This window comes from Cetorhinus maximus, chromosome 7, assembly GCF_964194155.1.
Source record: "Cetorhinus maximus chromosome 7, sCetMax3.hap1.1, whole genome shotgun sequence".
NCBI lineage: Eukaryota > Metazoa > Chordata > Chondrichthyes > Lamniformes > Cetorhinidae > Cetorhinus > Cetorhinus maximus.
The window spans coordinates 143320012-143380959 of NC_135885.1; the positions used below are offsets into that span (position 1 = coordinate 143320012).

Sequence of the window (60948 nt, forward strand, 5' to 3'; positions counted from 1 at the left end):
ACTGAGCACATAACCTAAACTGAAACTTCAGGGTGAAATATGTATAGTAGGCCATTTAACCCTTCGAGTCTGTTCCATCTTTCTATTAGATCATGGCTGACCTACACCTCAACTCCATTTACCTTCATTGATTCATATACCTTCATCTCCTTATCTAAAACAATCTGTCAATCTTCGTCTTGAAAATTAAATTAACCCAATAACCACAGTCTTTCAGGGGAAGGCCGGGAAGCAGAGTTCCAGAATTCCACAGTTTTAAAATATGGACTTGAAACGTTGACGCTGTTTCTCTCTCCACAGAGGCTGCAGGCCAGCTGAGTTTTTCCAGGGTTTTCTGTTTTTAACCTTTAGGTCTTTGGTACATTGTGTACAATTTCCCAGGCTTATTGACAAGTGCTTTGTGGTTCTGATTGCAGCATAGACGCTGCCCATAACCGAATGCCACACATTCTTGACATGCTAAAAGAATGGCTTCTGTCTCCCACAGTGTGTTTACATCATTACCAGCATCTCTGGGACATCACTCCTAGATTTGCCTTTTACAATCCATCTCTTTAGACATTTTTGTGAGAAATTCTAGAAAGCACAGATGCATTCTTTGGTCTTTTCAAAACTTATAGCAGTGAAAGAATTTATTGTCAGAAGTGTGCAAAAAAATCATTATTACAAATGCATTGCATTTGGCAACTATGTTTTCCTTACCATTAATGAACCTCAGTTAGGAGTGTCATGGGTTCTGCTATTTTGTCGTTTCATTAAAATGCTTTTCTCCTGTTTCACAGAATCATAGAGGTCTGCAGCGCAGAAAAAGACCCTTTGGCCCATCGAGTCTGCGCCGGTCAAACGAGTACCTAACTATTCTAATCCCATTTTCCATCACTAGGCCCATAGCCTTGTATGCCATGGCATCGCAAGTGCACATCCAAATACTTCTTAAATGTTATGAGGGTTTCTGCCTCTACCACCCTTTCAGGCACTGAGTTCCAGATTCCTTTCAAAACCAGTTCCAATTTGAGGTTCACTGTAGGGGAGATGCCCCAATCATTGCCTTTAACTAGTTTGACAATCCCAGTGCAGGACTGAGGAACTCTGCATGTCTGAGGTGTCCCATTTCGGATGAGACATTAAACTGAGATGCCATCCTCCCCCTCAGGTGAACTTAAAAGATTGTTGCGCTCTTATTTTGAAGAAGTGCAGGGGAGCTCTCCCAGATGTCCGAGCCAAAATTTATCTCTCAACCAATATCGTTAAAACAGACGATCTGGTCATTGTCACATTGCTGTTTGTGGGAGCTTGCTGTGTACAAATTGCCTGTCATGTTTCCTATGTTACAACAGTGACTACACTTCAAAAAAAGTACTTCAGGCTATGATGCTTTGCAATGTCCTGAGGACATGAAAGGCACTTTATAAATGCAAGTCTTTCTTCCTTTCGGTGAGCACTCTCAGGATCTTTGACCTTGATCCTCATGTTCTCTAATGCTGGTAAGGGGGTATCGTGTTGATGATTTTCATGGTTTTAATTAATAATTTCTTTCCAATGGATGCAACTTTCTTTCTAATTGGTGAAGTTACTTTTAATGGTGCAAGTTTTCTTCCAATGGGTGAAATTTAAATTCTAATGGGTGGACATTTCTCTCTCATGGGTGAAATTACTGCTAAAGGGTGCAAGGTTACAAACATACAAACAAAGAACAGGAGTAGGCCAATTAACCCCCCTCGAGCCTGCTCCACCATTTAATAAGATCATGGCTGATCTGATAGTAACCTCAAATCTGCATCCCGCCTCTCTCCAAGAACCTATCACCCCCTTGCTTACCAAGAATCTAACCACCTCTGCCTTAAAAATATTCAAAGACTCTGCTTCCACCACCTTTTCAGGAATAGAGTTCCAAAGACTCACGATCCTCTGAGTGAAAACATTTCGCCTCATCTCTGTTTCAAATGGGCGACTCCTTCTTTTTAAAAAGTGACCCCTAATCAGAAGAGGAAACATCTTTTCCACATCCACCCTGTCAAGACCCTTCAGGGTCTTACATGTTTCAGTCAAGTTGCCTCTTACTCTTCTAAACTCCACTGGATAGAAGCCTAGTCTGTCCAAGCTTTCCTCATAAAAAAACCCACCCATTTCAAATATTAGTCTGGTAAACCTTCTCTGAACTGCTTCCAATGCATTTACATTCTTCCTTAAATAAGGTGACCAATATTGTACACAGTATTCCAAATGTGGTCTCACGAGTGCTCCGTATAACTGAAACATAACCTCCCTCCTTTTGTATTCAGTTCCCCTCGCAATAAATGATAACATTCTATTAGTTTTCCTAATTACTTGCTGTACCTGCATACTAACCTTTTGTGATTCATGCACTAGGACACCCAGATCCCTCTGCGCCTTAGAGTTCTGCAATCTCTCACCATTTAGATAATATGCTTCTCTTTCATTTTTCCTGCCAAAGTGGACAATTTCACATTTTTCCACATTATACTCCATTTACCAGATCTTTGCCCACCCACTTAATCTATCTATGTCTTTTTGTAGCCTCCTTATGTCCTCTGCACAACTTACTTTTCTACCTATCTTTGTATCATCAGCAAAGTGGCATCCATCCCTTCCATCCCTTCATCCAAGTCATTTATATAAATTGCAAACAGTTGAGCTCCCACCGTTGAACCCAGTGGCACATCACTTGTTACATCTTGCCAACCTGAAAAAGACCCAGTTATGCCTCCACTCTGCTTCCTGTTAGCTAGCCAATCTTCTATCCCTGCCAATATGTTACCCCCTACACCGTGAGCTTTAATTTTCCACAATAACCTTTGATGTGGCACTTTATCAAATGCCTTCTGGAAATCTAAGTACAGTACATCCACCAGTTCCCCTTCATCCACAGCACATGTTACTTCCTCAAAGAACTCCAATAATTGGTTAAACACAATTTCCCTTTCACAAAACCAGGTTGACTCTGCCTGATGACCTTGAGCTTATCCAAGTGCCCTGCTATACCTTCTTTAATAACAGCTTCTAACATTTCCCCTACAACAGATGTTAAGCTAACTAGCCTGTAGTTTCCCACTTTCTGTCTCCCTCTCTTTTTGAATTATGGAGTTATATTTGTTCTCTTCCAATCCAATGGCACCTTCTCTGAATCGAGGGAGTTTTGGAAAATTAAAACCAACGCATCAACTATCTCACCAGACACTCCTTTTAACACTCTAGCTACAGGCTTTTCAGGTTGTTGGGCGAGTGGACCCAGGAGTGGCCGGGAAACGGCCGGGAAACGGTCTGGTCCAGGAACGGCCGGGGAACGGTCCAGCCCAGGAGTGGCCGGGGAACGGTCCGGCCCAGGGGTGGCCGGGGAACGGTCCGGCCCAGGGGTGGCCGGGAAACGGTCCAGCCCAGGGGTGGCCGGGGAACGGTCCGGCCCAGGGGTGGCCGGGAAACGGTCCAGCCCAGGAGTGGCCGGGGAACGGTCCAGCCCAGGAGTGGCCGGGAACGGTCCGGCCCAGGGGTGGCCGGGGAACGGTCCGGCCCAGGGGTGGCCGGGAAACTGTCCGCTGCCCGCGAACGGTCCCTGATCGCGATTTCACGCTGGAGGACCAATTGAGGCTGGCTCAGCGTGAAATGTTTCTCGCTGGGTGGGTGGGGGCGGGGGCCTGTCAGCCGCCAGGTCCAATGGAAACTCAGCAGCCGTGTTTAAAAACGGCCCAGGCTGCCCCTGGAAGGCTGCCACAGAAAGACGTGTGTTCAGCATTCCCAATGGAGTCGAGTGCGGCTGGACACGGCAGGCGGGGGGAGAAAGTTGGCTGGACACTCATCACCGACCGCCACCCCACCCCCCCCTCCCCCCGCTTCTCCGACGAGTGCCTCGCCGTCCTCCTGGAGGAGGTGGCTGCCAGGAAAGACACCCTTGTCCCCAGAGATGGGAGGAGGAGGACACTGCACCTCACCAAGAGAGCATGGGAGGAGGTGGCAGCCATGACGTGGTGCTGCACATGTGGGTGCAGTGCCGGGCACACTTCAATAACCTGCTGAGCTCAGGAAGGGTGAGTACCGTGTTGGCATGCGTCAGTGTGCACAAGCATGGCCATCCCCCTGTGGACCTCAGGGGTGCTAGAGTCTGAGCGCCAACTGTCAATGACACCAGAGCTGGCCAAGGGGGTGAGCCCTGGCTGCTGGGACTGATTGCCTTGCAGCTCAAGGGCCATGACTCGAATGTGCCCTGTGAGGTGTTCCTCAGCTGGGGCTGGCCAGGCTGCAATGGCGCTGCAGGTAGAAAGTGGACTCATCAATGCTCCTCTGTCCTTTCAGGAGAAGACAAGCCATAACCAAGTACAGAGGACACGTACAGATGGAGGGCAGCCCAACCTCTTGCTGCTCAGCAGGTTCGAGCAAGACGCCCTGGAGCTTGAGATCGGGCACGCTCCATGTGCAACCGGGCGTGGAGAGGCGGGGGTGCCAGACGAAGGGAAGAGTGTACTGCACAGAGGTGAGAGTTTCAGATTGTGAAACCATTCTAGTGCAGTAAAAACAGAAAATACTGGAAAAACTCAGCAGGTCTGACGGCATCTGTGGAGAGAGAAACAGAGTTAACGTTTTGAGTCTGTATTCAGACTTCTTCAGACTCATACAGACTCGAAACGTTAGCTGTTTCTCTCTCAACAGATGTTGTCAGACCTGCTGAGGTTTTTCAGCATTTTCGGTTTTTATTTCAGACTTCCAGCACCTGCAGTATTTTGCTTTTATCGTTCTAGTGCAGCGTCTTCATTGATGGGAGACTTGGACCTGGAGTCCCCATTGATCAGTGAAAGATGATGGCACCATGATGCAGATCTCCATTGTCTCACCAGGGTGCCCGGCATGCACAGTGACAGTGTGATGACTTTAACTAATGACATGTCCTTCTTCTCCCGTTTAGTTTCGCCAGCACACAGTTGCTCTGCGGACCCCGAAGGGCCACCCCTGATGCCGGAAGACCACCGAGCTTCTGTTGCAGCTGCATCACACCCGCTCTCTGAACCAGACACCAGCGCAGATACCAGCACCTCAGTGGGCATTAGTTTGGGGGCTAGTATCTCAGTGCACATTGGTGAGGGCACTTCACACTCGCTTGAGGTTCAAGCGGAGGCAGAGAGTGCCCAGGGCACCGGCAGTCGGAGGACTGCCAGGGACCAGGACGATACTCAGTGGAAGGCAGTTGATGGGCCTCTGGAATCATCCATTAGGTGGCAGATGCTGGATGTCCAGCGAGATGTGCGGGCGGATCTGGCGGAGATCCATGACATCCGTGATGGAGGATTCCATGCGGAGAATCAGCACTGCGTTGACCCTCATGGCCTCCTCCATTGAGACAGTGGCGGCTCTCATGGAGAGGCAGCTCCAGGGACAGAATGAGGGGTTCCTGGGGTTGCACTTGGACCTGCAAGCCCTCACACAGGCACTGAGCTCAGATGGTCAGTGCCAGTGTAGGAGATGGATGAGGCACCCAGTATCTCAGCTAGGTGCCTGTCCATCAATTGTGAGCAGGGAGGTCCAGACCGACCTCACGTTGGCGCACGAGCTGCTTATCGTCTCTGCAGGCTCCTCTCAGGGCGCTCTGGATGACAGCAGCAGCTCCTCTGCCCCTCTGCCAGTGACCGTGGCATCTGATGAGGCTGCGATGACTGGGGAGATGCCAGCCGTGGCACTGGCTGCTCCCTCCCAGGCGGGGCCAGCACAGGCTCCACTGGCCAGAGGATACCCGAAAAGGTCATCGAGGCCAACAAGACAGCAGAGTCAGCGGGAGGGGGACACCAAGACATAGCGCTCGCAAATGTAAGTTAAAGACACCATGAGCACAAGAGGGACAGGTCTCAGGTGATTTTATGTTCATTTATGTTTACTTTATCTATATTGGTCTGGGAATGAAGACCAGAGAAGTTTATGTAAATGGTTTGGAATTGTCAAAAAGAGATAAATTTTGTTTTTGTCGTCATGGCCTGAGTTTGACCTATTTATTTTATTGGTGCAGGGTACGCCAGTGTGTAATGCTGGACGTAGGGATCTCTATTGCACGGGGACTGAGTGTTCTTTGTGTTCAAATGTAATGGTCCTTTCAGATATCCGGGATGGAGACGGCAGCCCTGGCCTGAGGTTGAAGCTGATCTTTGGCAGCCTAGCTGAAGGAGCGTTGGCTCAAGGCATCCCTGGTGTCCCTGCCTCCCTGGAGGTTACCGAGGTCTGCCTCCACGCCATCAGCATTCTCCTCACCGTGTTCCTCTTCTGACTCACTACTGGGTTCATCCTCTGTGGCCTGTGCAGCTGTGTCAAGACCCTCTTCCTCGAGTGGGTCCCCCCTTGCCAGTGCTAGATTGTGGAGAGTGCAGCATACAACGACGATCAGTGACGCCTGCTCTGGGAGATATTGTAGTGCTCCCTCTGAACGGCCCAGGCATTGGAAGCACATCTTGAGAAGACCTATGGTCCTCTCTACCACCGCCCTTGTGGAGGCATGGCTCCTATTGTACTGCTGCTCTGTCTCTGTTTTTGGATGGCGGAGAGGCGTCATAAGCCACCTTTTCAACGGATAGACCTTGTCACCCAGCAGCCATCCATCCAGCCGGGCTGGAGCACTGAAGAGCCCCGGCATCTGGGAGTGTCTCAGGATGTAGGCGTCGTGGGAGCTGCCCGGATACCTTGCACAGACTTGTAGAATCAGCATCCTGTGATCACACACTATCTGCACGTTCATGGAGTGGAAGCCCTTCCTGTTGACAAAGGCACCCGGCTCACCTGCTGGCGCCTTGATGGCCACATGTGTACAGTCTATAGCACCCTGGACACGGGGGAAGCCAGCAATCGCTGCAAAGCCTCTGGCTTGCTCAGCCTGCCTGGCCTCGTCCATACGGTAAAGAATAAAGGTCAGTACCCATCTGAACAGAGCTTCTGTCACCAGTTTGATGCAACTGTGGACAGCTGATTGGGACACTCCGCACAGATCCCCCACTGACCCCTGGAAAGAACTGGAGGCATAGAAGTTGAGGGCCACAGTGACCTTTAGAGCCACTGGTACGGGGTTTCCACCCACACAGTCGGAGCTGATCTAAGGCCCAATCATGTGACAAATGGAGGTCACAGTCTCCCTGGAGAGGCAGAGCCTCCTTCGGCATTGCACCTCGGACATATTGAGGTAGCTGCATCGCTGCCTGTAAACCCTGATAGCAGGATAGTGGGGCTTCTGCAGCCCCTTCAGCCTTGGAATTCCTGCTGGCCCTGCACCCCTCGTGCCTGCGCCTCTCCCCCCACAGGTCGCCCCCCCCCCGGAAGCTGCATTGAGACACCTGGCCTCCTCTCCCTTCTGTCCCTCTCTTCCTCCTCAGAGGAGATGCCACCAATGGAGATCACAATCCTCATTACCAGTGTAACACAAGGCTCTCTGATACTTGGAAGGGTCCTCACAGTCTGAATCCTCCGGGGGCCTGGAAGACACCAAAGAGTCAATGAAATGGGCTCTGAAGAAGGGTCATATGGACTCAAAACGTTAACTCTGTTTCTCTCTCCACTGCTGCCAGACCTGCTGAGTTTTTCCAGCATTTTCTGTTTTAGACCTGAAATGAAGCTTGGAAATGCTAAGAATGAAGGCCTGAACAGAGATGGAGCTGCCAAGTACCAATAAGTCACCAGCAGCAATCTATCTACCAAACTCCTCGCTGCTCACACTGGCAATGCTGCTAACCCTTTTTATCCCGCCCCTGGATGAGGTTTTTGGAAATGTCGGCCGGTCGCCTGCCCGTGCAACGAGTGCGAAATCACACGGGCAACGAGGAATCGCCATCAATTGGACTGTTAATGGCCGTAAGTGGCCTGTTAATTAATGGCGGGCATGGCTCCGGCACCCGCTCACGCCCCACCGAGCAAAATATCGCACGACTGCGCGATGACACCAGAACGCTCGCCCGATATCATCGTGCGCTATTTTACGCTCGATCAGGTCGGGCACGTGCCCGCCCACAGGATGTCAAATTCTGCCCCAGGATGAAGTCCATCAGGACCCAGGACCTTGCCAGTCCGCAACTCCCAACCATTTACTCAGTACCACTTCTCTGGTGACTGTAATTTTCCTGAATCCCTCCCTCCCTTCCATTTCCTGGTTCATAGCTGCCTCCGGGATGTTACTTGTATCCTCTAGAGTGAAAACTGATGCAAAATACCTGTTCAATTTATCTGCCATTCCCTTGATTTCCATTATCAATTCTTCAGGTTCACTTTCTATCGGACCAACACTCACTTTGTTAACTTATTTCTTTTTAAAAAATATTTATAAAAATTCTATGCGTAGATACACCTGGTCGCGGCCAGACGGGTCCATCCGTTCCAGGATAGACTTCTTGTTTGTGTCCCGTGCATTCACAGTCAGATCCACCGACGTCAAGCCGGTGTTCTTCTCTGACCACTGCCTCCTACTGGCTGACTATCACTTAGAGAAGGACCAGAGGGTGGGCAGGGGGGTATGGAAGCTAAACGTGCAACTGCTGACCCCAGAGAACATTGAGGAGCTCAAGAGGGATTACAAAGGTTGGAGAACCGTGAAACCCCTCTTTGAGTCCCTGACACATTGGTGGGAAGCAATCAAGGGAAACATCAAGAGGTTTTTCATCCTCAAAGGCACCCAGAAAGCTAGAAAGGAACAGAGGGAAATGTCTCGACTCCAGAAAAACATGCAGAATCTGCTCCGGCTGCAGTCGATGGGGGTCGATGTCAAGGAGGAACCCCAAGAGGTGAAGAGCCAGCAAGCCTCGCTCTTTGCCTCGGAGGCCTCCAAGATCATCTTCCGGTCCAGAGTCCGCTCCGTGGAGCAGGATGAGATGTGCTCAGTTCCTTCGCCTCCGTCGCATCTGTTCTGATGATGCTACCTTCAAAAACAGTTCCTCTGACATGTCCTCCTTCTTCCTTAACCGAAGTTTTCCACCCACGGTAGTTGACAGGGCCCTCAACCGTGTCTGGCCCATCACCCGCGCATCCGCCCTCACGCCTTCTCCTCCCTCCCAGAAACATGATAGGGTCCCCCTTGTCCTCACTTATCACCCCACCAGCCTCCGCATTCAAAGGATCATCCTCTGCCATTTCCGCCAACTCCAGCATGATGCCACCACCAAACACATCTTCCCTTCACCCACCCTGGCGGCATTCCGTAGGGATCGTTCCCTCCGTGACACCCTGGTCCACTCCCCCATCACCCCCTACTCCTCAACCCCCACCTACGGCACCTCCCCATGCATACGCAAAATATGCAACACCTGCCCTTTCACTTCCTCTCTCCTCACCGTCCAAGGGCCCAAACACTCCTTTCAAGTGAAGCAGCATTTCACTTGCATTTCCCCCAACTTAGTCTGCTGCATTCGTTGCTCCCAATGCGGTCTCCTCTACATTGGAGAGACCAAACGCAGACTGGGCGACCGCTTTGCAGAACACCTTCGGTCTGTCCGCAAGAATGACCCAGACCTCCCTGTCGCTTGCCATTTTAACACTCCACCCTGTTCTCTTGCCCACATGTCTGTCCTTGGCTTGCTGCATTGTTCCAGTGAAGCTCAACGCAAACTGGAGGAACAGCACCTCATCTTCCGACTAGGCACTTTACAGCCTTTCGGACTGAATATTTAGTTCAACAACTTTAGATCTTGAACTCCCTCCTCCAACCCCACCCCCTTTCCGTTTCTTCCCCCTCCCTTTTGTTTTTTCCAATAATTTATATAGATTTTTCTTTTCCCACCTATTTCCATTATTTTTAAATCTATACCTTTTATGCCCTTTTAATCTTATTTCACCCCACCCCCACTAGAGCTATCTGTACCTTGCGTGTCCTGCTATCCATTCTTAATTTGCACATGTGACATCTTTTGGTTATCTGCTCCTATCACTGCTTGCTTGTCCCTACAACCACGCCCCCCTCACTTCTTCCCCCACCCCACCCACCTTAAACCAGCTTATATTTCACCCCTCTCCTATTTTTACTTAGTTCTGTTGAAGGGTCATGAGGACTCGAAACGTCAACTTTGTTCTTCTCCGCCGATGCTGCCAGACCTGCTGAGGTTTTCCAGGTAATTCTGTTTTTGTTTTGGATTTCCAGCATCCGCAGTTTTTTGTTTTTATATCTGAGACGTGCTCACGTTTCTTCTTCCAAAAGGTACACAGAAAGAGCTCTGTGATCAGCAGCCTGAAGGAAGAAGACGGCTCAGTAAAGTCATCGCAGTCCAACATTTTGAGGATCAGCAAATCCTTTTATGCCGGATTGTATGACGTGAAGCCCACAGACAGCACGGCCTCCCTGTCCATCCTGTCCTCTATCACGGAGGTCTTAGAGGACAGTACACGGGAGAGTCTGGACAAACCGCTAACTCCTGACGAACTGACTAAGGCCCTTGAGTCCTTCGAGAAGAGTAAAACTCCCAGAAGCGACGGCTTGCCGGCTGAGTTGCATTCGGCTCTGTGGGACTGGATGTGCCCAGACCTGCTAGAAGTGTACGAGAGTATGCTTCTGGCCGGCAACATGTCAGAGTCCATGAGGAAAGGCAACATCACCCTCATCTATAAGCACAAGGGGGAAAGGGAGGAGATTAGAAATTGGCGACCCATTTCACTGTTGAATGTGGACTATAAGATTCTGTCCAAGGTCATCGCCAATCGGGTCAAGTCCACTCTGGAATTGGTGGTCCACCCTGACCAGACCTGCGCTGTGCCGGGCAGGAAGATCTCTGACAGCCTCGCGCTGCTCAGGGATACGATTGCCTATGTGCAGGACAGGGGTGTGGACACCTGCCTCATCAGCCTGGATCAGGAGAAGGCCTTTGACAGAATATCCCACCTACATGGTGGATGTGCTCTCCAAAATGGGGTTTGGGGAGGGAATTCGCAATTGGATCCAACTGCTCTACACTAACATCAGTAGCGCAGTCTCAATCAATGGGTGGGAATCAGATAGCTTTCCTATTAAATCTGGAGTCAGGCAGGGCTGCCCTCTCTCCCCTGTCCTTTTTGTGTGTTGCATAGAACCCTTTGCTGAGTCCATCAGGAAGGATCTGGGCATAAGAGGAGTGACGATCCCAGGCAGTGGAGGCACTCAGGTCAAAGCCTCCCTGTACATGGACGATGTCGCCGTCTTCTGCTCGGATCCGCTGTCGGTGCGCAGACTGATCCACATCTGCAACCAGTTCGAACTGGCCTCGGGAGCCAAGGTAAATCGTGGGAAGAGCAAGGCCATTATCTTTGGGAACTGGGCTGACCGATCCTTTGTCCCCTTCACCGTCAGGGCTGACGGCCTTAAGGTGCTCGGGATATGGTTCGGAGGGACCGGGGCATGTGTTAGAAACTGGAAGGAGCGAGTGTCTATGGTGAAAAGAAAACTGGGCATGTGGCTGCAATGCTCCCCCTCCATTGCAGGTAAGAACCTGGTCATCAGGTATGAGGCACTCTCGCTGTTGCTGTACGTGGCGCAGGTCTGGCCCATTCCAGACTCCTGCGCGATGGCGATCACCCCGAGCCATCTTTCACTTTATCTGGAGGTCGAAAATGGATCATGTCCGCAGGGACACGTCTGCAGGGACACGATGTACAAGCCTCTAGATAAAGGGGGAAAAAACGTGCCCAATATCGCCCTCATACTAATGGTCACCTTTGTGTGTGGCTGCATTAAGCGGTGTGTAGACCCTCGGTATGCAAACACCAAGTGTCACTACGTGCTGAGGTTCTACCTGTCCCCAGTGTTGCGAAGGATGGGTCTGGCCACGCTGCTGCAGAACGCTCCAAGTAGTTGGTCCGTGCCGTACCACCTGTCCCTCGTGGAAAAATTTATGCAGAGAAACACCTTTGACGACAAGTCCATCAGGCAGTGGTCGGCACGTAACGTCTTAGAGGCCCTACGGGAAAAGGAGAGGGTGGATCCTGTGGAATGGTTCCCCGAGCAGACTGTCAAAGTCATTTGGCAGAATGCCCCATCGCCAGAACTTTCCAACAAGCACCAAGACGTAGCTTGGCTGGTGGTGAGAAAGGCCCTCCCCGTCAGATCCTTCCAACACGCCAGGAGTCTCACCCCCTCGGCACGTTGCCCTCGAGGTGGCTGTGGTGGGGATGAGATCATTGTTCACCTCCTTGTGGATTGTGCCTTTGCAAAGAAGGTCTGGAGAGAGATGCAGTGGTTTCTGTCGAGGTTCATCCCGAGCAGTTCTGTGACACAGGACTCTGTGCTCTATGGGCTATTCCCAGGGACACACACCGAGACAAACATCAACTGCAGCTGGAGGATCATCAACTCGGTGAAAGACGCTCTTTGGTCTGCCTGAAACTCGTTGGTCTTCCAGCGCAAAGAGTTGTCCCCGACCGAGTGTTGCAGACTGGCACATTCCAAGGTCCAGGACTACGTGCTGAGGGACGCACTAAAGCTTGGGGCAGCCGCCGGAAAGACGCAATGGGGAAGGGTCGCTGTCTAAGACCTTTCTGCCACAGCGCACCGAGGGGCTGGGAACTGTTGAGAGCCCCTCGGGCTGTACAGCTCAAAATGAATGTCTGCATTGAATACTAATTGTATAATAATTGTATTGAAGCACCTCAGAGTGCAACATGATGTATGTTGATAACTCCAATACCATTGTCTGATTGTCTGCATTGACCATATTGAAATGATTGTAATATTCATTGATTGTATTGATGCACCTTGTGATCCATGTGTAAAAGTTGAATCTGATTGTACTTTTGTGATGTTGATTTTGGAATGTTTTGGAAAGTTCTTCCAGATATTTTATGAATAAAGTATATTTTTTTTAAAAAACTGTGTCCCTCTCCACAGATGCTGTCAGACCTGCTGAGTTTTTCCAGGTATTTTTATTTTGGATTTCCAGCATCCGCAGTTTTTTGCTTTAAGCTTAATGAGTCTCCCTATTACTCCCTTCGCTCCCGCCGCCACCCTTACGAACCGCGGAGGATTCGTCCAGTATCCCAGAGTGCAGCACGCGCGCTACAGGTGACGTGTCGGGTTTGTGACGTCGTGGGGGGGGTGTGGCTGGCTGAGGTGCGCGCGCAGCCGGGGCTGGCCGGCGGCCGGCGCCCAGCGGGATCGAGGAGGCGGCGGCGGCGGCGATGGCGATGATGATGGCGGCGGCAGCAGCGGCGTCAGGTGGCTTGTCTCTGTCCCCGGTGCTGGCGCTGTTGGCGGCCGCTCTAGGAGTCTCTTCAGGTTTCTACCTGCCGGGCTTGGCGCCTGTCAGCTTCTGCGAGTCGGAGAGCGGCGATTGCAAGGTAACCGGGGCCGAGACCTCTTCCATTAGGAGGCGGGGGCCGCCGCCGCCGGATGAGAGGGAAGGAAGCGGGCGGCAGGGCAGCCAAAACCCCCCGGGTGGCCGGCCGGCCACTCATAGGCAGCCTAGAGTCACCCTGCATCTCAAACACAGCCCCCTCCATTCAAAAAAACCCCTTCAGGCACTTTAAACACCAGGGAACTAGTCCTAATTGGAGAGCTCTGAGGGCTAGTACAGGCAGGATGGGCCGAATGACCTCCCCCCTGTGTGACTGCCTTCATACAGGACTTTTACCAGCAGCTCGATAGAAACTCGGGCAGCTGGAATGTCAACAGTTCCTCCAGACCCAGACTGTTCCAGTTCATTCCTGGCTGGTCTTCCATCTTCCACCCAGGGTGACCAACTGCCCTGCATTTGAAGGGATTGACCCTTATTCGGACTGTTTCTCCCCGTGCCCCTTCAGGGGACACCTTTTGCCCTGTTTCTCGGGCAGCCTGTGGGAGACTGAGCCTGGGAGTCACATCTGAGTGGTTTGACCGGGACTGAGTGTCGGCCAGTGAAGAGATGATAATGTCCTGACTCCACAAGCTAAATTGTAAGTTGTGGTTGATTTTTAAGTACTCCACCCTGCCCTGCCCCAGCATGCTCAATTGGTCACCAACACCCCCTTCCTCACGGCCGAAGTGTCTTTTATTTTTAATTTCAGAAGAGTTGGCCAGCCTGCTTCCACCCTCTTGAGAGTTTGGGGGTCATCCGAAACTCTGATGCCCTCGCTTGCAGCAAGTCCCCATTTGTCCATCATCCCCTGTACTTGCTGACCTACGTCAGCTTCTGGTCAGCAACATCCTGATTTTATCAGATCCATCCCTTCCCCCCCTCCAGTCTATGTAATCTCCTCAAGACCCAATACCTTCCAAAATACTTGCGCTCCTCCGATTCTGGCCTCTTGCACACCCCCCGATTTTAATCACTATTGGAAGCTGTGCCTTCAGCTGCCTGGTCTTTGAGCTGTGGAATTCACTCCCTAAAATGCCATCTCTTTTTTTCTCTTTTAACACGCCCCTTAAAACCTACTTCTTTGGCCAAGCTTTTGGTAATTTGCCCTAATATCATCTTATGTTGCTTTGTGTCATATTTTGTTTTGATAATTCCTCCATGTAGTGCCTTGGGATGGTTTCATTATGTTAAAGGTGCTATATAAATGCATGTATGTGTATGTATATTTTGTTCAATTTCAGAAGTTCATTCTGTGATCATTTTGGTCGCAACCAAACTGACTTGTCTAAGTTCCCTGTGCTGGGATCAGCTGTGGATCAGTGGGTCATGCGCTTGCCTTTTGAGTCAGACATTTAGTGGCATCAAAACAAAAACAGAAAATGCTGGAAAAACTCAGCTTGTATAACAGCATCTGTGGAGAGAGAAACAGTTAATGATTCCAGCCTGTATGACCCTTCTTCAGAACATCAAAATCCTGGCTGATGCTCCCCATTGTCACGACTGAAGGAGTTGTGCTGAAGTAGGGTGTTGTCTTTTGGATTAGATGTTAAACCGAAAGCCCTTTTCCCCTCTCAGGTGGGTGTAACAGATCCCGTGGCACTAATTCAAAGAAGAACAATGGAGTTCTCCCTGGTGTCCTGAGCAATATTCCTCCCTCAACCAACATCATTTAAAGAAAAAGCATTACCTGGTCATTTATCTTGTTAGTGTTTGTGGGAGCTTGTTGTGCACAAATTATCTGCTGAAATTCTGACATTACAACAGCGATTGCACTTTGACAGTATTCAATGGGCTTTGAGACGCTCAGAAATTGTGAAAGGTGCTCTGTTTTTATTTTTCTTTGGATGTGGATTAAGCTTGATTCAGTCATGCCAGCAGGTGGAGGAAGGAGGAAGTAAAGGATGTAAAAAGTGCATCCATAAGTTGGGACCTGCCCTGAAGCACCTGTTCCCCAACATTAACTGTGGGCGGTAAATAGGTGTAGTCAAGTGTTGCCCAAGAGTATTTCAACAGACAATTGCGTATGGACCTGAAAATTAAATACCATAAATACTTGTGTAGAAGTCAGACCCATGACTTTTAGCCTAAAAAAATGGGATTTTACATTAACCTTGTGTAAAAGTCAACTCTAATTTTTCAGTGATCAAATGGCTTTGTGATTATTAATTATTTACAGGTAATTACTACAGTTTATTAATATGAAAGTACACACAGGAAGCTTTAGATTTTCTCTCTGCCAATTCAGCAGCAATCGCCAAGCCAGTCAACAAGCCTAATATGTGCCACACGATCTATCATGGTGCCTTGGAGAAAGAATAACAAATAGCTAAATTTAAAATGAGAGTTGTAGCATTCGCCCAGAAGACTAATAATTGTGTGGGAGCAAGAGAGTTTAATGTTTCCAAGAAAATAGAGACTTGAGAAAGATACCCAATAAACTAAAAATGATGCTGAAGAATAACTGCGCCAGCACTAAATCGTGGCGATCTAGACCACCATCACTGTGTGAATCAGTATTCACTGAACTTATGAAGTCAGCAACTCATGCAGTTCAGTTTAAATGACACCATGTATGCCCAAATAGATGGTGTTGCCATGGGACCCCCTCTAGACCCAGCTCTCACAAACATCTTTGTTGGGTCCCACGAGAAATGTCTTCGATTGAATAACACCTAACCTCCTACCCCTCGCATATTTCCGATATGTGGATGATACATTTGCTATACTTAAATCCGCGGCTGCATGTAACAATTTTCTTACATGTCTTAATGGGCTCCACCCTGTGCTTAAATTCACCTATGAAATGGAGCAGCCAAATAAACTCCCCTTCCTTAATGTACTATTTGAGAAATCTGCCTGGGGATTCTCGGCCAAGATCTTCCGCAAGTCAATCTACACAGGTCAATATACACGTTAGGATTCTTGCAGTTCCACAGGCTATAAGATTGGTCTTATCAGTAACCTTGCAAGAAAGGGCTTGAGCCATTTGCTCACCATGCAAGCTTGATGCTGAAATCGGGCACATCAAAGGCATCCTTCAGTATAATGGCTACCCTGATCAGATCATTTTGCGCTGTATAATCACGCAAACTCACGAACGGGCCTAAGGCTGTCACTTTCAGCCCTGAAAAGTGCCCAGTCTACCTCAAATTACCCTGGAAGGGCAAGGTATCTCAAAAATTTGAGCAACAGGTAAAGCTAGCTGTTTCACGCTGCTACTATGAAGTAGCAATACTAGTGATATTCACCACTAACAGGATGCTGCTGTCAAGCCAAAGAGACGTTCTGCCTATCACACAAATGAGTAACGTGGTATATAAATTTCAGTGCCAGTGTGATGCTAGGTATGTAGGCCATACATCCCAAAGACTGGCAGATCATATCAAACAGTATGTCCCAGCCGCTGTGCGCAGTGGGCAAGGCACAGAGCATACCCAACTAGCTCGTGCTTGCAAAACTCAAAATGACAGTGTCCAACATTAGATGAGATTCTGCGATTGGACAACATTTACTAAATAATCCTCAGTGTGCTAAGAGTTACGCTGACAGCCAATTTAAAATTGTCAGTCGGGCTCGAAGTGTGGCGCATTTGCGTGTACCGGAAGCTACACATATCAATATACAGAGCCCTGTTTGCAGACAGACAGAACATGTACACGCATTGCACCTGTTTCAGCTAAACAAAATAAGTGACAACCATTCACTGACTCATTCCTCAGGGTGATGCCTTGACCAATCAGGATCAAGCTGCCTGGTTTAAATGGCAAACATTGCTTGGCAGTTAACTGTCAGTTAGCATCACTGGTGCATTCTCCATGGCAACACCTCTACCAGAGTCCACTTGCCAACCAACCTGTGCTCTCTTCACGTATAGTATAAATTGTTATATTGGCATTCTTGTGAAGTGCCCTGATGAGTGCAAGACAAAAAGCTTTGACATGTCTCTTTTTTCAGCGACACTCAAGTTCTGTACTACCAAACAGCTATAATTTGTTATAAAATAAATAATGGTTAGAATTAATATGAAATCTTTAGTGTTGTTGATTTTTACTTTATTCCATTGCAACAATCTCTTTTGGGCCCAAATCACACAGGTATGTCAATCCCTCAAAAATATTACCCGTGTAAAAATCATGACTCCTGGCCTAAAAATTGATCTCAAATTTGACTTTTACACAAATCTGTATGGTCTATGGACCTGAAAGTCATGAATTTTACACGGGTAATATTTTTGAAGGATTGACATGCCTCTGGGGAAAAGGTAGGGTGTGGGAGTGGATCTAATTGGATAACCCTTTGAATGAGCTGGCAGTGTAACAATGGGCTGAGTGGCCTTTTGTTATTAGGTGCTTGATTAAAACATGGGTTGTGCACTCTTGGTTCCAGGGTTATTTGAAGACGATATAAAAGTTAAATAAAAAGACAACTGGGGGAAAGGGCTGGGGGTAGATAGATGTTTTTCCACCCATGGAGTGGAACTAATACAAGTATAAAGAAAAGCTTGCGGTTCACAACTTTATAAATACTGGCCCGTGTGCATACGGGTGCTCATAATTTCCTGGTTGTGGTTTAAAGTTAACAAAATAATTGAATAACTATTTAATTACTGTCAACTAGATATCACTAAGATTCAAAGTTAATAAAACTGTATCCATATTACAGAGGTAAACCATTCTACAGCTTTTTTCCCTACCATCACTTCTGACACTATTGCTTGTAAGAGCAGTGACATTTTATCTTTCAGACTTTTCTCTTGTCTTTTCACTGTATTCTCTTTTGTTCCATTTGAAGTAATTCTGTCACTGGTACTATTAATGTGTTTTCTATTGAGATAGTTTTGGTTGGTTTGATTCCTAAACTGTCAGGGTGAGTGGAGATATGTTAGAAATATGCCAGAACTCCTGGAGAACATGGGGTTTGAAACTGTGTTTCCTGCAAAGAAAAAACATGCATTTCTGTAGCGCCTTTCACAACTATAGGATGTCCCAAAGTGCTTCACCGTTGATGAAGTACTTTTTGAAGTGTAGTTACTGCTGTAACGTAAGAAACGTGGCAGCCAGTTTGTATACAGCAAGATCCCACAAACCACAATGTGATAATGACCAGTTAATCTGTCCTTGTGCTGTTGATTGAAGGACAAATATTGGCCAGGGCTCCCCTATCCTCCTTCGAAATAATGCTGTCGGATGTTTTTACATCCTGGAGAGGGCAGATGTGTCTCGATTTAATGTCTCATTTGAAAGTTGACCCCTCTAACGCTGCAGTCCTCCCTCAGTACTGCACTGGAGTGTCCATCTGGATTTTAATGCTCAATACTGGAGTGGGAATAAAGAATGGTGGCAGAATGTTAGTTTTCACTTTAGAGAAATTGTTGTCAGAATAAAACACAACACTCTGAAAATACTAAGGTAATGTTGAAGAGGAACATGGGCCAGTGTGTTCAGTTGTTTTTTTTATACCTGTAAGTCTGGAGTCTGTGATGAAATTACAATCCAATTGACTGTATTGATTGGAGGGATGTTGGTCAGGACACACAAACTCTCAGCTCTGCAACTAGACCACTAGTAAGTCGCTAATTATTTGTCCACGAGGAAATTCAGCCGTTAATCCTTGTATTTGTACATACCATACCAAGGACCCAAAAGCAATAAACCTGTTCAAGAACAAGAAAAACAATAAAAGTAACGATGTCGTAAAATGTCCCAAGTCATTTCACAGGAGCATTGTAGAACAAAATTGGGCACCGAGCCACATAAGACACTGCGATAGGCGAGGTATGCTTTAAAGAGGAAGAAGAAATAAAGAGAGATAAAAAAGATGATAGAAAGAGGGAGGCTCAGGGAGGAAATTCTAGAGCTTTGGACCTTGGCAGCTGAAGACACGGTCGCCAATGGTGGAGCAATTGTCCACGTGGACAAGAATACAAGTCTTGTGTATAGTACACAGTTCCTGTAAGGGTCACTCTTACTTTAACAGCCTTGCCATCACTCCTATTATAAAACAATATGTCCTCACTGAACAACAAATTAAGTGATCTGATGCAAGGGGGCAATTTTAACTGATCCTACTTGTTGGGATATTGTTGCAATGCTGGTTTCACACCCACTCCAATTGTACAATTTATTGAAATCAATGGAGAGTAGTATTAGATGGGATGTAAAACCAGCATTCATCCCTATCCTATGGATCTCCGCCTGGCAAGTTCAGTTAAAATTCCCCCTCTGAGAGATTCTGCACGTAGTGCTCTCCATTTATCCCATGATAATCTCACATTTTTGCTGTGCTGCTTTGATGATGAGCTGAAACAACAGAATGTTGAAACTGAGGAGCATTCTCCTGGCTTCAACTGGATATATTTTCTCCAGAAAAGCTGAAGGTTTACCAGCCACATTTGTGCAGTCTGAATATGGCTTATTTGCTGGCATGCATCAAGTTTTTTTTTAATGCTTTTTCCAAAAGAACTTGGAATAAATTGGACATTTAAAAAAACTAGTTATTTTTGCGATTTGGGCATAGTTAGCAAGGCCAGCATTTATTGTACATTCCTAAATGCCCCTGAGAAGGTGGTGGTGAGCCCCTTTCAGGAACTGGTACAGTCTGAATGGTCCAGGTACTCCCACAGTGGCATTCAGGAGGGGGATGCAGGAACAATCTGGGGTCAGTGGCAAGGGCTTTCCAGGGTATGGAATCACTGGTAGGAGTAGTATAGGGGGACAAAAGATTCTGGGAGCATTTGGAAACCTGTTGTGGCATTTGTATGCTCTAATATGGACACCAGAGGACAAGAAAACAGGACAGAGCCTGGCAGTGTGGGTGTTTGCAAAGGATCTGAAGCCACAAGCAATTTTGGCTCCATTGTCTTGGGGCCTCTTTCAGTAGAAGGCTGCTGAATGGTGAACCCAGATGCTTCCTGCCAATGATTCCTGACCTGGGACTCCTTTCGACAGTGTCCCCAGATTCTTGGACTGCCTCCTCCCCAATGATCTAAGATCCCAGCACTATTTCCAGTGGGCCATTTCAGGAGTGCACCTAAATCCCAGGATTGGGCTCAGACCCTATGAACCTTCAAAGTACTGCGGGACCCTCAGACTCTCCCAGCACTGCCACGCCCTAGGCCTCGCTCCCAGGTACAAAGACTTCCCCCAGTCCCAATAAATGTGCCACTGGTAGTAATGGGCAGAATATCCTTCTACTTAAAAAAAAAACCCTGACTCATTGTGAGGAACAAGTGCTGCAAGTATTTAAATAGCTTTCCTGGAAAATGGGCTAATGGTATCCATTTAGTTGCCTTTCGTTAAAAGGACTTTGTTCTACCTGTTTGGTGTTTAGCTCCTTACACCAGTATTACTCTGGAGTATGCTGGAAGGGTCAAAAATTGGGGCTTCCGCACCCTGCCTCCAAACAAGGTCGTACCATGGTGAGGGGATTACCAATGCTGCCAGTTCCTGTGTCCTAGGCTCTGAGAGACCCCATGGTATGTCTGATGAAACTGGACATACTGGCAAGAATGGCTAGTTGTAAGAAAGTGTAGAGCTTAGGAATTTGAGAGAAGTGGGGAATTATTTGTTGCTTACTAAAATTGCCACTGGCATACCAACGCACGCACCATGAAGCAGTAGATTTAGAATCAAATCCTTGATTTTTCCTGCAGGGTCGGTTGTTTTGTTAGGCGGTTCATAGAGTCGAGATTGTGCTGTCTCTAGAAGAGAGGAAAATGTAAGTTAGACATTGTTAGCTGGCGTACGAAAGCTACACTCAATCAGTAGAGGCTGAGGAATAGGTTTCTTGCTGGTCCCATTGACCAGCTAACAAGGAGGATGATGATACAAAGAGGATCCAATAATGAAGAGAAGTGATAATTGTGGCTGTTCTGATAGCTCTGACAGATGCCTAAAACAACGGGTAACAATCATCCAGACCAGGTGGCTCCAGGTTCCATTTACCTGGTTCAGTTCAGCAGTCTCCCACTTTCAGCCTGGGAAGCATGGGGCTGCTAACATTAGTCTCTCATGGCATTAGTGTCATGAGCCAAGGCAGCAAACACAACGGAGCTTGAATGTGACCGTAGCACTGAGACTACTCTCATTATGAGCACAGCCACTATAGTGTTTTCTTCAGCGGCAAAGGTGAGAAACAAGTTTAACTGCAAAAAGAAATTTCATTTTAAGTATAATGTGGAAAATTATTTTTACAAGTGCTTGATTTTAAAAAAAATGCCTTTTCAGGAACAGCTCTTGGCTGAGTCCTTTGAATGTTTAATGTAGAGGAGACTGGAAAAGTTGTGAGGTATTTGGATTCCAATCAATCTTTTCCTTTGAAATTGATCCTGAGATGTAGGAAGCTTGATTGCTCAATCCATAAATAGGAATGTTTGTGGTGATCCTTTCTATCATATTGGGCTCAGAGGATACATTAGGTTTGTTTTGCCTTTGAACATTGATTTCTTGCTGGAGCTTGTATCTGCACTCCTCAATGTAACCTCACCCAAATGTCATTCTTTATATTAGAGCATGATGAGCTGTCAGCAAGTTACCAACAATAGAGAATGTTGTCAGAAGTGATCCTTTCCTAACCTAGTGTGAGCATGTGTTTTGACTCTCTGGAGTTTTGAAGTATTATTTATGCAAACAAAGAATTGTCAGTGATCTTCAGCATTGTGAAATTGCAAGGTGGTGGCTTGTTGCAATATATGGCAGGTCAAGTAGTCTTCTGTTCCATTAACACTGCAGATGTCTTGGGTAAGGCCAGTTCATGGAGCTGCCTCTCTCTTTCTCTCCCCCCCTCCTCACTCCGCCGCACCCCCACAACATTAAAGGACAGGTGTGGACCATAAGAGTATTATCTATGACTGACAACTCAGTTGTCTGAGCCCCCATCTCATCAACATATGACTAGGTTAGTCCACAGAGAAACTCCTGTGCACTCATGCTGACTATCTTCATTCCCACTCCCCCAACCAAAGGAGCAATGTTTGCAGCTGAACCAATCTGCATGTTAAAAGTCCAATTTACTCGGTCACATGTTTAGAAATGTAGAATGGGTTCACAAATTCTTGTTTTCAAATCCCTCTATGGACGCTTGCTCCTCCTGATCTCTAATCTGCTACAGCCTCTGAACTCTAATTCTGGCCTCTTGAGATCCCTTATTTCCATTGTTCCACCATTGGCCACCATGTCTTCAGTTGCCTGGGTCCTAAGCGCTGGAATTCCCTCCCTAAACCTCTCTGCCTTTTTATCCCCCTCTCCTCCTTTAAAACTATCCTTAAAACTGCTTTTTGACGAAGTTTTTGACAATCCGAATACCTCCATATGTGACTGGGTGTCAAATTTTGCTCTCTAATGCCCCTGTGAAGCACCTTAGGAAGTTTTATTATATTAAAGGCGTGATATAAATGCAAGTTGTTGTTTACATCTGCATTATTTTTAATAACTGAGGGGCCAGGAGAACTTGATTGCTCCTCTTGTCGGGTAAACCAAAACTAGGAACCATAAATACAAGAAGTAGAAACTTCTTTGCTCAGAGAGTGCTGTGAACGTGAAACTCTCTGCCACATGAAGTAGTTGAGGCGAATAACATAGATGTATTTAATGAGAAGCTAGATAAACACATAAGGCAGGAAAGAATAGGATATGTTGGTTAGAGTTGGATGAAAATTTGTGAGAAGAGGCACTTCCGGACCACAACCACGGACCAGTTGGGCCGAGTGGCTTGTTTCTGTACAGTAAATTCTGTGCAATTATATGTATATAAAACCTGTACGTACCTTGTTTAGATTTATTCCACAAATAAATAAGTTCTTAGTATTGAGCTGTGCCTCCTCTCAATGGACAGACTTTTGTCATAATTCCTGAAAAGAAGAGAGTTGACATTTTGGTATGTGTCATAATTCAGCACTGGTAGGTGGAATAAGGGTTCTCTGTCATGATCTGGGGCACATTTTATTGTTTAATATTGGGCAGGAAAAAGTACAATACAAATCATGGAGGAGCAAGAGTGACTAATGATGTTGAACTTGTGAATATTGTGTATTTTTTTAAAGCTGCAGTAACAGTGCTTCAGCTGTTTAAAACCCTGCTGTGTCTTACTTTGTGGGCCACAGGATTTTATGATGCCTGCTAATCTTATTCTCCACCGCAAAGGTATACTTATACACTTCAAGTAGCAAAAGTTGAGGTGATTTTTAATGTTGCTAATTTTTTTTGTCTTTTTCCCCTCCAGAGTGCTATTGAACTATTTGTGAACAGGTTGGACTCAGTGGAATCTGTCCTGCCTTATGAATATGCTGCGTAAGTAAATTTAGCTTAATTAAAAGTCTTTGGAATATTTAAAATATTTATTCACCTAATGCAGTGTATTTTCTGGCTGTGTTTAAATGTGCAAATAATATAAAAACATTGCACTGTAATTAAAGGTATGTTGAGCTGGTAAAATTGCAGATGAGATGAGGTCCTGAAAATGTTTCTTCCTGATAAAGGTTTGATTTCTGTCAATTGGGCGAGGAGAAGCGCCCCTCGGAAAACCTCGGTCAAGTACTGTTTGGTGAGAGGATTGAGTCATCTCCGTACAAGGTATGAAATACTGTAGTTCTTATCAAAAAGGAACACTATCCTAAGTTGCTGTTTTAATGCATTGATGCAAACATGTCTTGTTCTAAAATACCAAAATAGCTAAAGGAATGGATAGTGGCTCCTCGTTCAGTGAGTTTATGAAAGTAATATCCGAGTTAGACAAAAACCCCAAGTTTAATGCTGGTCCCCTGCCGAGTATGATTTCAGGTGACTAATGTTCGCAGTGCTCGAGGTTGGGAAGGAGAAAATTGTTCAGGATTTCCACAGATTCTGTTGCTTTTAAATGGAATGTCTTTTGAATCAAGCTGCCATAAAGCTTTCCCTAGATGGTGGGTTAAGAATGCTGAGTGCAAGGATTCTTATCCATTTCCAAATCAGCTGAACTGCATAGAAGTCATCACACATAACTGTCAATGATTGAAATGTCATAAAATTATAGCAAATTTTAAAAAGGCAAAGTGCCGTAACTTCCCAACTCCCCAGCGCTGGATTTGGGGACTACCCCCAAAGATGCACTGGGGAAACCCTCTCGGAACTTCAAAGGTCAGGGTTTGCATGGCAGTTGCCCAGAAGTGCAAACCAAAGAGGTGTTGAAGGTGGTGATATTATCTAAGGAATGTGATAATAGGTGACATTAAGGGTAGAAAGCAGGACGAGCAAGGTATAGATAGCCCTAGTGGGGGTGGGGTGGGGTGAAGGAATCGAAATAGGCTAAAAGGTAGAGATAAAACAATGGATGGAAATACATTTAAAAATAATGGAAATAGGTGGGAAAAGAAAAATCTATATAAATTATTGGAAAAAAGGGGGATTGGAAAGGTGGTGGGGATGGAGGAGAGAGTTCATGATCTAAAATTGTTGAACTCAATATTCAGTCTGGAAGGCTGTAAAGCGCCTAGTCGGAAGATGAGGTGCTGTTCCTCCAGTTTGCGTTGAGCTTCACTGGATCGTTGCAGCAGGCCAAGGACGGACATGTGGGCATGAGAGCAGGGTGGAGTGTTGAAATGGCAAGCGACGGGGAGGTCTGGGACATGCTTGCGGACAGACCGAAGGTGTTCCACAAAGCGGTCACCCAGTCTCTCCAATGTAGAGGAAACCACATTGGGAGCAGCGAATGCAGTAGATTAAATTGAGGGAAGTGCAAGTGAAATGCTGCTTCACTTGAAAGGAGTGTTTGGGCCGTTGGACCGTGAGGAGGGGGGAAGTAAAGGGGCAGGTGTTGCACCTTCTGTGGTTGCATGGGAAGGTGCCGTGGGAGGGGTTTGAGGTGTAGGGAGAGATGGAGGAGTGGACCAGGGTGTCACGGAGGGAACGATCCCTGCAGAATGCCGCCGGGGGGGGTGAAGGGAAGATGTGTTTGGTGATGGCATCATGCTGGAAATGGCGGAGGATGATCCTTTGAATGCGGAGGCTGGTGGCGTGATAAGTGAGGACAAGGGGGACCCTATCATGTTTCTGGGAGGGAGAAGAAGGTGTGAGGGCGGATGCGCGGGAGATGGGCCGGACATGGCTGAGAGCCCTATCAACCACCGTGGGTGGAAAACCTCGGTTAAGGAAGAAGGAGGACATGTCAGAGGAACTGTTTTTGAAAGTGGCATCATCAGAACAGATGCATCGGAGGCGAAGGAACTGAGAGAATGGGATGGAGTCCTTACAGGAAGCGGGGTGTGAGGAGCTGTAGTCGAGGTAGCTGTGGGAGTCGGTAGGCTTGTAATGAATATTGGTGGACAGTCTATCACCAGAAATTGAGACAGAGAGGTCAAGGAAGGGAAGGGAAGTGTCAGATATGGACCATGTGAAAATGATGGAGGGGTGGAAATTGGAAGCAAAATTAATAAATTTTTCCAGGTCCAGACGAGAGCATGAAGCAGCACCGAAGCAATCATCGATGTACCGGAGAAAGAATTGTGGGAGGGGGCCGGAGTAGAACTGGAACAAGGAATGTTCCACGTACCCCATAAAGAGACCGGCATAACTGGGGCCCATGTGGGTACCCATAGCCACACCTTTTATTTTGAGGAAGTGAGAGGAGTTTAAGGAGAAATTGTTCAGTGAGAGGACAAGTTCAGCCAGACAGAGGAGAGTAGTGGTGGATGGGGATTGTTCAGGCCTCTGTTCGAGGAAGAAGCAGAGAGCCTTCAGACCATCCCAGTGGGGGATGGAGGTGTAGAGGGATTGGACGTCCATGGTGAAGAGGAGGCGGTTGAGGCCAGGGAACTGGAAATTGTTGATATGATGTAGGGTGTCAGAGGAATCATGGATGTAGGTGGGAAGGGACTGGACAAGGGGAGAGAGAATGGAGTCAAGATAGCAAGAAATGAGTTCCGTGGGGCAGGAACAGGCTGACACGATCGGTCTGCCGGGACAGTCCTGTTTGTGGATTTTGGGTAGGAGGTAGAAGCGGGCCGTCCGAGGTTGGGAGACTATGAGGTTGGACGCTGTGGAAGGAAGATCTCCAGAGGAGATTAGGTCAGTAACAGTCCTGGAAACAATGGCTTGATGTTCAGTGATGGGGTCATGGTCCAGGGGTAGGTAGGAGGAAGTGTCTGTGAGTTGGCGCTCAGCCTCTGCGAGGTAGAGGTCAGTGCGCCAGACAACAACAGCACCACCCTTGTCAGCAGGTTTGATGACAATGTCAGGGTTGGACCTGAGAGAACGGAGTGCAGCAAGTTCAGAGAGAGACAGGTTAGAGTGGGTGAGAGGAGCAGAAAAATTGAGACGACTGATGTCACGCCGACAGTTCTCAATGATAAGATCAAGAGAGGGTAAGAATCCAGAGGGAGGGGTCCAGGTGGAGGGAGAATATTGGAGGCGGGTAAAAGGATCCGTTGAACGGGGTGAGGACTCCTGCCCAAAGAAGTGAGCATGGAGACGAAGGCGGCGGAAGAAGAGTTCAGCATTGTGCCGATCCCGAAATTCATTGAGATGAGGGGGTAAGGGTATGAAACTGAGTCCTTTGCTGAGCTTAAAACCGCCTCTTCTAACTTCTGGGTACCTATTGTAAAGACAGAGAACACCCTCCCAGGGAATTCCCTCCACACCCCAGACCCCCTTGGGATTCCCCTCACACCGCAGATCACCCAGGGGTCTTCCCCTCACCCCCAACTACCCCCCTACCCCACACTGTATTTCCCACAGCCCCGACTCCCCACGGGATTCCCTCCTGATCCAACCTGACTCGATCCCTCCCACCGCCTCAAAACTGCTTCCCCCCAACCCCCCCACTACCACCATCTCCTCTGCAGACCCTACTCCCCTCCTGACGTGACTCCACTTCTAACCTCTGACACCACCCCACATCTCCCACCAATGTCTGCACCCCTGATGCCTGACCCCACCCCCCAATCCATTCCCTCCCCCTCCAATTCTGGCAGCAGCACCCCCCCCCCCACCCCGGGACCCACAGACCTCCAATTAGCACTCAGGAAAGTTATGGCCCAAAGTAAATGAGGGAAGAATACAAAAACACTTGAAAAGTTTTTGACAAATATTTCCTTTCCTGCCCCATCAAAAAAATGCTACTGTGCTACATTTCCTGACTGATTCACTCAAGTTTCCCTTTAAGAAGCACCAATAGGTTTTAGCAAAATTGAGTCCCTTTTCATCAGACTGCTTGTTATTAATGCACTTTCTGTTCCGGTTTGCATAGCATCCCTTTCAATTTAAGGAAGCGGTCAGGGCTGCAGTTAGGTGTCTGGAGTACTGGGAAACCAGACCAAGAAAAGCTAACCCTCCCCATGCCTGCCATCGGGAAACAAAAAAATTAAAATTCCTCATCTCTGATTAAAAACTTGTGGAGGAGCATGGCCATGAAGTTTTTCCTTAATTCTGTGGCTTCACATCCGTGGGTCATCTCATGCCACATTGCTGCCTAACAGCAGTAAACTTTAAAGCAGTGTCTCTTTTGTGCCTTATCTTCTATCAAGCTGTGTTATCACATTTGTTATAAATTTGGACAATTATTTTCTTTGTGTGTACAAGCACAACAGGGAAATATTTAGAAATAAGGAACAATAATGGACCTTTTCATCGTCTTTATTGCACAACTGTTGCTGTGTTATCATTCGGTTGAATGCAAGGAAACAATTTCTAATATTGCGAAGTTATATATTTGTTTTTCTCACTTTAATATTTTCTGGCTCTTAATTTTATTCAGCCTTTTTTTTTCCTACTTACCCTGTGTTGATCTGTACTTTTTCTTTTCTTATTTTTACCAGTTTTTCTTTTCTCCTCAGTCCCTATTCGTTTCTTCATGTTCTTTCTTGGGAGCGTGCATTTTAGCAACTTGCATATTTAAGCGCCTTTAACGTAGGAAAACATTCCAAAGCACGTCAAAGGAACATAATGAGACCGAAATTGGCATTGAGTTGAAGGAGGAAATAATAGGATGGGTAACTAAAAGCTTGGTCTACCCCACTTTCACCTAATTAATTTAATGGGCACCAATGTTAGATAGTAATGAACTGGTGCAGGTATATACATGTAAAAAAAAATAATTCTTTGCATGTGGAGTGGCATAATTTCAGAGGCTTTTTATTCTGTGCTATCTTGTATTATGGGAATGAACAACTGTTAGCACTAAGATTGTGATGTTTGAGATTTTTGCTCCTGCAACATTGGACCTGAGGAGTGTCCTGGTTGTTTTCAGCCCCTCTCACAGCCTCCCCAAAAAGTACTCTGGAAAGGCCTCAGTAATTGTTGAGATTAAGGGAAGAGGAGGGATTATGGCGTGGCCTGTCGTTACAATGCATATAACCGTGAGCTGTATTATGGTTCAGCCAAAGCAGGACCCTAGGTTATTGAAAACAACTGAAGAACTGTTTATTGAATTGCAGTTCCACTTTAAGAAGAAAGAAGTGTGTGTGCGTGCCTGTACAAAAGAATACAATCCAGAGAACAAAGATGACAAATCAAAGGTGGCATTTCTGAAGAATGGCATATATTTAAACTATCAACATCATTGGTGAGTAGCTAGTGAGAAACAGTTTGCTGTGGCTTTTAGTTAAAATTGTAAGCTTTATTTCCTTTGGTTACTAACATTTCAAGCTAAAAACTGTAATGTTACAATTCCATATTTCAATCATATTGTTTCCACCAAGATTGGTTGTAACTTTCTTATAATTGACCGGGTATTTCTTTTTAAAAAGGGTACCTATAATTGCTGTTATAAATCACTGCTACCTTACATATCACTGCTTTATTTCTTCCTGATGCACACACAAAGGTGACTGTCAATACATGTTTCCCTTCAAAATGGAATCTCAGTGATGAATTGAAGTGCCTGATAACAAGACATTACTAATGGAAAAAACATATAAAGCTATTTAAACACATCCTTTGCTATGAGACATTGTTTGGACGGCTCCAGCATGCAGCCATCTGCAGAGAATTAATGTAACAATAGAACCCTGTACCACTGATGCGGAGCGAGCACTACTTAGACAAATGGATGTAGCTATACTGATTTGTAGCAAAAAAGAATTATTCATATGAGGAGCAGCTACACTTGTGTAACTGACATTTCATTGTTACATGGAAGTTTACCCCACCATGGGTTCTCTAAATACAGGGTTTGTTCTTGATTACTGCATCGAAGGGACACGCCCCAAGTACATAACATAAGAAATATGAGTAGGCCATCCAGCTGATCTACTTCAACACCATTTTCCTGCACTATCCCTGAACCCCTTGATGTTTTTAATATGTAGAAATCTATTGATCTCAGACTTGAACATACTCAACAACCGAGCCTCCACAGCCCTCTGGGGCAGAGAATTTTAAAGATTCACCACCCTCCAAGTGAAGAAATTCCTCCTCAGCTCAGTCCTAAACGGCCTGCCCTTATTCTGGCTCTGTGCCCCTGGTTTTAGACCCTTCAGCCAAGGGAAACACCCTTCCTATATCTACCCTGTCCAACCCTGTAAGAATTTTTATATGTTTGAATGAGATCACGTCTCATTCTTCTAAACTTCAGAGAATAAAAGTCAGTCTATTTAATCTTTCGTTTTAGGACAATCCCTCCATCCCAGGAATTAATTTAGTGAACCTTCATTGCACTCCCTCTTAGGTAAGGAGACCAAAACTGCACACACTGTTCCAAGTGCAGTCTCACCAGTATTAAAGGACTTGCATTTATAAAGTATCTGTTGCCTCCTCAGGATGTCACAGTGCTCTTCACAACCAATGAATTACTTTTGAAACGCCAATTTGTACACAAGGTCCCACAAAAGGCAGAGATAAACAACTAGTTAATCTGTTTTAGTGGAATTGGTGGAGGGATAAATGTTGACACGGGTATCATGTCCTTTGTATTGCCCCATGAGATCTCTCGGACTTCAGTTGTAACAATCGAAAGACAGCACATTGAGGTCTTGAAGCAGCCCTCAGTACAGTACTGGGATTTATACATACATTCTTGCAGTGGAACTCGAACCCCTGACCTTGCAATCAAATCCAATTGAGTCAAACTGACAATTACAAGATATAACTTTCAGTAAAATGCTAAAGCTTAGCATGTCAATATTCTATAAATTCTTAAACTTGTGCATTTAAGTTTTTCATGGAGAAGATTCCTTCAACTATTTGGGTATAACAGGAAGCTAAATTTTATCTTCCTTGCTAATGAAATTGGCTTTTCTGATTGCATAATAGTGGAACTATATTCTTTTATGTAAGATCATAATTACTTCTACAAAACTGTTTAAGCTCAAGAGTTATAGAATTGCAAGTGCTTAATGATTTAATAGTGTTTATTTGTGTAGGTTACCTTGTGACACCTACTGTAGTGGAGGAGCGAATGTAACTAACAATTTCAGGGAGTGGATTTCTGGAATACATCGTTGATGTCAGATATTACAATGACATGCAATTACCATAATAGGTTCGAGCCAAAGAGAATAAGGTAGATGGCCAGGGGGCCCCTCCCCCACCGTTGAGGGAGACCACATGGCCCAACACCAATTTGAGCAAGGCTGGGAAGAGAGCTGGTGGAAGATTTGCAGTCTTTCCAGAAGGAAAGAAATCTAGTAAGCCCATCATGTGATTCCTACAGGCCAGTCGCATCACTGAAGGAGAAATGGGGTCACGGGTTCTGTGATTCTTATGAATTAATCAAATTGTTGGGAGAACGATGGAAATCTGGATGATTCCAGAAACCAATCAAGCTTGAGAAAGGTTGTATGGATTGACCAGGCAATAGGATATCCAGAGAGTAACGCAAATTCAACGCTGCCTTAATAGCGTAGATAGATGTATTTGAGATGGACTTTGGTATTTCGTGCTTGTTGTTTCTTGTTTGGGTTGTAGCTACCATTGTCTACCTTTTGCGCTCGTTTTTGACAGGAAATTGGAGGCGTAATATTGTAATACTATTCAAAAAGCTCCACTTATATTTTTCCATAAATGTTCATGAAATGAAAGCATGAATGTTCAGCCTTTCAAAAGTTAGTGTATATTTGTGAGCTGATGTCCCTATAAAATACCCTGTACAAGAAATTTTGCAATCCAGCCATTGATGTGACTTTTGGCATGGTTTGTTACTGGCTATTGAAACCTGAATTATTTTCTTGTATTCTCCCATCATTTCCCCTCTCATTGCTTCATTCCGTGTTACATTTTTGGTTCAGTATGTGATCTTCAACCTTAGAAAATATGCACACTTGTTCTTGAAAATCAGTGTTTTTTTTTCGCAGTGGGAAGAGTGCAGAGTTTTTAACAACCTGTTGAAGAAAGGCTGAGTGCCTGTGTATTTTGTTTTGCAACTTCTCAATCAGTGTCTGTACTTTATGGACCAGCTTGCATATAATCTTCAAGATCTGCTGGGCATCATTGCATCTCATTTAATTTAAAATGCCTGTAATGTCTGAAATATAATGTGATCAGGAGTTAACTTACAGTAGGCTACCAATCCATCTGGCTGCTTTTCTGCTGTAGAGGCTGTTTGCATGCTGACTGTTTGGGCAGCAGAAACAGTGTGATTTCCCGTTTAGTGTTTTGTTGGTACTGGCTTAAGTTGAGCGTGTGGGCAAGTGCAGCCATACATCAAGCCCGCCAAGTTTGTACTTCAGCCACCAAAGTTTCGTGCAGTTCTCGAGATGCTGATGGGCTGACCTGAGTTGGTTCCCTAAACATCACTTGCTTTTATGTGCATGCAGGAGACTGGAAAATTTATTTTGTACACTGTGTTGGCAGGAATGGAGAGGTGCTAAAGAATGCATGATGAGTAAAATTGAAAATTCGAATACCTTCCTAATCTAATCCTAACTCGCACCCAAGTCCTCTTCACGAGTCACTTCTGTGCTCGCTGACCTACATTGACTCCCAGTCCGGCAATGCCTTGATATTAAAATTCTCATTCCTGTTTTCAAACCTCTCTGTGGCTTCGTCCATCCCTACTCTGTAACCTCCTCCAATTCTACAACCTTCTGCGATCTCTGCACTCCTCTTAATTCTGGCATCTGGAATGTCCCTCATTTTTATCACTCCGCTGTGGGTGGCTGTGTCTTCAGCTGCCAAGACTCTGGAATTCCCTTCCTAAACCTCTTCCTCTCTCTACCCCTCTCTTCTCTTTAAAGATGTTTCTTAAAACCTGCCTCCTTTGAACAAGCTTTTGGTCACCTGTCCTAATATCTCCTTGTGTAGCTCAGTGTCAGATGTTTCATAATGCTTCTGCAAAGAACCTTGGGATTATTGTAATGTTAAACATGAGTTGTTGTAAAGATTGCCTTTTGCTTATCTATACATATGATAGAGAAGACATTTAGTATGATTTTTCAGGTTGCACTTAACCTTGTTGTTCTTGCAGGATCATTGATAATATGCCTGTCACATGGTGCTATGATGTAGAAGATGGACAGAAATTCTGCAATCCAGGATTTCCCATTGGTTGCTACATAACAAAAGATGGCCATCCAAAAGATTCTTGCATTATTAGTGTAAGTTTATGCATGCTTTCACATATTTGGACCTGGACCTACTACTACTCCAGCCCTAATTACTAAAAGCACATCATTTCCTTGACCAAGGATTTAAACAAAATGTCATTTAGTGAACAACAAAGATTGCAGCTGATCAATTGACCTACTGATACTTGATAGATATCCAGAAAAACAGACCAAGTGAAATTATAAATATCCTTTACATGTGTGACTAGCTACCCAAATCTAGTATATCAACATGGATTATACTTTTGCACTGACTGACTGACTGACTTGGGCATCAGTGTCATTCTCTTTTGCCGGGTTTGTCTCCACTTTTAATTTCTTGAAGGTGCTAACTCTAGCTGGGAATGTTCCCAGAGCTTCCATGCCCAGTACTGGCACATCAGTACCTTGCCCAATTGGCTATTCTTCATATATGTTATCAGGCAATTGGAACATCAAAGCTGATTCTAGTTTTGCCCTCGTCTGCCATCTGTGCACTTAAACATTTCTAGCAGGTGGTCACTGTTTAATGATCAGGAGTGGGGAACCTTAGCTAATGCTGTTGTTGCTGTTGTCCCCCAGGAGTACGTATATATAAATTTTGGCACCCCAACTCCTGTCTCTTCTGTTCGGCACAGCATAGTGGGCTACAAGGAAAGCTCTTTATTTACAATCTAGGCTACAGGATAAGGGTTCTCAACACAGCCCTTTTCAGTTTTTGAATTGTTTCCGATACCATGCTTTCTTTTTGACCTACCTGGACCCTTGAGTTTGTGATTCAGGTTTCGTGGGTCTGCCACGTTTATCACGGTAAAACAGTAGGGGGAAAGTTGATCTTGCTGTGGGTGCCCAGATGCAGCATCCCTTTGTTAATGTGGTTTAAAGCTGACAGTCCAATTGAAAGGATGCTATTGTGTCTAAGGACAGGGCATAAAGTTTATATTGAAAAGAAATGCACAATGTTTTTTCTGTGCATACATACACAATTTTGCTTTGAGGTACATGTTTTTGTATTACCTCTAGTGCGGTGGTATGTTGAATTACATTTGTGGTAGTTTTCTTTGTAATTCCTCATTTTAATGACTTATCGTAACCATTATGCATGTTATGAAGCTTAACAGGAATAATCACTGACTCAACTTAATGTACGTAAGCTACTCGAAGTTTGTAAATTAATCTTGATGCAAATCTTGGACTTAACAGAAACAATTAAACAGCTTACATGCCAAGTTAATTGAAAATCTCAGTTTTTGATTGCATCTATTTTTATGATCTTTTCATCTTCTATTTTATAGTCTGCATTCAATGAAAAAGACACTTACTATATCTTCAATCATGTGGCTATCACAATATATTTCCACAGTGAAGATGGGGCTGAAGCAAGACTTGTGGCTGCTAAGTTAGAACCAAAAAGGTATGCAAATAGTTAAATGGAATAAGAAGAACATCTCGAGAAATGAAGTGGTCACTGGACGTTACGCACTTCCTTATGTTCTCAAAAATATTAAAAATCATGTGTGCCTGAGTGCACCTCCTGTGAACTTTGACCATTATAAACTCTCGTGTCACTATTTATTACGGAAAATGGTAGTGTGAAACTTGTCAGCTTGGTGCTGGCTGAAGAGCACATTCTGTGGCATGTAGTTCAAAGCCACCATCTAAGTACAGGAACTTGATGCTTTTCAATGCATTCGAATAATAAGCCAGACAGAAAAATGCTAATTTTGCAAAGGAGCAGCGCATCTTCCGATTTTTTTCATGTCTTACCCTCCCCTGAAGTTGCTGTCTATTTTGTGCATAGGTAACATGAAGCAATGTTAGTTTCACAGTAAATTCTGGCCTAGTAAGTTGACGCAGGCAGTTTCATTATAAATGTGAACTCAGAATTTCAGTGTGGAAATAAAAATGCAAGAACAAAGCGTCAGATTTTGAAATGGAGATTGAATTAAGTCTGCATGCCCTGGTCCAATTATCCCCTCTTGCTCACCCCATTTCACCCAAAGATTCTTCTTGATCTTAACTCCCCATGTGAAACCCACAGGAGATTAGCTAGTAATCTTTTATTCCTTTAAATGATCCAAGGTTTGCGAAATGACCTTTTAACTAATGTTGAACGAATATATTCTCGTTTGTCACTTCCCCAACCCATTTAAAACAGGTGTTGTATTATGTAAAAGCAAAATAGTGTGGATGCTGGAAATCTGAAACAAAAACAGAAAATGCTGGAAAAAACTCAGCAGGTCTAACAGGTCTGACTCTGAAGAAGAGTCATAGGGACTCGAAACGTTAACTCTGTTTTTCTCTCCACAGATGCTGTTAGACCTGCTGAGTTTTTCCAGCATTTTCTGTTTTTGCTGTATTATGTAACTTTCCAAATAAGGTAGATAAGCAAAATAACTGCTGCATGTTCGATAGAGATTAGATAAGAGACATCTAACATGCTTGATATGTGCTTTTATTTTTATACCCACACTGCCTCCTGAAAATCAAACTGGAGTACTGAACTTGCAATTAATTTCTTTATTGAATGAAATTTGATTTCAAGTTGACCTAATGCTCCTGGTGCATACATACCTGACTCCAATTATTTAAAGCATACATCCTGAAAGGATGCACAGCATTCTTTACTTACTCAACTCTTAATTAAAACTTTGCAGCACATGTGCCGTTGTTGACTCTTCTGTACCATAAGCTCGTTTTGCTGCTCTTCACTCGGGTCAGATGAAACCTGGGCAGAAACATAATTCTGTAGGTATACTGTGCTTCATGTTCTGCAAACTGCTTGCAGTACCCCAGTGCTGTGCTTGATTGGATCTGACAAGTGCGTGATAAACTCTGTCTATGTCGTAACATTATGGCATTATGTTTGTAATTTGCTGAATAGTCACGTTTAATAGCTTTGTCACGAGTGAATGAGTTTGGGAGAGAATGATTATTTGTGAATACGTTGATGTACGTTTGTGAGCGGTATCTATTCAGTTTCAACGTGAGTATAATGTTATGGTTAAAAATAAAGTGAGGAAAGCAGTTGGTGCTTTCTGGTATTGTTCAATGTATAAATCTTGTATATCAGACCTTAATGAGCAAAGGATGTCAATTGGAAGGCTTTCTTCCCTCCCTCCCTCCCTATACTGCTGCCACCCTGTCACACCCACTTCCAAAATAAACTGTCGAGGCTAGGGGGTCAACTGAAAATTTCAAAACTGAGATTGATAGATTTTTTTGTTAAACGAGAATATTAAGGAATACGGAACTAAGGTGGATAGATGGAGATGAGGTACAGACCGGTCGCGATCTAACTGAATGGTGAAGCAAGCTGTGGTGCTGAATGGCTGCCTCCTGGTCCTTCATTCCTTGACGTGCACTCCCCACACAGGCCTAGATACCCTCCAGCTTTCTACCAGAGCAAAAAGGGCAGGTTGCATGAACTAGGAATGTATTCCCTCAAACACAGATCAAAGAGTGTGATCTATTTAAGGTGCTTAAGATGATTAAGGAATTTGATAGGTTAGATAGAGAGAGACTATTTCCTCTGGTTGGGGTTGGGGTGGAGAGGGTGGTTAGGAGTCCAGAATAAGGGGCCTTAAGGTTAGAGCTAGGGCGTTCAGAGGTGATGTCAGGAAGCCCCTTCTTCACACACAGGGTAGTGTAAATATGGAACTCTCTCCTACTATAAGCTACTGAGGCTGGGGGTTAATTGAAAATGTTAAAACTGAGATTGCTAGATTTCTGTTGGGTAAACGGGTGTTAAGGGCTATGGAATCAAGGTGAGTAGGTAGGGTTAAGATACAGGTCGGCCAAAATCTCACAGGGTGATGGAACAGGCTCAGAGGGATAAATGGCCTACTCCTGCTTCTACGTTTTCTTCTTGTAAGCCTAGGTCAGGTTCAGACTGAGGTGAAATGATAGTGTACTAGCCCGTTGTATGTCCCACTCCCCAGCAAAATTATAGAAATTAATGGTTTGAGGTTTTCCTCTGTCAATCATAGATCGATGTTCGAGGTCAAATAGTTGTTATGCTATATCCACATATACCTGTACAGCCTAAGCATCAGCAGTCAAATTCATTTTCCACTCAAGCAGAACAAAGATTTTTTTGTTCGTAACTGGATAACAAAATAATTGCTAGCTTTGTAGAAATTTTTAGTCCTGATGGGAGAAAATTGCTTTCCATCCTTAACTATACATCCTTAATTTATGTTTCAACAGCTTCAAGCACGCAAACGCTGATAAGCCCGACTGCTCAGGACCACCTATGGGCATCCCTAAAACGTTTGGAGCAAAATTTAGTATCGCCTACACCTACTCTGTTAAATATGCTGTGAGTAATGTTTTTGCACTGTTAACTTGCGTTGTGAGCCAAGGTGATGGGCCAAGGTCCACAGTTTAGGATGCCCTCAAGATTTAAAAAAATTAAGAGTATTCGGCGTAAATGAGATGATGCTTCACTGGGGTTTAAAAGGCCGTAGCTTGTAGGAAAAAGATGAACCAAGGGAGTTAGAGTTTTATTGTGAAACTTCCATGAAAATGAGTTCGGACAGAAAATTCTGCTAAGTTCTGGGCAAATAAGGGTGTGCAGGCTGCCATATTTCTGGTTTGACAAGGGAAGGTTCAGAAGAACCATCCAACTGTAAGATTAGCAGTAGAAAGGGGCAAGAAATTGAGAGGGAGATTTCCCCCATTGCACTACAAAAGGAACGCAAACTTTGAGCATGAAAGATGAGCAAGATAGTGGCTGAGATTTGAGGGAAGGGGTTATTGATGTGCAGAAAGTTGAATAGAGGACAGAGCTCTGGTTGGCCCCTGGTTTAATAAATAACGAAGCAGTGACAGCGACAGAGCCAGCACAAGTGTAGAAAATTCAAGGAGACTGGACAGCCATTTTGGTAGGAGATTATATGAGAATAACTTCACAAGGAGTAAGTATCGTCGGGCCCTCGAAGTTTGAAGATTTCTAGAGAAATGACAAAATAAAATGTTCATTATTAGATTTATGAAGCAAAATTTATATTGATGAATGGTAATGCTTTATTTTTTTAAAAAAATATTTTCCAGAAGCAAAGTGCAGTGATAGATTGCTTAGCTGTCCTGAGACAAACCTCTGGGAAAATCTGTGTGTCTTGGTACAGATGTATTGCGAAATGTTTTGTTTAACAGGTTAGAGACTTTTTGGCTTGTAACGAATAGGGGAAGAAGGTGCCCAAAAGCTTAGGCAGTGCACTTTTAACACCCAGCCTGTTGCAGGGCCAGCATGTAGAACTGTGACGGCAACATGCTCTTGTGTGATATGTATCTGACCAAAAGAACTGACTGCATGTGGTAATGGCCTTGGGGAAGTCAGCAGAATATCATCAGTGGTACTAAATTACTACCTTTCTTTACTCACTCCATCTGACCGATTTCCATGTGAAGGTTCCTTATCAGTTAACTGTGTGCAACTAGTTCTAAAAGTCCCAGCAGAGTTTCTGACAGTCTGTAACATTTTTCTATTTCCAGGCATCAAATATCAAATGGGCATCAAGATGGGATTACATTTTGGAATCTATGCATCACACAAACATTCAGTGGTTTAGGTAAGGAATCATCTTAACTCTTTATTGTACTGGCTTTGACACACGTGTAGACAAATAACCACGTGAATTTCAATCACAGCAAAACATTAGCATAGTTGAAGGTTGCATAACGATAACAAATATCTGAAAGATTATAGGACAGTTGCGATTGCTTTAAGCTTTTCATTCCAAGTGTGACTGAGATTGCTTTCAAAATTAATTCCTGTATGTAGCTTATGTGATGGCATCGTGTAGGCCACATGTTTTATTGAAGAACTTCATTGCCGTCCAACTGTTTTTAGGGTGTGCGGTACAGTGCCACTTGGCACGTGCACAGGAGAGGAAGGTTAGGCACGTGTCTTCGATGATTCTGTTTACTTGAGATTTGATTGTGGGAAAACTTAAATTCTGCATTTTGTAGCTTTTGGACCTGACTCAAACCTTTACTCTGAAGTCTTTGAGGTTTTTATATGTTTATTTAAATAATATTTAGAAGGAAAGTGATTTTTTGAGGTGGAGTTCCATGTGCTTTTAAAACTTTTTAGAAACATTTGTTTACGTTGCCTGACAGTTTTGAGATATTCACAATTTCCTCTTTTTAACAGGGTGTTGATACCTTTTCATGTTTTGTTTGAATGTGAGGTCTCCTAGTTTTCTACTTTATTCAAGAAGGAGGTCAAATTGATGATATATGTGGATACCAAAAATTTATATTCCCCCTGAAACTGTTGCTAGTGTGATGGCTGGCTAAAGTTTTCAGTTTGCGTGTTGTAACATTGCAAAACTGTTTCAATATAAATTCAGGTCACTTTTTTTTTCAAAAAAAAAGGTAATTGCACGTAAATATTCACCAGAAATGAAACATCAAATTCGCAGTGAAGAACCATCTCTCTCTATCTGCTGTGGCTCATCTGTCTTGATTAAAACATAAGACCCACTGTTCACACATCATTGTCTTGGTTCCATTGTTGTAAACAGAACCAACACAATTCCCCAAGAGTCCAGTGCATGTTATGATGTACAGTGAAGCTGTTTATTGGTGCGATTCAAACCCCTTCTATTAAGACTCAAGTCAGTGAATAATGCATGTGAGCTAGCTTGTACCAGTTGTATACAGTTGAGAGTCCTAACCTCTGCCAAAAATATGTGCTCCCATGCCTACATATCTCCAGTGATGCTTTATGTTTTGCCGAGGGTAAGACATTTTAATTGTGTGTACTAATGTAAATTGGATGTTGCAGCAAAGATTGTGTTATTCAATAATTCAAGAGTTAACATACTGGACAAACTCTTGTTACACAATATCGTTTTCCCTTTCTTCCCTCCTCCCCTAAATGCAATGATTCTTGATGGGATATAGTTCTTCAACAAAAAGTTGTGTTTGCTTTACATTTTTTGTATGTGAGCTGAGATTGCAAGTTTTGATTGGATGAGTATTTAATCATAAATAACTTTGTGGCAGAGCCTCGTTTAATGAGCTGGATCTCATTGGATGGAGCACCTTGCGAATGCCATGTTAGACTTTATCCCTCGCACTTCAGCTGAAAATTGTTTTACCCAGTAACTTGCTGGGAGTGAGAGCTGATAACGAGGCATCTGGGACCTCAGTGAATGATGGGACTAACAGCCTGTTTCCTTAACCAGTAAGATTTAAGCATTGAGAAAGAAACAGAGGGACAATGGAGAAGGAAATTGGGTGAATTACAGTCAAATCGGGGACAAAAAGAGAAATAAAGGGAGGGAAAGAAGGATTGGTTTGAGAGAGAGATAAAAAGAAATTGGCATCTTTAAAACTTGAGAACAATTTACCACCTGAAGGAATGAGACTTCCCAGTTTAAATCATTCCCTTTCTGGGCCATATGGGTATTGCTGCAGCAATTTTTACCCAGTTAAAAAGGTGCTTGTTAATTACCAGACTTAACATTCTGCAGCAAGTTTAATGGGCAATATGCAAACCCAGCAAATTCTTAAAGTAACAGGGAGGCTATTTGTGTGAAGCAGCATAAATTGGCCATCAAATCCTGGTGATTCACAACTCATGATGCATCACTTCGTCCCTGAACTTCTGACTGATTTGTGTGTTAATAAGTTTGAAAATGTGCATCTGCAGACAGCGAGTAAAGGCAGTGGTCCGGATCTTGCTGTAAAAATAACAACATTACACTGATGCACTGAGATTAATGAATTGATAACTGGATTCCTGATTTTGAGAGGTTTTTTCCCTTTTTATTCATTCATGGGTTGTGGGCTTCGCTGGCTGGGCCAGCATTTATAGCCCATCCCTAGTTGCCCTTGAGAAGGTGGTGGTGAGCTAACTTCTTGAACTGCTGCAGTCCATGTGATGTAGGTACACCCACAGTGCTGTTAGGAAGAGAGTTCCAGGGTTTTGACCCAGTGACAGTGAAGGAACAGCGATATATTTCCAAGTCAGGATGGTGCGTGACTTGGAGGGGAACGTCCAGCTAGTGGTGCTCCCATGTGTCTGCTGCCCTTGTCCTTCTAGGTGGTAGTGGTCGTGGATTTGGAAGGTGCTGTCTAAGGAGCCTTGGTGAATTCCTGCAGTGCATCTTGTAGATGGTACACACTGCTGCTACTGTGCGTCGGTGGTGGAGGGAGTGAATGTTTGTGGATGTGGTGCCAATCAAGCGGACTGCTCTGTCCCAGACGCTGTCCAGCTTCTTCAGTGTTGTAGGAGCTGCACTCATCCAGGCAAATGGGGAGTATTCCATCACACTCCTGACTTGTGCCTTGCAGATGGTGGGACAGGCTTTGGGGAGTCAGGAGGTGAGTTATTCGTCGCACGATTCCTAGCCTCTGACCTGCTCTTGTAGCTACAGTATTTATATGGCTAGTCCAGTTTAGTTTCTGGTGATTGGTAGCCCCCAGGATGTTGTTAGTGGGGGATTCAGTGATGGTAATGCCATTGAACATCAAAAGGCAATGGTTAGATTCTCTCTTGTTGGAGATGGTCATTGCCTGACACTTGTGTGGTGCGAATGTTACCTGCCACTTAGCCCAAGCCTGGATATTGTCCAGGCCTTGCTGTATTTGGACATGGATTGCTTCAGTATCTGAGGAGTCGCGAATGGTGCTGAACATTGTGCAATCATCAGCGAACATCCCCACTTCTGACCTTATGGTGGAAGGAAGGTCATTGATGAAGCAACTGAAGATGGTTGAGCCTAGGATACTACCCTGAGGAACCCCTGCAGGGATGTCCAGGAGCTGAGATGACTGACCTCCAACAACACAACCAACTTCCTTTGTGCTAGGTGTGACTCCAACCAGCAGAGAGTTTTCCCCCTGATTCCCATTGACACCAGTTTTGCTAGGGCTCCTTGATGCCACACTCGGTCAAATGCTGCCTTGATGTCAAGGTCAGTCACTCTCACCTCACCTCGGGAGTTCAACTCTTTTTTGTCCCATGTTTGAACCAAGGCTGTAAAGAGGCCAGGAGCTGAGTGGCCCTGGCAGAACCCAAACTGGGCATCAGCAAGCAGGTTATTGCTGAGCAAGTGCTGCTTCATAGCACTGTTGATGACCCCTTCCATTACTCTGCTGATGATGGAGGGTAGACTGATGGGCTGTAACTGGCCGGGTTGGATTTGTCCTGCTTTTTGTGTACAGGACATATCTAGGCAATTTTCCACATTGCTGGGTAGATGCCAGTGTTGTAGCTGTACTGGAACAGCTTGGCTAGGGGCGCGGGAAGTTCTGGAGCACAAGTCTTCGGTACTATTGCCGGAATGTTATCAGGGGCTCATAGCCTTTGCAGTATCCAGTACCTTCAGTAGTTTCTTGATATCACATGGAGTGAATCGAATTGGCTGAAGACTGGCGTCTGTGATGCTGGAGACCGAAATGGATCATCCACACGGCACTTCTGGCTAAAGGCTGTTGCGAATGCTTCTGTCTTATCTTTTGCACTGATGTGCTGGGCCCCTCCATCATTGTGGAGCCACCTTCTCCAGTGAGTTGTTTAATTGTCCACCACCATTCACGACTGGATGTGGTAGGACATCCTACCACAAAGCTTAGATCTGATCCGTTGGTTGTGGGATCGCTTAGCTCTGTCTGCTTATGCTGTTTGGCATGCGAGTAGTCCTGTTTTATAGCTTCACCAGGTTGACACCTCGTTTTTAGGTATGCCTGGTGCTGCTCCTGGCATGCCCTCCTGCACTCTTCATTGAACCAGGGTTGATCCCCTGGCTTGATGGTAATGGGCACATGAATCACAATAAGTTAGTATATGCAGGTACAGCAAGTGATTAGGAAGGCAATTGGAATGCTGTCGTTTATTTCAAGGGGAATGAAATATAAAAAAGCAGGGAACTTCTGATACCACAACTGGAGTACACTGTAGTTTTGGTCTCCTTACTTGAGAAGGGATATAACAGCATTAGAAGCAGTTCAGAGAAGATTCACTCGACTGATTTCTGGATGAAGAGGTTAGTTTATGAGTAAAGGCTGGACAAGTTGGGCCTGCATCCATTAGAGTTTAGAAGAATGAGGGGCGATCTTATTGAAACATTTAATGATCTTGAGGGGAATTGACAGAATGGATGCTGAGAGGGTGTTTCCCTTTGTGGGAAGAGACTAGAACTAGGGGACACAGTTTAAAAATTATCCTGGGTCTCTGGATTACTAGTCCAGCGACAATACCACTATGCCATCACCTCCCCTCTGCTGCTGTTGTTGACCTAATGACCCCTTCAAAATGATTTAGCTAGCAATGCATTTAGGATGGGGATGAGAATTTTTTTTCCCCTCATGAGGTTACAGATTATGTTAGAGTACAATTCTGCTGCTGCTGGCCCACAGTGCCTCATAGTTGCTAAATCTATCCCATTTAGCATGGTGGTAGTGCCACACAACACGATGGAGAGTATCCTCAATGTGAAGGCGGGACTTTGTCTCCACAATGACTGTGGCGGTCACTCCTACCGATACTGTCATCGACAGATGCATCTGTGACAGGCAGGTTGGTGAGAATGAGGCCAAGTATGTTTTTCCCTCTTGTTGGTTCCCTCACCACCTGCCGCAGACCCAGTCTAGCAACTATGTCCTTTTAGGAGCTCAGTCAGTAGTAGTGGACATTGAAGTCCCCCACCCAGAATACATTCTGCGCCCTTGCCACCCTTAGTGCTTCCTCCAAGCGATGTTCAACATGGAGGAGGCACTGATTCATCAGCTGAGGGAGGGCAGTACATGCTAATCAGCAGGAGGTTTCCTTGCCCATGTTTGACCTGATTCTATGAGACTTCATGGGGTCTGGAGTCGATGTTGAGGACTCCCAGGGCATCTCCCTCTCGACTGTATTCTGCTGTGCTGCCACCTCTGCTGGATGGTGATGGTGACGGTGGATTAATTCCAGGTTTTTATTGAATTCAAATTCCACCACCTGCCGTGGCGGGATTCGAACCCGCATTACCCTGGGTCTCTGGATTACTAGTCCAGCGACAATACCATACTATGCCATCGCCTCCCCCCTGCTGCTGTTGTTGACTTAATGACCCCTTCAAAATGATTTAGCTAGCAATGCATTGCAGGGATCTACATAAAGCAGAATTATTTGGTTATCAAAATTAACTAGTAATGGTGAGCAGGTTTACAAAGCCATTGTCAAGTAGGAGTGCAATTAGACGCACCCTTTCCCCAGCACTCCCCCACACATGACACTTCCTTGTTTATGGCCAAGCTCTGGAAGTGGGCTACATCTTCACTGGGAAAATGGGGAGAAAAAAATTACAGGTTAGACTGTTTAGCACAGCCCATCCCTGGGAACAGATTACATTTCTTCCCAATCTGCAAAGGAATGGTGTGGAGTGGATGGAATGAGTAGTTCTGTGTAAACCCAACTGGCATGACATTCAGACCTTGGTAAAATAGATTGCGATCACGGTTACTCTGCACTGTGTGCTGCTGATACTTTTCGGCTGTTGGCCTTTTCATTCAAAGGACAATTTGGAGCTCTCTGTATTTGAAAGGTCCAGCTTTCAGAGAATCCCATAAAGGTCATTTTATTAAGGAGAGCTTCTAGTCGATGAAATTAAAATGTCAGTTAGTGAATAAGTTAATTGTGGCACTTCTGACAATTTGCAAGGAAAAAAAAAAACAAGCTCTTAAAGCATTTCATCCGTACAATTTAACATAACTTTTAAAGGTTTTCAACAAATTACCTACTGAAGATCTTAACATCAATAACATGGCTTTGTGGCTTCTCCAGAGCATCTTGTGTTTGCTTGGAGTTCGGCTTTCAACTGAATTCTACGTCCCCATGTATTTTATGAATTTTCTAACGATTAAAAAATTGCAAACCCTTTCAGGTTTGTGGGCGTGATCTCCAATTTTTTCTTTAGTGCACTCTTAATGAGATTAGTCATTTTTTTAAAAAATGCATTAATTATAGTACTTTGTCAAAACAGGTGTATTTAAAAATAAAATCTGCACCATTTACTTAAAACTCAAAGGATATTTTCTCTCTCTTTTTGAAGCATTATGAATTCCTTGATAATTGTCCTATTCCTTTCTGGTATGGTTGCAATGATTATGCTTCGAACCTTGCATAAGGACATAGCGAGATACAATCAAATGGATTCAACTGTGAGTGTTGTAATTGTTGTTTCTATAAGAAAATTGCTTGTTTGGTTATACCACATCTGGAGTATTGTGAGCAGTTCTGGGCACAGCAACAAAGGAAAGATATTTTGGCCTAAGTCAAGAATCTATCTAACTCAGCCTTAAAATTTTTCAATGACCCTGTTTCCATTGGACTTCAGAGAAGAGAATTCCACAGACGAACGACCCTCTGAGAGGGAAAACAAATTCTCCTCATCTCCATCCTAAATGGGAAACCCCTTATTTTTAAACTGTATCCCCCAGTTCCAGTCTGTTCCCACAAGGGGAAACACCCTCTCAGCATCCATTCTGTCAATTCCCCTCAAGATCATTAAATGTTTCAATAAGATCGCCCCTCATTCTTCTAAACTCTAATGGATGCAGGCCCAACTTGTCCAGCCTTTACTCATAAGCTAACCTCTTCATCCAGAAATCAGTCGAGTGAACCTTCTCTGAACTGCTTCTAATGCTGTTATATCCCTTCTCAAGTAAGGAGACCAAAACTACAGTGTACTCCAGTTGTGGTATCAAAAGTTCCCTGCTTTTTTTATATTTAATTCCCCTTGAAATAGACGACAACATTCCATTTGCCTTCCTAATCACTTGCTGTACTGCATACTAACTTATTGTGATTCATGTGCCAGGGCACCCAGATCCCTCTGCACCACAGAGTTTGCAATCTTTCTCCGTTTAAACAATGTACTGCTTTACTATTCTTCCTGCCAAAGTGGATGAGTTCACATTTTTCCTCAAGCTGTCAATTTTTTGCCCACTCCCTTAACCTATCTAAATCCCTTTATGGACTCTTTATATCCTCCTCATAGTTTACTTAATTTTTGTGCCATCAGCAAGTTTAGCAATCATACATTCCATCCATGGCTATAGATTGTAGATAGTTGAGGCCCCAGCACTGATCCCAGTATTTACAGCTCACCAACCTGAAAATAACTAGAAGTTATTACTATGTGTTTTTATTTCTAGCTGGCTTTCTCTTATACTCTTTCTCTCTCCCTCATTACATTTTTGGGCATTATTTGCTGATTTTTAAGTTCTGTTCAGAATGATTTACCAAATGGTACCTCGACTCCGAGGATAAGATTACCAGAGATTGCACAAACTAGTGTTTTATTCCATGGAAGTGAGAAGTTTGAGAGGTGGTTTTGATCAAAGTTTTCAGGATATTGAGGGGAACTGATAGGATAGAGTGAGAAAACCTATTTCCACTGGTTGGGGAGCCTAGGTCTAGGGGGCATAGTCTAAAAATTAGAGTCAGACCTTTCAGGATGAAATTAGGAAACATTTCTACGTGCAATGGGTGTGGAGGTTTGGAACTCTCTTCACAAATGGCAGTTGATGATGCTAAATCATTTGTTAATTTTAAAACTGAGATTGACCGATTTTTGTTATCGAAAGATATTTGGTAATATGGACAAAAATGGGTAAGTGGAGTTCAGTCACACATCAGCCGTGTTCTCACTGAATGGCGAAACAGCCTCAAGAAGCTAAATGGCCTCCTGTTTCTGTGTTTGCTGCACTCAGTGGAACAGAGGTCAAAATCATAAAGGAAATTGGAATGTAATGATTCCAAGATGGTGTTCTTAAAGAGTGTGCATCGTATCTAGCTTTAAATTGTTCTAATTAAACATTTGAAAAATTACCCTTACAATTTTTGATAGTTTCTGAAACATGCAGAAGTAGCCCTGGCTCAAGTTACTTGGACTATTTATTTCAGAGGTGCTGCATTTTAGTGCAGCTCTAGTGTTTATTGCAAAAAGCAATCCAACGGCACTAACTTTTAAAGTTGCTACTACATTAAACTGAGAGCCATCTGTATCGCTGTTTCAAGTTCTCATGATGCTATTCAAAGAAGAGGAAGGACTCTTGGTTTCCTGGCCACTATTATACAGGAAGAGGAGTAGGCCAGTCAGCCCCTTGAATCTGTTACGCCATTCAGTTAGATCATGACTAATTTGTATCTCATCTCCATTTACCCATTCAAGTTGGTCTGTACCACTTGGTAACTCTTTCCTAACAAAAATCTATCAAACCAGTCTTAAAAATTTTAATTGATCCAGCACCCCATTCACCACTTCAAACATTCACTCCCTCCGCCGCCACCAGCTGAAGTATGTACCATCTACAAGATATAGGAACATAGGAAATTGAAGCAGGAGTAGGCCATTCAGCCCCTCGAGCCTGCTCCGCCATTCAATTGGGTCATGACTGATCTTCTGAATCAAGGCCTCTTCAACGCTACTTCCCAAACCTGCAACCTCTGCCACCTAGAAGGGCAAGGTTTTCATGTATCTACCCTGTCGAATCTGGTTATCATTTTTAAGCATCTCGATTAGATCATTCCTCAGCATCCAAAAGTTGAAGGAATACAAATCAGGTTTATGCAAATGACCCTTAAAATTTAACACTTAAGCCTTTTTCTTCCTCTCTCTTCCTCTTTCTCTCCCCCCCCCCCCCCCCCCCACCTTCACTTGCTCACTCTCCAATAACTGATGACATACCATTAAACAAGATAACCCCCCACAAGATCTGAGTTCTTGTGTCTTGGTTGGAGGTGTAGAAAACACTGCCTGCTTCCTTCTGGCCGACTTTACAGAGATGCCACGAAAAGAGTAGAAATTTTCTCAAGCCATGGGTCTCTGCATAGATACTGCTTGTTCCTCATCTGGGCCACCCAGTATAAGTTAATATTCCTTCCTCCCTCCGTAAGGTGGCATTGATCTTGTGTTTTGAAGCTTATATGTGTGTTAGCTTGACTGAGTATATTTTAGCTCCAGTGATTTTTAATTAACTGGTTATATTGTATGAAAAGTAACGCACTCTAAGATTTTGTTTAATTTATTCTAGGAAGAAGCCCAGGAGGAATTTGGATGGAAATTGGTACATGGTGATGTCTTTAGACCACCTCGGAAGGGAATGATATTATCTGTTTTCCTGGGTTCTGGTGTTCAAATCTTTATCATGATGTTTGTTACTCTATGTAGGTATACTGTCATTTTTTTTAAAACTTGAAGTAGCCAAGCAAATTACAATCAATATTTCCAGATAATTGCAAATGGGCCAAATCAGAGAATTAAACGTTGAAAAGGTACAATTTGAAATAAAATGAGTTTCATATTGATAGATTTTCATTCTACTGTGCATTGATTTTATCCTTCAATGCCTCAAATCAAATTTATAAGTTGTGGATCACTAAGAACTATGCTTATTTTTAATTTCTATACCTGTTTCCATCATCCAAAAGAGAGAGAGGTATTTATGCCTCAGTGTATTTTATTCCCATTGCAGCATCTGTGTGTGTTTTATAGGATGTTCTTTCTGATTCTCGTTGTTTAATTCCATAGTTTTTGCGTGCCTGGGATTTTTGTCACCTGCAAACCGAGGATCTTTGATGACTTGTGCCGTTGTCTTGTGGGTGCTGCTTGGGACCCCAGCAGGCTATGTAGCTGCCAGATTTTACAAATGTAAGTAAGAGAAATTTAAACTGACAGGAATTCTATTCATTAGTTTCAATTATCGTCACCCTTTGGCAACTGAACTTAATTATTTTTGGTATAGCCTTTTAAGATCTAATTAAGTCTCTACAACCTGCTTTTTTTCAGTAAACATTGGAAAATATGCAGCAGAATTTAAGTATTGAGGGAATTTTTTTTTTTAAAGTAGAGACCCAATGTATTTTTTCTCTTTTTTCCTTTCTTGCCAAAAGCACAAATTACCTATTCCCAGGCCAATGCTGGTGTTTGGGGGTATGTTGGAGCAACCTGGCTGACTTTTCTGTTTCCTCTGCTCCCGCTCTCCCCCCCTCGCCCCCCCCCCCCCCCCAAACTTTCTCTTCCTCTCAATGGGTTGACCTCTGCTTGGTATCTCTTTGAGGCAGCACAGTTGAGAACAGAAGCTCACTGTGTCCAGTATTGCGACCACAAAGCCATGTGTCATCACGCTGCTGTAACATGTTGGAGCCATGAACTGTGCCACCACAACCATGAAGCACATTCAACCCATCATCACCTTCTAGTAATTCTGTTCAGTGTCCACTTCCTCGCCATACTTTTATGCAATAAAATGTCTCTAAATCCAAGTATACCGCCATGACTTTGGTTGTATAAAGATTTTACACTTAAGTCACACTTTTGTCAAACTAGAATTGAAAGGGGGCACCGAGATATGCAGTAACAGATGTATTCTGTCATTTTTTTCATTTGTGTGTCTACCATAGAGCACTAAATATTTCCAATAAAGTATTTTACTTGTGCCTGTACAGATTCTTTGAAGAAAAATTTCTTTATTGCTGGCGTAGCTAGAAAATAATTATGCTTATTTTTGTTTCTTAATAGCATTTGGTGGGGAGAAGTGGAAAACAAATGTATTACTGACTTCTTTTCTGTGCCCAGGGTAAGTCAATTATTTTATTTTTAAAAATTATAAAAACTTATTCAGGATTTGTAATGTAATGACGTGTCCCAAGGTAGATTGGTGGGGTGGGGGGCATGCAGTGGTGGATCCCAGAACCAGACAGGAGTTAGAACAGAAAACACATTGTGGGGGACACACTTTGAGGAGAATTTTGGAAAGGTGGGAAGAGACTGAGTGCGAGAAGGAGAAACGTGTATTTGGCAAAGTTTGGAGGACAAACAATATGGACTCAAAGATATCACGAAAGTATAGGCCATGGAGATGTTTATGAGCTATTGTAATCCAGAGGCCTAGACTAATGATTTGAAGGCATGAGTTCAAATCCCACCACAGCAGCTGGAGAATTTAAATTCAATTAAATAAATCTGGAATTAAAGCTAATATTAGGAATGGTGACCGTGAAACTACTGGATTGCCTTTAAAAACCTAGCTGGTTCATTAATGGCCGAAAGGGAAGGAAACCTGCCATCCTTGCCTGGCCTGACCTACATGTGACTTGACCCACAGTAACATGGTTGACTTTTAATTGTCCTGTGAAATGGCTTAGCAAGCCACTCAGTTGTATTCATGACGTGGCTCACCACAACCTTGTCGAGGGCAATTGGGGATGGGCAATAAATGCTGTCCTTGCCAATAATGCCCACATCCCATGAATGAATAAATAAGGGCTTGAGTGTTAAATTCAATCCGCTGTGTGGATCAGGAGGCAGTATGTGTTGGTGAGAGTGGAGTGATGGTTGAGTATAGGATATGTACTTTAGGATATGAAGTTTAGAACAATTTTGAGTTTGTACTGGATGAAGAAGGGAATTTAGCTATAAAGTTAGGTTGGAGAAGCTGAGGTGTTCTTTTAGCAAAGGAGATTGGGGGGAGATTTGATTGAGGTGAATAAGATTATGGCCGGTTTAGATAGGCTGTTTCGTTAGCTGACGGTACATGGACTAGTGGGCACAGATTTAAGATTTTAGCCAAGAGATTTGGGGATGTGAGGAAAACTTTTTTACACAGCGAGTGGTAATGACCTGGAACTTGCTGCTTATGAGGGTGGTGGAAGTGGAGATGATCGATGATTTCACAAGGAAATTAGATGAGCACTTGAGGGAAATAAACTTCTAGTGCTACACAGAATGGGGGAATGGGATTGACTGGATTGCTCTACAGAGAGCTAGCATGGGCTCAATGGACCAAGTGGCCTCCTGTGCCATAATGACTCTATGAAGCTTGGAGCGTTTTGCAAGCTTCCATCCAGAGGAAGAGACTTTGGCTGCAGTGAATTCAGATAGGGCTGTAGCTAGTTGATGTTGTGGAAGCTACATGTGTTAGTCTTGTCGTACCTGCATAATTAAGGAGCCTGACATTGAACTGATACTGTACCCGTTAATGCGCTTTATGACTTTCAGTCTCCATTATAAGAGACCTCCACTACATAGTCAGTTTAAATTCTCTGACTGTTTTGAATAAAGCATACAATAATACTTGTCTAGACATTGAAACTTAAGTTTTTTCAATCATTCGTTCTTTTAAAGAATGCAATTTTTGCAAGCAAGTAAGGTTAAAGTGAAGGAGAAGATTGAAGTATCCTATATTTAATAATGAATTTGTTTCAATTTCTCTCATTTTCTTTCCCCTCTCAATAATTTTCTCTCTCTCCTGAAGCCATTGAGTCCTGCCTGTGGTACAGGTCCACAGACTCATTTCCAGTACCTCACCGAAATTAGCGTTGTTCATATGGGAGCTTTGACGGTGGGTGTTAAAGGGAGCATCACAGCTGAGTTGATCGAACATCAAGCTACTCTTCTAGCAAGGATTGTTGGATGGTGATCAGAATTGGCAATCTCAGCCTGCTTTTTCCTCCCACTGTATTTTGCTGAGGCCAATTGGAGATCCCAGTTGCGCCTGAGTTCAACTAGCTCAGTACCAATCAAGGGTTCAAACCTGAGATGCTCCTGACCTAAAGACTCGGGTACTCTGTGTTAATGCGCTGAGTCTTCGAAGGCGCTACAGCTTTTTTATATTCAGATTTTTAAACTCATTCATGGAACGTAGCTACTGATACAATTCCATACTCGTCACATGATTGAGATGCAGAGGCTTTGAACATGCACTGATGCCTGCTGGATTTAACATATGCATTATTGATCTTATCCCCTAATTATCATTATATTTGCGTTCAGTGGAATTGCATTCTTTGGGTACCTGTGTTTGCATAATTTTCATCTAACACTTCTGTTTGTTTTTGGGAATGGTATTCTGCAGTTGAAACTTTCAGCACATATTTTTTGACTGCTCTCTGGCTTTTTGTAAAGATGGAATCAGGACCAGACCTGGTAAATTAATTTCTTTACTTTGCAAACTGGGAAATGAGGTGAGCTGAAAACAGACACTGAATTTAATTCAACAATTCCACATCTTTCAGGGTTTGATTGTCTGTGAAGCTCTTGCACCTTCCCCCCAGTATCATATAACTGGTTGCGATCCTGTTTTGATAGTGTATGAAAATGTTATTCCCCCAAAACTACTTGAGCAAGTTTTTTTTGTATGGACGGGGCTGGTGAGAAGAATAAGCTTGACTGTAAATCCACTTTATATGAGCACTCTGTTAATAAGTGTTGGCTGCCTTACTAACACAGTTGAGAACTGGTACATTTCTTATCTTTGAGATGTTTCTGTATTCTTTGGAGAAAACACAAGTGCACCATGCCATTGTAACTGGTCCAGATAAAAGAATCAGATTTCGTGACAACTAAAACTGATAAGTGCAAGATTTTTTAGCGATGACGTGAGCATGTATGATTCTAGATTATACTATATAATTCTGTCAGAGCAGGGGTATGGGACTAATTGGATAACCCTTTCAAAGAATGGGCCGAATGACCACCAACTGTGCTGCAACATCCTTTATAGAACAAGGAGTGTTTGTGAAAGTGGACTGCCAGAAGGTATTTTGATAAAAACATATCAAGGCAGCTGTCTTAGTCCTGGGTTTATTTGCAGGTTCTATACCTTACAGTAAAATGTTTCTGTTTTAAAATTATTGCATTTTCACATTTGATACCTAAAAATGTGCATTAAAGTGGCTGACAGGCTGATTTTAATTTGTATGTAAGAGAGAGGAAGCACCGGTGTCAGTAAACACATTAACCTCAATATATTTGGAGAGGGGTAGCAACTTTTGAGCCAGTAATTTGGGTATTTACAGGAGAAGTATTTCTGCATAAAGTTGCATTCAGAAATTCACCAAAAATTGTGCCTATTAAATTATTTCCTCTAGTAAATGTGTTTGATATCTGAAGATTACTTTAACGCATAAACACCTGGATTTTCCGCTTACGGTGTATCTGTCAACTGAAATTGCTATTTGATGGCATGCGTATGTGTTTTTTCTTTTGCCCCCAGGATTGTTTTTGCTGATTTCTTTATCATGAACCTGATTCTGTGGGGAGAAGGATCTTCAGCAGCTATACCCTTTGGAACACTAGTTGCCGTCCTGGCATTGTGGTTCGGCATTTCAGTGCCTCTGACTTTTCTTGGTGCTTATTTTGGCTTCAAGAAGCATGTAAGTTTCTTTAGTTTATCCTTTTTGTTTGGAATAAGATTCTTCACTTGATGTTGTTGAACTAATTAATACTGTCATAACAATCAAAATTTAATTTAATCATTTTTGAAAATTTTAAGAATCTCTTTTGCTTTAATCAGTTATCTGTGATAATTACTGCAGTCAACAATGTCTTAGACTAGTCAGTGGCTTTCCATGGGTCGTGTGTAACATGTTACATCCACCATTCCCTATTTATATCAGCTTCCAGAAAAGTAACTTTCAGGATGTGAATGTGGCAGTAAAAAATTAGTTGAGTATCAGGTATTCTTGGGTTACACCACTGTTAGGTTGACTGTTCCACTTTATTGCTTTTGCTGAAAAAGAGACGTGCTGTCAAAGCTTTTCATCTTGCACTCATCAGGTCAACTCACAAGAAATACCAACAGTAAGGGGGGGGCAACAATATACACTGCATTAGAAGTGTGTGCTGATTATTTGACAGGTAGACTCTGATTGGTGGAAGCATTGCCACTACCAATCAGAGTCTACTTGCAACCAATCAGCATTCTCCTCTCATGCAGTATAAATTGTTGTTCCCCTTACTGGTGGTATTTCTTGCGAGCTACCCTGATGATTGGAAGATGAAAAGCTTTGATAGCACATCTATTTTTTTTTTAGCAATACTACCAAATGACTATTGCTTTTCGTAATTCAACAGTTGAGACTAACTCAATTTCAGGTCTGTTTGTATGAATCAATAGCTATTCGGTTGCAACTGAATAATGCAATCCTTCTTACAGACAATGGAGCATCCCGTTCGCGTCAATCAGATCCCACGTCAGATCCCTGAACAATCGTTCTACACAAAGTGTGTGCCTGGAATTATTATGGGTGGGATATTGCCATTTGGATGTATCTTCATTCAGCTTTTCTTCATTCTCAATAGTATATGGTGAGTCCAGTTGTTGAAAGAAAAATCAGCAATACGATTCTATTCACAGATCTATTCTTGCAATAAATGCACCTGTCAAAATACAAAGCAGGTTTGGCACTCCGGATGTGAAAGGGGTAGTTAATATTTTTGCGTATTTTATAATATTAATCACACAATTAATATATTTTATCACAAACTGTACAACAACTTCCAATAATTAGGCAGCACAAATAATGTGAGTTTACTTTCTGATGGAGTTGTACCTTCCGTATCTCTAGCTAATTTAACTATCATTGCAGGTCTCACCAGATGTACTACATGTTTGGTTTCCTGTTTCTGGTGTTCATCATACTGGCCTTAACCTGCTCTGAGGCAACTGTTCTTCTCTGCTATTTCCATCTTTGTGCTGAGGTATGTTCGTAAGAGAGTAATTTATTCAATTGCTTAGAAAGGTTTAGTGAAACATGTTTTTGCTTTGATTATCTGATTCAATGTAAACTTTTAGAATTAGCATATTTCATGCAATTTGTTATTTCTTTGAACAATCTAGTGTAAAATATACCGGCGCAAGTTAATTCTACAGATGGCCTAACTCTTGATTTGAATGCTACATGCATCAAAACAATGTGTATATTTTGTCGATTGCTACGAGGCCACACTTTAAACCCAACAAGAAATCAGTTTTTAAAGGGTATTCCTGTATGCTCCACGCTCACATCTGAGACTAGTTTTGTACTGAATTGATGTGTGCGTAAGAGAGTCACACACACGCACACCTCTTTGAAGCAAAACTTCACTGTGAAATTTAATTATAAACTGGACAATCTCTGATTTTATTCTAGTGCATAAGCATATGTCTTAGATTGATTAAACATTAAATAAACAGTGGCAGGGATTTAAGGAAGGAGGCAGAACGTTAATTTGTGCTAATTGTATACTGGATAATTCGGCTCCAGCAATTAGTAATTGAATCGTTATTGCACGAGCTCTGTCCATTTGAAGTGTACCCAGCTGTCATTGCAGCCAAGTGAAATATGAGAAACTGTCATTAAGAAAATTAAAGAGAGAGTTCTGTATGTTTCTGCAATTCTGTTTCAATGCAACAAAACATGTGATATAATTTTAAAACTTTGAAAATTGATAAAGTTTTGTTACAAAGGGCGTTCTTGGAAGCTGGGAACTATTTTTGATTGTAAATTTATGGAGGTGATGAAGTGGTGTAAAATGGTGTCCGATAACGAGAAACTTTTTGTCAGTTTACAAAAAAAAACTAGGTCACGTTTTAATTGCTCCAGTTGAGTGCAAATAACGTGCAGTTGTAGTTTTATTGAAGCTTGTGTGGAATTGAAAGGAATGTTTCCCCTGGCTTGGGTCTAGAACCAGGGGAGACAGTCTCAGAATAAGGGGTAGGCCATTTAGGACTGAGATGAGGAATTTCTTCACTCAGAGGGTGGTGAATCTTTGGAATTCTCTACCCCAGAGGGCTGTGGAGGCTCAGTCAGTCATTGAGTATATTCAAGACAGAAATCGGTTGATTTCTAGTTAGTCGGGACATCAAAGGTTATGGGGATAGTACAGGAAGATGGCGTTGAGGTATATGACCTGCAGTCATCTAATTGAATGGTGGAGCAGGCTTAGGGTTCTTATACCACACTGAAAGTATTTAAAGAGGAGGTAGATAGATTTTTTTAAATATCGGAGAGTTGAGGGCTATGAGGAGCTGGCACGAAAGAGGAGTTGAGGCCTGGGCAGATCAGCCATGATCTTATTGAATGGCGGGGCAGGCTTGAGGGGCCGAATGGCCTACTCTGCTCCTTGTTCTTATGTTCAAGGCACCAAATGGCCTACTCCTGCTCTTATTTCCTTATGTTCCTATATTAACCTATCAAAGTATAGATGGAAGGATAATATCTTGAAGGAAATTAAAGCAGTCTCTGATCCTCCAACCACCCCATCCATCTAGCAAAGTATTTATCCTACCTGCAGAAACTATAATTGTGGAGTTCAGAATAGCATGAACCGTTTATTTCAACAAGACACACATCAGATCACTTTCACAAAGCTGTAATCAAGTGTAAAATAAATCAGCAACCCAAGGGAGAAAGGGAAAGGATGTTCTGCTGATAGGTTGGGAGGAGGCTCATGTGGAACATAAGCACCAGCATGGACCTGTTGGGCCAAAAGGCCTGTTTCTGCACCATGTTTTCTATGTAATAAGTCTAAAGGAAAAACTTAAGGCAAAATTACATGCTAAAATGTTGTAATGCATAGTAGACAGTAATAAAGTTGTACCTTGGGTTTATGATTGCTCAGTGGTACGTTGTTTCACTTTCCTGGGAAGTGAGTTCTGTATCCACGTTTCGTAATCTCAATGCTGCCTGGGAGATGGTGTTTCTCTTATGTTTCATTACTAGGTTTGCTGACCAACAGAAATTCGAGTTTGACCCCATTATTGCAGGCTGTGAATGAAGCATGTGATCCTACTCTCACTCTCAACTACCCTTTTTTAAAAGATTTTATTCCTTATCATTTCAGGACTACCACTGGCAATGGCGATCGTTCCTCACTAGTGGCTTTGCAGCAGTATACTTCTTAATCTACGCAGTCCATTATTTCTATTCCAAACTCCAGATAACAGGCACTGCCAGCATCATTTTGTACTTTGGATACACAGCAATAATGACATTGATCTTCTTCCTATTCACAGGTAATCTGTTAAAAACAATTCCACACGGTTTGATCTTTACCTCCATTGAATGCCATATTCTTTTATTAGCATTTCCCCTCCCTTCCTTTGCAGTATTGGTTCTATTCCTGATGCAGGCACTGTCTGTGTTTCACAGGCAAAATTTGAATCTCTCGTAACCATTTGAATACTTTCAAAAACTATTTGAATAGAAGAACGAGAGGTGACCTTACTGAAACATAAGATTCTAAGGGGACTTGGACGGGGTAGATGCTGGGAGGATGCTTCTCCTTGTCAGGCAATCTAGAACTAGGGGGCACAGTTTAAAAATTAGGGGTCTCCCGTGTCAGACTAAGATGGAGAAATTTCTTCACTCAGAAAGTCTCTAGTCTGTGGAATTCTCTTCGCCACTGAGCAGTGGAGGTTGGGTCATTAAATATATTCAAGGCAGAGTTTTTGATCAGCAAGGGAGTCAAGGGTTGTGGGGAGCAGACAGGAAGATGGAGTTGAGACCACAATCAGATCAGTCAATGATCTTATTGAATGGAGGAGCAGGCTTGAGGGGCCAAATGGCCTATGCCAGCTTCTAATTCGTGTGTCTTGTGTCCTTTGTTCTACAGCAAATAATGAAACACAGGAATGTTGTAATTAGATGTAATTAATGGTTTGTAAGGTCCTAAATTACAGTCTTATCCTGGGGTATCATAAAAATTGCAGTTTTAAAGAAAAATTCCTCTGAGGTCTGACTGAAATTTTCAGATAGTAATTCAGTCAGTAAAACACTAAAACTTCACTTCAGTTTGGCATTATTCCAGATCCTTCGATTAGATCCCTTTTTTGACCAATTGTCCTGCATTCAGTGCCCTGTGTATAATTCTAGGCAGAGTTTTGTTTATATTATTTTATTAGTTATTACAAACTCTTGGATGAAGAATTTTTGATCAGATCATTTTGGTCCCATTGTGCTATTTATAAATGTTATGGAACTCAGATGAATATTTAAAAAAAGAAAAGAGATTTTTAATTATATAGCATCTTTCACAACCTCAGGACGTCCCAAAGCGCTTTACGTAACATTTCAAAAGTACTTCATTGGCTGTTACCTGTGAAACATGGCAGCCAGTTTGTGCCCAACAAGGTCCCACAAACAGCAACATGATGATGATCAGTTAACTGCCTTAGTGACATTGGTTAAGGGATAAACATTGACCAGGAGACCAGTGATGCTCTTTGAAATAGTGCTATGGGATCTTCTGCATCCACTTCAGATGGCAGACGAGGCCTTGGTTTAACGTCTCATTTGAAAGACGGCACCTCCAATAGTGCAACACTCCCTCAGTGCTGCGCTGGGAGCATCAGCCTGGATTATGTGCTGAAGCCTCAGAAGTGGATGTTGAACCAAAAGCCTTGTGATTAGGTGATTAGAGTGTAACCCACGCCACAACCAGACCTCATTTAACTCCATCCCCAAACAAATATGAATGACATTTTAAATGTTCTTGTTGGCAGTTGCATGGGAGAAAAGAATTGTACACATGCATACACCAGCTGTAATGCAGTGTAATTGTCTGAACAGAGCAGTAGTGAGAAAAGTGATTACAATGTTTTAATATGGGAGAAAAAGACAATAATACGAACAACCCCAGTTGGATTTCTAAGAAGCAGAAGTGACCTACTACACATTCATCACTCCATTGACTATGTTTGGGGTGTTGGGATTTGGTTGCATAAATCAGTTAAATCAGTTTAGTTGATATCCCTTTGAGGGAACTCCAGTTTTATTTTGTTCAAAAGTTCTGCAACTGCTATTGTGGAAGTGTGCCTTCAGATCGCCTATTCAGAAGCGCATTCTGTTAACTCGAAGCACGGCAGTGTGTCAGCCATGGCCTCTCTCACTCCTCTTGAGTTTGAAGTTTGACTTGAGCACAAATCTAGGCTAAAACTCCAGTGCGCCATTGAGTGAGTGCTGCACAGTCAGAAATGCCATCTTTTGGATGAGACTTTAAACCAATGTCTTGGTCTGCTCTCTCTGGTTCTGGCGGGGTGGGAGGCTGTGCTGTGTGGAGTGTAAAAGATCCCAAAAATAGGTCACGTTACTGGTCATGCGAGTTTACTATGTGCAAATTGACAGGTACATTTTCTACATGACCAGAATGACCACACACTGTACTTCATTAGCTGTAAAGTATAAATACAAGTCTTTTTTTTTTTTACTTATTTGTAGCTTCTGTTTCAAGTGACAAGTGCCACTGCCAGAAATCCATGATTCCTGAAGGAGGGAAAAGTCATTTGTAAATGCAGCCAGAAAATAATTCCCTATCCTTTTTGCGGCTCCGATTACAAACAATCTCTTGTTCTAACACACAGTTGAAGTGTGTTCGGCCATCCAGCAGATAGGATGGAATGCTTTTCATTCAAAGCTGAACACGATTCATATCCCAAAGCCATTTACTACGGGCAAAGCTACAAGATAAATCTGTAATTCTACTCTTGTTGTAGTTGACAGTGCACGAACCAGTGTCACAAATACTCTACATATGTTTATTCAGCTAAGAGGAAAAGACAGATTTGGAAAATGTCCAGTGCTGCAGTTTCTGGTGGTGCCCTGCTGTTAAATCAGTGATTTGCTTGCTGAAGGCACCGGCGTTCCTGTTGCATTCCAGGTCATTGGCCATCCTCGGCAGGCAGAATGCCACTAGCTGCAAGATAGATCTCTCTGATTCACAGCTGGGTTGGTAGCAAGGTATCATAGGCAATGAGCTGGTAAAACATCAGCGCTTTTGAAGAGCATGAAAAATGATATCGCTTGTGTTTCTTAGCATGACTCACTGGTGAGATTTTAAAGAGATTAAATGAAGTGCTGTTGCCATTTAGTGCACCTGAATATTAATGATTTTGTTTTACAAGCTCTACATTTTCTTTCAGGAACTATTGGTTATGTTGCATGTTTTTGGTTTGTGAGCAAGATCTACAGCGTTGTCAAGGTGGACTAAAAGAACTATCTTCTTGGGGACGTATACTCATGTTTGACAGAACTTGTGTTTACCGAATTGATTTGATGACTTGCACATGGAAGAGTCTGGTTAAATCAGAAGAACTATTGTAAAAAAAAAAAGAAATACCGGCACCATGATATATTTTCTACCTAAAGTTTGTTGGGATATAAATCATTTTGAAATGACTGCACATTTGTTCAGTTTGGAGGAAAACCTGTCCTGTTTGTCTTTTTGCAGTGGGATGTGTTTTAAATTGCCTTTGTTATATTTTGTAATTCTATTTGCACAGTTGCTTAGAAAAGCACGTGTGATACAATGCTTCTGTAAATTGTGTTATACTGTCTACTGAAATAGAGATCTTTAATATTCAAAATACCTGTACATTTGAGATTGCAAAAACTCAGTGCAATAAGCTGAAAAGTCTTGTTTCTTGTCACTCCATCCACTTTTCTACTCTCCTCATTGCTTATTAATTGGCTTTGAAATTACAAAACAATAGTTATGCAAGCAATTAAGGAGTTTGTGTGACTTTTTCCTTTTTGCCTTGTTACCATGAGGCACCGACTCTTTTTTAAAGCCTCCCATTACAGCAGCAGAGGAAGACACTTCAGACGAACGTTTCAATGATTCATGCACCAGTGCCCCAGGGCATAATTTCAAGGCAGTTGATTCCAGAAAGTAATATAATTTCTTGGCGTGATGGCGCTGGCAGCTATCTCCCCCAAGTTGGCTGTGTTGCCATGAGAATGGTTGATAATCCCGCCGGAGCAGAATTAAAAAGATGTATGCACCCAAGTTGACCTAGACTGGCTCATTAAAAAGCTTAAAGCCATAGAATTTCCTGATGGGCTTTATAGGGTTGCAGCATTTTTCTTCTTTCTCATCAGCATCCAAGATTATTATTCCTGCTTTAATTTGTCTCTGCTGTGTTAATTGTCCCACCCAACAAAAAAAAAATTGCCTCTTCATATTTTCCTCGTTTGTTTTTAAGCTGCCTCCACTCAGTCCTCTTATTTTTTTTGCTTCATGTGAACTCTGTTTCGCAGGAGAAGAGCGGGAGAATGGCACTAAGCGAATTGCTCATTTGGAGAGTCGGTGCCAACCGAGTGGCGGCCTCCTGCACTGTAATAATTGTGCGCCATTTCCCATTTCGGTTTTGCTGTGTCACCTTGCAATGCTGAAAGAAGTTGTAAAGACATTTTTTTTTTTTAAAAAAGGCAAAGGAATAAATCAGATTGTAAGATGTAAAGGAGAGTAGCACCAAGGGAGGTGGAAGAGAGGTGGACGTTGGAGAAGATGAGAAGGGAGGAGAAGGAGGAAAATAGAACAATGAAAAGTTGGAAATATATTTGTGCCGTACTGCTAACCATTTTCCCAAGCTTGTTTTCTTCAGGTTTCATGAACTTAAAACTACACGAGCGAATTGAAAGGAAACATTTTATTCGAA

At 43.5% G+C, this 60948-nt stretch overlaps 1 protein-coding gene across 1 annotated transcript; it reads left to right on the forward strand.

Annotated features, from left to right (window-relative positions):
- Positions 1–13018: 13018 nt before the first annotated feature.
- On the forward strand, positions 13019–60705 carry tm9sf2 (transmembrane 9 superfamily member 2). The gene is made up of 17 exons (XM_078546036.1): positions 13019–13263; positions 23478–23545; positions 23734–23827; positions 28663–28790; positions 32631–32760; positions 34044–34162; positions 36958–37069; positions 38245–38321; positions 44796–44904; positions 47782–47914; positions 48279–48398; positions 49269–49326; positions 52744–52903; positions 53686–53837; positions 54119–54230; positions 56355–56526; positions 59431–60705. Exons 1-17 carry the CDS (start codon positions 13105–13107, stop codon positions 59496–59498), a joined length of 1971 nt encoding a protein of 656 aa, XP_078402162.1. The 5' UTR covers positions 13019–13104; the 3' UTR covers positions 59499–60705.
- Positions 60706–60948: the final 243 nt, after the last annotated feature.

Coding starts and splice junctions, on each gene's coding strand:
- tm9sf2 (XM_078546036.1), top strand. CDS start 13,105: ATGGCGATGATGATGGCGGCGGCAGCAGCGGCGTCAGGTGGCTTGTCT. Junction 32,761..34,043: donor AAGATTCTTGCATTATTAGT/GTAAGTTTATGC, acceptor TCTATTTTATAG/TCTGCATTCAATGAAAAAGA. Junction 53,838..54,118: donor TTCATTCTCAATAGTATATG/GTGAGTCCAGTT, acceptor CTATCATTGCAG/GTCTCACCAGATGTACTACA.